We start from the raw sequence: 72089 nt of genomic DNA on the forward strand, positions 1-72089 counted from the left end.
AAAGATTCTATAAGTATATTAAGAGTAAAAGAGTAGCTAGGGAGAGAGTAGGTCCCTTAGGATCAGTGTGGCAATCTATGTGTGGAGCCACGGGAAATGGGCGAGGTCTTAAATTAATATTTCTCGTCCGTATTTACCGTGGAGAAGGTCATGGAAGCTAGTGCGTTCAAGGGAGGGAACAATGATATACTGGAGCATATCAACAATACAAAGGAGGAGGTGTTGGAGGTTTTGAAGCTCATTAAGGTGGATAAATCCCCAGGGCCTGACCAGGTGTATCCTAGGATGCTATGGGAAGCAAGGGAGGAGATTGCTGGGGCCCTGGCAGAGATTTTTGTATCATCGTTAGCCATGGGTGAGGTACCGGAAGACTGGAGGATAGCTAATGTTGAGCCTTTATTTAAGAAGGGCAGCAGGGATAAACCAGGGAACTACAGGATGGTGAGCCTTACATCAGTGGTGGGAAAGTTATTGGAAGGGATTTATATGCATCTGGAAAGGCATGGTCTGATTAGGGATAGTCAGCATGGCTTTGTGCGTGGGAAATCATGTCTCACGAATTTGATTGAGTTTTTCGAGGAGGTGACCAAGAGGATTGACGAGGGCAGGGCGATGGACGTTGTCTACATGGACTTTAGCAAGGCCTTTGACAAGGCCCCGCATGGTAGGTTGGTTCAGAAGGTTCGAACACATGGGATCCAGGGTGAGCTCGCAAATTGGATACAAAATTGGCTTGGTGATTGGAGGCAGAGGGTGGTAGTGGAGGTTTTCTTTTCATATTGGAGGCCGGTGACCAGTGGTGTGCTGCAGGGATCGGTGCTGGACCCTCTGTTGTTTGTAATATATATTAATGACTTGGATGTGAATGTAAGGGGCATGATTAGTAAGTTTGCAGATGACACCAAAATTGGTGGTATAGTGGACAGTGAAGAAGGTTGTCTAAGCTTACAACAGGATATAGATCAACTGGGAAAGTGGGCAAGGGATTGGCAAATGGAATTTAATGCAGACAAATGTGAAGTGATGCATTTTGGGAAGTTAAACCAGGGCAGGACATATACAGTGAATGGCAGGGCCCTGGAGTGTGTTGTTGAGCAGAGAGACCTTGGGGTGCAAGTACATAGTTCCCTGAAAGTGGCAACACAGATAGACAGGGTGGTGAAGAAGGCATATGGCATGCTTGCCTTCATCGGCTGAGGCATTGAGTACAAGAGTTGGGACATCATGTTACAGTTGTACATAACATTGGTTAGACCACATTTGGAGTACTGTGTGCAGTTCTGGTCGCCGCACTACAGAAAAGATGTGATTAAGCTAGAGAGGGTGCAGAAAAGATTCACAAGGATGTTGCCTGGTTTGGAGGGCTTGAGTTATAAAGAGAGATTGGATAGGCTGGGTCTGTTTTCCCTGGAGCAAAGGAGGCTGAGAGGACATATGATAGAGGTATATAAAATTATGAGTGGAAGGGCTATAGTCATAGGGGATTCGATTGTAAGGGGAGTAGATAGGCGGTTCTGTGGTCGAAAACGAGACTCCCGAATGGTATGTTGCCTCCCAGGTGCACGGGTCAGGGATGTCTCAGATCAGCTGCAGAACATTCTGAAGGGGGAGGGTGAACAGCCAGTTGTCGTTGTGCACATAGGCACCAATGATATAGGTAAAAAACGGGATGAGGTCCTACAAGCAGAATTTAGGGAGTTAGGAGCCAAGTTAAAAAGTAGGACCTCAGAGGTAGTAATCTCAGGATTGCTACCAGTGCCACGTGATAGTCAGAGTAGAAATGAAAAAATAGTCAGGATGAATGTGTGGCTTGAGAGATGGTGCAGGAGGGAGGGGTTCAGATTTTTGGGACATTGGGACTGGTTCTGGGGGAGGTGGGACTATTACAAATTGGACGGTCTACATCTGAGCCAGACTGGAACCAATGTCCTTGGGAGTGCTTTTGCTAACGCTGTTGGGGACGGTTTAAACTAATGTGGCAGGGGGATGGGAACCAAATGAGGTCAGTGGAGAGTAAGGATGTAGTAACTAAAGCCTGTAAGGAACTAGATAATGAAGTCAGCGTGACTAAGGGAAAGAGTAGGCAGGGAGCAGATGATGAAAGCAAAGGGACTGGTGGTCTGAGGTGTATTTGTTTTAATGCAAGTGCAGTCGGTAAGGCAGATGAACTTAGGGCTTGGATTAGTACCTGGGAATATGATGTTATTGCTAGTACTGAGACTTGGTTAAGGGAAGGGCATGATTGGCAACTAAATATCCCAGGATACCGATGCTTCAGGCGGGATAGAGAGGGAGGTAAAAGGGGTGGAGGAGTTGCATTACTGGTCAAAGAGGATATTACAGCTGTGCTGAAGGAAGGCACTATGGAGGACTCGAGCTGTGAGGCAATATGGGCAGAACTCAGAAATAGGAAGGGTGCGGTAACAATGTTGGGGCTGTACTACAGGCCTCCCAACAGCGAGCGTGAGATAGAGGTACAAATATGTAAACAGATTATGGAAAGCTGTAGGAGCAACAGGGTGGTGGTGATAGGAGATTTTAATTTTCCCAACATTGACTGGGATTCACTTAATGTTAGAGGTCTAGATGGAGCAGAATTTGTAAGGAGCATCCAGGAGGGTTTTCTAGAGCAGTATGTAAATAGTCCAACTCGGGAAGGGGCCATACTGGACCTGGTGTTGGGAAATGAGCCGGGCCAGGTGGTTGACGTTTCAGTAGGGGACTACTTTGGGAATAGTGATCACAATTCCGTAAGTTTTAGAATACTCATGGACAAAGATGAGAGTGGTCCTAAAGGAAGAGTGCTAAATTGGGGGAAGGCCAACTATACCAAAATTCGGCAGGAGCTGGGGAATGTAGATTGGGAGCAGCTGTTTGAAGGTAAATCCACTTTTGATATGTGGGAGGCTTTTAAAGAGAGGTTGATTAGCGTGCAGGAGAAACATGTTCCTGTGAAAATGAGGGGTAGAAATGGCCAGATTAGGGAACCATGGATGACAGGTGAAATTGTGAGACTAGCTAAGAGGAAAAAGGAAGCATACATAAGGTCTAGGCGGCTGAAGAAAGACGAAGCTTTGAAAGAATATCGGGATTGTAGGCGTAATCTGAAACGAAGAATTAAGAGGGCTAAAAGGGGTCATGAAATATCTTTAGCAAACAGGGTTAAGGAAAATCCCAAAGCCTTTTATTCATATATAAGGAGCAAGAGGGTAACTAGAGAAAGGATTGGCCCACTCAAGGACAAAGGAGGAAAGTTATGCGTGGAGTCAGAGAAAATGGGTGAGATTCTAAACGAGTACTTTGCATCGGTATTCACCGAGGAGAGGGACATGACGGATGTTGAGGTAAGGGACAGATGTTTGATTACTCTCGGTCAAGTCGGCATAAGGAGGGAGGAAGTGTTGGGTATTCTAAAAGGCATTAAGGTGGACAAGTCCCCAGGTCCGGATGGGATCTAACCCAGGTTACTGTGGGAAGCGAGAGAGGAAATAGCTGGGGCCTTAACAGATATCTTTGCAACATCCTTAAACACGGGTGAGGTACCGGAGGACTGGAGAATTGCTAATGTTGTCCCCTTGCTTAAGAAGGGTAGCAGGGAAAATCCAGGTAATTATAGACCGGTGAGCCTGACGTCAGTGGTAGGGAAGCTGCTGGAGAAGATACTGAGGGATAGGATCTATTCCCATCTGGAAGAAAATGGGCTTATCAGTGATAGGCAACATGGTTTTGTGCAGGGAAGGTCATGTCTTACCAACTTAATAGAATTCTTTGAGGAAGTGACAAAGTTGATTGATGAGGGAAGGGCTGTAGATGTCATATACATGGACTTCAGTAAGGCGTTTGATAAGGTTCCCCATGGTAGGCTGATGGAGAAAGTGAAGGCGCATGGGGTCCAAGGTGTACTAGCTAGATGGATAAAGAACTGGCTGGGCAACAGGAGACAGAGAGTAGCAGTGGAAGGGAGTTTCTCAAAATGGAGACGTGTGACCAGTGGTGTTCCACAGGGATCCGTGCTGGGACCACTGTTGTTTGTGATATACATAAATGATTTGGAGGAAAGTATAGGTGGTCTGATTAGCAAGTTTGCAGACGACACTAAGATTGGTGGAGTAGCAGATACTGAAGGGGACTGTCAGAGAATACAGCAGAATATAGATAGACTGGAGAGTTGGGCAGAGAAATGGCAGATGGAGTTCAATCAGGGCAAATGCGAGGTGATGCATTTTGGAAGATCCAATTCAAGAGTGAACTATACAGTAAATGGAAAAGTCCTGGGGAAAATTGATGTACAGAGAGATTTGGGGGTTCAGGTCCATTGTTCCCTGAAGGTGGCAACGCAGGTCAATAGAGTGGTCAAGAAGGCATACGGCATGCTTTCCTTCATCGGACGGGGTATTGAGTACAAGAGTTGGCAGGTCATGTTACAGTTGTATAGGACTTTGGTTCGGCCACATTTGGAATACTGCGTGCAGTTCTGGTCGCCACATTACCAAAAGGATGTGGATGCTTTGGAGAGGGTGCAGAGGAGGTTCACCAGGATGTTGCCTGGTATGGAGGGCGCTAGCTATGAAGAGAGGTTGAGTAGATTAGGATTATTTTCATTAGAAAGACGGAGGTTGAGGGGGGACCTGATTGAGGTGTACAAAATCATGAGAGGTATAGACAGGGTGGATAGCAAGAAGCTTTTTCCCAGAGTGGGGGATTCAATTACAAGGGGACACGAGTTCAAAGTGAAAGGGGAAAAGTTTAGGTGGGATATGCATGGAAAGTTCTTTACGCAGAGGGTGGTGGGTGCATGGAACGCGTTACCAGCGGAGGTGGTAGACGCGGGCACGATAGCGTCTTTTAAGATGTATCTAGACAGATACATGAATGGGCAGGAAATAAAGAGATACAGACCCTTAGAAAATAGGCGACAGGTTTAGATAGAGGATTTGGATCGGCGTAGGCTTGGAGGGCCGAAGGGCCTGTTCCTGTGCTGTAATTTTCTTTGTTCTTTGTTCTTATGAGAGGCATAGATAGGGTAGATAGCCAGAGTCTGTTTCCCATGGTAGGGGTGATTAAAACTAGAGGGCATAGATTTAAGGTGAGAGGGAGGAGGTTTAAAGGGTCTCAAGGGGTAAATTTTGCACATAAATAGTAGTGGGTATCTGGAATGAGCTGCCTGAGAAGGTGGTGGAGGCAGGAACAGTAGCAACATTTAAGAGGCATCTGGACAGGTACTTGAATGAGCAAGGCATAGAGGGATATGGAATTAATGCAGGCAGGTGGGATTAGTATAGATAGGCATTATGGTCGGCGTGGACGCGGTGGGCTGAAGGACCTGTTTCTATGCTGTACGACTCTATGACTCTATGACATCTTGCTGTATGCGAGCAACACCATATAAATGCAGAAACTGCTGGAAATACTCAGCAGGTCTGGCAGCATCTGTGGAGGGTTAACATTTCAGGTCTGTGACGTTTCATCGCAACTGGTAAAGGTTAGAAATGTAATAGGCTTTGAACAAGTGAAAGGGAGGAGGGGGTAGGAAGAACTAAAGGAAAGTCTATGATAGGGCAAGAGAGACTAAATGACGGATGTCATGGAATAAAAGGCAAAGGGAGTGCTAACAGTTGTAGTAAAAGACAAAGCATTAGTCCAGAGACTGTTAATGACAAAATAATGAACAGCTCTGTCTGAAAGCAAAAACCTGAAAAACAAGTTTAAGACAGGCACATGGTTAAAAATTAAAATATAAAAATTAAAATTTAAAAAAAGGCAGTCATGCTCTGAAATTGTTGAACTCAGTGTTGAGCCCAGAGGGCTGTAGAGTGCCTAATCAGAAGATGAGGTGCTGTTCCTCAAGCTTGAGTTGAGCTTCACTGGAACACTGCAACAGGACACGGACAGAAATGTGGGCGTGAGAGCAGGGTGGTGAATTGAAATGGCAAGAATTGGAAGCTTGGGGTCATGCTTGCAGACTGAGCAGAGGTGTTCCACAAAGTGGTCATCTAATCTGTGGTTGGTTATTATACCAAATAAATGGAAGCTGTTGTGGTCCTCCTGTGCTATACCTGAAACAAAAGCACCTGAAGGAGACTTTCTATTAGCCCTTTGCTAATTTTACTCTATATGGGCAGCTCCCGGGATGCGAACTAGCAGCTTGAAATGATTCTGTACGACCATCCCTTCCAAGAGTAAGTGAATGCCATCTGCTGAACAGTCAGGTTGTGGTGTAAACCCAGGCTAGAACCCATCATGATGCAGCATGTTGGAAATCCATTATGATGTTGGTAAAACTTTGTTTCAGGATTTTTAATAAAATGTTCTTGCACAGAGCAATTTAGAAATGAATTACCAGAAAGTGGAGTGCTTGAAATTAGGGTGCATTTATGTCGATTTAAAAGTTTCTTCACAGCCATATATTGCAGCTGCTAAGACAAAGAACAGTTGACTTATTAAAGGCCTACATACTGAAGATGTGTATTAAAGCTAGATGGACCAGTATGTAGAATACTGCCACTCACGGATTACTTCAAACTGAGACAATGAGAGTCAATTGACTCATTTGAGATTCACTTGGCCTTATAGTAACTTAAAGGCTGCTTCCATGCAGGTAGTTGGAATTGCATGGGGAAAACCCAGAAGTCAAGTGAGTGGGGCTGAATCTGTGATCTCAAATCAAGTGAATTAATTTTGGCTTCCATGTTTCACGTTGCCAAGCTGAGCAGCAGGTGTGATGCCTAACCACATAACTTAAAGGGAAAGTGTGAACAAACGGAAACTGGAGGTGTTCAGGATGGTTGGTGGACATAAAGCAAGCTCAACATCCAGATTTAGTGATGCCTCACTGGAATCACTGCTAAGTGCAGTCATGAGGAGGAGGGACATACTTTTCCCCAGCAATAGGAGGCAGAAACCTGCTACTCTCACCAAGAAGGCATGGTTGGAGGTTGCTGAGGAAAGTGAGCATCAAGAGAATTGTGTTCAGGTCATGGATGCAGTTTAATATCCAAAACAGATCAGGAAAAGGGAGTATATTTGCTGATTCACCTACCTCGTATGTTTTAAGCCCACCCTCCTTTCACTCTGATTTGTGAAGTATTCTCCATCACATGATTCCTCACACCAATTGAACTTTCAGCAGCATCCAGCATTCACTTTCTCTGCACTTCCTCACCTCCCCATTTATCCATCCACTAGTGCTACTCACCCCAATCCTTATGCAATGTGATGCATGCGTCTCAGTTACTTTCAATGAATGCATTGCATCCATCACTTTCACTCACTCACACGTCTGTTTTCTCACCCCTTGTAAAAGGCTGCGCAAAATGTAAGGGAGAGGGACAGGACTGGAGGCCGTCACAAATAGTACAGCTCACAAGTGCAGAGGATGCCATGGAGATAAGTGGCACATCTGCATCCCTCTCAGTCAGAGATGGAAACAGGGAGCCCACAGATATCGCTGGCGTTGCCCTTCATTTCATTGCCGACTATGAAAAGACCGAGTATGGTGATTATCAAAGATTGTGACTTTGTCACAACTAATTCATATCACTTTCTTAAGAATATAAGAAATAAGTGCATAATTCACCATTCAATAAGATTATGGCTGATTTTTGTCCTCTTTTCCATGTTTTGTACCCAATCCCCATATCCCTTGATTCCCCTACATTCCAAAATTTCAGCCTTGAATATACTCGACACTGGCCACCCAAGGCCCACAGGGGTAGCGAATCCTTGCTACAATTGTACAGGGTTTTGGTGAGACTCCACCTGTTGATGAGGGATAAACCCCTTTCTCCTCCAATTGCAAAATTCCCTCTAATGGACCTCTGTCCTGTGCATATGCCGATCCCACCATTGCTGGCGTGGATGGTGATGGTCTTCTTCCTGTCAAACACATCCGAGGTGCCTCCCCTCCTGATCATTTGAAATCCTCCAAGGTTAAAAAAAACAGCATCCACACAAGCACTCTGTGTGATTTGCCAGAGCGAACTGAGACAGCAGCTGCATTAAGTGAGGTTTTATCCAGATGGGACAATGACAAGTTTAAATACCCAACTGAACTGCTGTTCAAACTCGCTTCCACTTCCCTGGTCAGTTTCCCTGGGAAACCCGAGCTGATACAGTAAAATTTGGATCTGAGTTAAAAACAATTCAAAAATTCCTCGACAACATCTGCTAAGGACGTTGGTTGCGCCAATAAGAACTTGGTGCTCCCAATTAGGAAATGCCAGACCTTGGCAAGAAGGTTTCTCACCAGCATTCAAACGCACCTCCATTATCCATGGAACTGGGAGTGCTGAAACTGGGTTGTGTTCCCGGCGTAAATAGCAATTATTTTTATCCACACCTGCTCCCAGCCCACCCATTCTTGAGTGTTCAAAACTCCCCCCGCTGAATCAGGATGGCTCCATTCCTTTTGACAACAGGAGGACGGGGTCTTTTGGAAACCAAAAGAGGAGGGGAGAGGGAAAGAGAAAGATGTGACTGGTTTTAGTGACAAGATTATGGCCAAATTTCTGAACAAAAATGTGTTCAGCGGGTCAGCCCTCTCACTTCCTTTCAACATGGAGAAAAGGGATGGACACCTGAGTGAAAGTCAGTCAGTCCAGTCAGGTCTAAGAGGGAGCCTCAACAGGCAAGCAGAAACTCACTCATCGCATGTCCAGATCCAGTCAGAACCAGAAAGCTGGGCAGAAAAAGTTACATGTGCCTCTTAATCGGGAGAATGCAATGTATTTTTACTTTTCTTGAGGTGGGGGTCTGATTATGGTGAAATTTAATTCTAAACTGTTACTCTATTATGTTCGCCTGCTATCCATAAAATGAAAGACAGCTTAATGATTCACATCAGGCCTCCTGTCACTAAAGTGCTTTCAATCGTTTTACTGCAATATTGAAGTACTTGAGAGCACATATGAAAGACATAATATCCAGTGAAGATTACAAGGGGGTCCTGTTATTATACCTGCTGTTGTATGATTAGAAATTGGGCAACACGCACATCTCTGAATGGAAGACACTTGAAACACTTAAAAGAGTGACCAGTCTGCTGAAGGAGAGAGAATCGCTAGAATTTTAACGGGGGCACAAAGCAGGGAATATAAGATCAGCAGCCCATTACTGGCCCAACCCAACTTTTCTTTCCATTGAAGTACATGCCTTTCAGAGAACAGACATGCCACATGCTGATCTGGTCTGATCTACATGCCACTCCAGTCCCATGCTATGTAGTTCACTTCGAATGCCCTCAGGGAAACAGGGACAAGCAATGAATACTGCCTTGCCCAAAAACCACTACAAAAAAAAATCAGTTCATGGGGCACCATAAATTGAACTCATTTTTATTTTAAATCTTTCCATACAATGACATTGATGCACAAATTAAGATTAAATTGGATGTATTTTAAGTATATTCATTGCAAAATATAACCCACCTATAGGATGATTTCACATAACAGAAGTACTCAATAAAATGAGATAAGACATATTCTACATCTGTATATATAGTTTACTGCAGAGCAGGTTAAAGCACTGCATATCTATTAGGGGTCGATGAGATGTTTTACTAGAGTGAGACTTGATGCAATTTCCAAAATCTGATTATTAAAATAAAATTCTAAAGTAAGTTTAATAGACCATTTCCATCCCTCACATCACTGGCACCTGAGCCAAAAAAGACTGGACAACTATGTTTGCAAGGCACTTTGGAGTAACAAACTTACTTCAGTGTTTTGCATGATTCAACTTCAAACTACTTTGCTATGGAATGGTTTCTAACCTGCACCAAAATTGATTAGTTTTATCCAGGGATAGACTTGCAGCTTTCTGTGCCAGAACAAGCTCAATATAACTCTTGAGGTTGGCCAGTGGAAACACAGCCAAAGCCAAGCAGCTACCTTCTCAGACTCCAAAATAACTCTTCAATCAATCTACAATTTACTGAAGGTCCTCAGGATCATCTGCCTTGCTCTGTACTGATTACAGCAAAGTGTCTGATTGATCTCGCTTTATAGCTATTCAGATTACTAATTATAACAGTTCCATCACTTTCACTTATTTAGATTAGAAAGGAAGAAGTGTCAAGGGATGATTTTTGACTGCACTGTCTGAGCCGTAAACTGGCAGAGCAGATCACCTACTGTTGTAGAACCTGACTGAACCAAAATAGGGCAGACGGTATAAAGCTGTATGAATCACTCTGCCAGGTTAATGCCCAGGGCGAAGAAGCTGAAAATTACCCCAGGATCTCAGGTAGGGAAGTGGTAATGTTCTACAGTTGTGCCACTGGGCAAGGGATGAGAAAATAAACATTAGGACTCTGTATACCTTCCCCTGCTTATCCATTTTCTGTAGTTTAGAAATACACTAGTCAATGATGCAAATCACATCACTGATCACCTCATTCTTTGTGTATTATTTCATCACAATTAAATTACTGCATGGTTCATCTACATACCCAAAGCAAAAAAATGTGGGGTTAGCAATATTTGTTCACGTGATGTTGGTGCCCCATTACAGTGTACTAAATAAAGGAATGAAAAGTATTTCAGTACTAAATAACTGCAGCTGAAATTCATCAATGTATAAAATCAAGTTCGTTCAATGCCACAATATCTCTGAATTACGAGAAGAGCATCTTTGAGAACCTCTTCCTTTGAAGCACTGGCATCGATTACAACACAAGCTGGATTCTCCATTCTTCTGTAAGTTGCTTCCACCCTATTGTGTAAAAGATTAGAAGAACATTTAAAAAATAGGTCAAAGAGTCCTTGGTACAATGGGCTGGATTTTACCAAGCCCCCGACATCGGTCTCCATTGCGGGAGTGGGGAAAGATGGGGCCGGCAGCGGTCTGTCACGGAGACCGACGCCGGAAGGGCCCGCCTGATCCTCTCGGCAGCAGCGAGGCTCTGTGGTAGCAACCCCCCCCAACATACACCACCCCCTCCCCAAACCCCGCTGCTGTGCAACGCGACCTGGATTTCAATATTTAAATTAATGACATGCATAAATTTGAATACAGTTACCTTCAATCATCCGGGCCCACCACAATCCTCGGTGTGGTGGCCGGCACTTCCGCGCCTTCAATTCCCCGTCCGGGGAAAGCTGGCATGACACTGGTGGGGAGGGGGGAGGAGCTAAGACTTGCAGTGCAGGGTGGGGCAGAGTCAAATAAATATAATGCGTGTAGGGGATGGTGGGAAGGGGTGAACTTAAAACTTTGTGCAGTCTGGTGGGGGGGTGGGGGGAGGTCAGATTTAAATGGTAAGTGTTTTTGGCGGGGGGGGGGTGGAAGGATAAATAGTTAATGTAATTGATATTGGGGGATGGGAAAGGAGCATTAGAAATGTTATTAATAAATTTTGTGGGGACGTATCTTTAAAAATTCAAATTGATCGGCAGGGCTGGCTACCCTTTAAAAATGGCACCAGCGTCTGCGCATAGGAAGCTGACGCCATTGCCGTGGACAGACCTCCACGAGATTGGGGGGGTGGGCTGCCCCGGCTACTTAAATGAGCCGCCGTTTGTGAGATCGCAGCAGCTCTTTGGCGTGCATCCCGCACATTGAGCTCGCTGCCGAGATCGGCGGCGGGCTCTTAAATTCCATCCCAGTTTGTCTGAGGTGGTCAGTTCCTGTCAGCAATAAGTAACTGGAGTTTCAGTGTTATGATCTGCTGGTTTTTGTTGCTCGTAATACAGTCCTTAGTTTCATCTTTAGTACTTGAAGTTAGCATCTAAACTATGCTGGAAGTGACTTGAGTCCACTTTACTGAGTCACCATAAATATTGCGGGGTTTCTTCCGTCTGCTGCTGAGGTTACTGCAGACCAGGTGTGTAGTGTGTATCTTATAAATTGGCAGTGTATTTTTAACAAATCATTATAAATTAAATTAACAGGCTCAGGTACAATAGGATGAAGAAGAAAGTCATGGAAGGATTCAAAAACAAAGACAGGGATCTTGGAATACTAGTTTATTGCGATGGAATTGAATACAAATGTAGGGAGGTTATGCTTCAGCTTTACAGGGCATTGGTCTCCTTATTTAAGGAAGGATGTAAATGCATTGGAAGCAGTTCAGAGAAGGTTTACTAGACTAACATCTGGAATGGGCGGGCTGTCTTATGAGGAAAGGTTAGACAGGCTTGTATCTGCTGGAAGCGACTTGATTGAAACATATAAGATCCTGAGGGGTCTTGACAGGGTGGATGTGGAAAGGATGTTTCCTCTTGTGGGAGAATCTAGAACTAGGGGTCACTGTTTAAAAATAAGAAGTCACCCATTTAAGTCAGAGATGAGGAGAAATTTTTTCTCTCAGAGGGTTGTGAGTCTTTGGATCTCGCTTCCTCAAAAGGCAGTGGAAGCAGAGTCTTTGAATATTTTTAAGGCAGAGATAGATAGATTCTTGATAAGCAAGGGGGTGAAAGGTTATTGGGGGTGGGCAGGAATGTGCAATCGAGGTTACAATCAGATCAACCATGATCTTATTGAATGGCAGAGCAGGCTGAAGGGGCCAAGTGGCCTACTCCTGCTCCTAATACATATGTTTGTATGTTGGTAACTACTTTGTTGCCCAACAAAGAATTAAAAATAGGAAAACAGGTGCTGAGCCAAATAAGTACCAAATACTTGGTCAAAATAGCAGGTTTTAAGGAGGGTGAAACATGGAGAGGGATTTGGAGAGGCAGAGGAAGAAATTTATTCTGGATAGATATTATGTAAATAAGCCAAAAAAGGCTATCTTGACACCTTAATTTTAAGTAACAGCTGTCTTACTTTTGTCGAAATAGATTGTTTGCTTCTAGCTCGATTTCTTCCTTTGTTCTCATCTCTCCTCTTCCTTCTAAACGACGGACTCTCTCTTCTGCATTGACTGTGAGCAACAGCACCATATCTGGTTGAAGTAGATCCTGGGGCCATTGGTACAATTCATGGTGAGGGGGAGGGAGGTTCTCCACCTTTCCACTGACTTCTGTTGCGATCGCATATGCTGCAGTGCTATGCCAGAACCTAGAAGATAACACAACATACTCAAATCCTTATAAAGACATACAGTATTGACAAAAAGTGAGATGAGTTTGGTAATTTGTGATAAAAGGTTGACAATAATTTATGCAACTGGGATTCTTCATGAGTGTCTTAACCTACCAAAACTGGACACCTTTTTCTGATCATCATTTGGAACAGTTTAATTTACATTAAATTAAAATCTAGTTTCTTTGTTGACTGCATAGAGGCCAGGCAGGAAATGGAATAAGTGCTGCCAATTTACACAGTTATGTTCTGCTTTGCCAAAAAATGTATCTGATAATGTAATTTTTAACTCGAGAAAACCATTCAACCTAACAAACAATACCCAGCACACTTGCGAATTGAATTTTTAATGGCTAGTTTGTAAGGATGAGTTCATCAGCCAATAGCAATTAAATTATCTTGCAAAATTGCATCATCTGGTGTAAAGAATAAGAAAGATCGTCAATAATGTAGTTGATTGCAAATTGGACCCTGCAAATTTGTTCCACCATTCAATTTGATCATGGCTGATAAATATTTTAACTCCATCTACCCACCTTTGTTTCCATAAATCTTAAATATCCTTTCCTAACAAAAATCTGATCAATTTCAGTTTTGAAATTTGCAATTGACCTAGCATGAACAGCTTTTTGGAGGAGAGAATTCCTGATTCCCACTATCCTTTGTGTGAAAAAGTGCTTCCTGCCATCACCCCTGAATGGCCTATCTCTAATTTTAAAGTCATGCTCCCTCCTTCTGGACTTCCCCACCGGAGGAAATTATTTCTCTTCATCTACCCTACCAAAGCCTTTAATCATCCGAGATAAATCACCCCTTAAACTTCTATATTCAAGGGAATACAAGCCTAATCTATGCTCTGGTTCTGTGGAAAGGAGATCTCTCCCTTCGGACAACCAACAGCCTCAGTGATGGCTGTCATGGAAGTGTACATGAGCCCCACACTTGATCTAACACACTGCAATTTTCAATCCCACTGGCTGTAAGAGGACATGCAACCTGTCTCCGTACCAATCTAGGCCTTACCCATTTGAAAATTGCAATCTGAATCAGCTTCCCACGGGAGGCAGGTTTCAGACCCAAAACCAGAACTGTTTCCTGTTTCCCGCCTCTATAATGAAAATCCAGCCCCACATCTTCCCCTCCCCCCACCCTTTCAGCATTCCGAAGGGACCGTTCCCTCCACAAAACCCTCGTCCACTCTTCAGTCACCCCAACACCTCCCCACTTTGCTACGGCACCTTTCCTGTAAATGCAGGAGATGTAGCACCTTTCATTTTACCTTCTTCCTTCTTACCATCCAAGACCCCAAACTTATACTTCTTTCAGTTTAGTACACTGCATTCACTGCTCACCATGTGGTCTCCTCTACACTGGGGACCAAAAGCAGATTGGGTGACGTTTTGCGGAACACCTCCGCTCAGTCCACAAGCGCAACGCTGAGCTTCCTGTTGTTTGTCATTTTAATTCTCCAACTTGCTCCCACTCTGACCTTTCTGTCCTTGACCTATTACAGTGTTCCAATGAAGGTCAAAGCAAGAACTGCACCTCATCTTTCGAGTGGGCATTTTACAGGCTTCCAGACTCAACATTGAGTTCAACAATTTTAGATCATAGCTTTTGCCCCACTTTTTTCTTTTATTTCTTTTTTCATTGTTTTTGCTGGGTTTTTTTCTCCCTCGTTTCATTCTTTACTTCGTGTTCAGACGGCTGCCATCCTACCATTCACACCTCATCCAGACACATCTTTTGTCCGGATTTTGTCTTGGCAATGGGGGTCTTGACCACTGGTAAAGGTTCCGGCGAGAGCCCCGTATCGCCTCCTCTGCGGAAGGCGTACCGAATTGTGCCAATTAGACACTTAAGTGGGCAGCAGCAGGCCTTCACTGGTTCAAGGACCCTGATGACAGAAGTCCCATCTGCTGAGAGCTGTCGGCCAATCAGAGGTTGGCAGCTCTCAAACCGAGCAGCACCAGTGCAGAGGTAGTGGCTGCTGCCCGTACTGGATTCAAGCAAGGCCCTGAAATCAGGCCAAAGGTAAGTCACAGTGGAAGGGCTTTCACGGGGTGGGGGTCACGGGAGAAGTGGGTGTAGAGGGGCTGCAACAAGGGCAGTGGGGTGGCTCTCAGCGGGCACCCCCCCCCTTCCTGATATGCCTGTTCCCTCAGTCAGGCACGAGGTGCCCATTAACGAGGGACCTCTCCCCCGGAACTGGCAAGCAATCCACAGGGGTTTGCTTGGCATGCTCCCTGTGCAGCGACAGGCTCACTCACCACTGGGCTAATACCAGCACAAGGGTCAGCAATGTGTCCATATAAGGACACCAGTGTCCGTGATAAAAAACGTTGAGGTCCGTGGTTTCCATCCAGCCCGCCTATCCTCTGACTGACAGCAGGCTGTCCGTGGCTCAGCTTTGATTGGCGGCTCTCCTATTAAAGTGCACACTGGACGGAGACGGGACCTGCATCTGACGGATGGCGGACGTGTGTCTGTGATTGGTCACTGCCTATGACTGACAGAGGGCTGCCTGGATGGGTTGAGCGCTGATTGGCAGTTCACGGAGCAGGTGCGCCGGGATTGGCCACCCCCTCCTGTTTTCACGTGGTTCAGGGTGTGAACAGGAATGGCTGCTGTGGGGGAGAGGGAGAGAGAGGCCGAGGGGACAGGAGGCACACAGGCAGAGATGCGGAGCGGAGGAAGCATAGTGAGAGTCAGGCAGCCCTTAAACCAGCACCGGCCCAGGGAGCAGAGTGGGGGGAGAGGGGGATGGACACATAGGGGGAGTGGGAGAGGTGGATGGACACACAGAGACAGGAAAGGAGTACAGCTACAGAGACGGGAGACAGATGAACATGGGGATGGTTGAGGGGGCTGGACACAGGGGGACAGAGGATGGACACAGAGTGGGGAGAAGGAGATGGACACAGAGGGGCAAAGGGGGATGGACACACAGGGAGAGGATGGACACAGAGTAGGGAGAAAGCACAGAGGGGCAGAAGAGGATGGACACAGAGTGGGGGAGAGAGGGTTGCACACAGAGGGAGGAGAGGGGGATGGACACACAGTGGGCAGAGGGGGGATGGACACAGGGGGAGAAGGGAATGGACACAGGGTGGAGGAAAGGAGGTTGGACACAGAGAGACAAGGGAGAGAGGGTAGAGGGGGATGGACACAGTGTGGGGGGTTACAGGGGGATGGACATGGTGGGGGAGAGGAGGATGGACACGGGGGGGGGGCGGGGCTGGTACTCAGAGAGGGGAGAGGCGAGATGGACACAGAGAGGGGGAGAGAGAGAAAGGTCACGATTATTCCTGGCAGATCAACATCTATCCAAATTCTCCGCATTGCTATATTAAGAGTGCAGGCAGACATTGACTAGTTGTGCACGCACAAACAATGCCAGGTATCCCGCTAAATAGGGAGAAATGTGTTTTACATCGGACCGTGTTTTGATGGCATTAGGTTGGCTATACACCTTACATACAAATTAACTGTCTCCATGTCCGTGGCTTAATCAATAATTTTGTCAAATGTCTATGCTCCAACATGTTAGTGCCTATCCCTGTACCGGCAGCAGTCCTGGACTTAATTTGGAAGATGTCAGGGTTCACCTTCCCACCACCATCCCACCCAATTATATGTTCTCCCCGCCTCCAAACCCGATGTGGGTGAGGGCATAAACCCCCCTCCCCCTTTGTTTCTTTACTAGTCCTAGTACCACTCCCTTTGGCTTTGTACCTTGAAACATTTTGTCATTTAATCTGTCCTGCCCTCCACCCTATCACAGATTTTCCCTTTTGTTCTTCTTTCCCCCTCCCCCTGTCACTTTCTCAAAACCTGTTACATTTCTAACTTTTGACAGTTCTGATGAAAGACGTTAACTCTGTTTTACTCTCCACAGGTGCTGCCTGACCTGCTGAACATTTCCAACATTTTCTGTTTTTGTGTGTGAATACTCCATTAGCCTTTTTAATTATTTTTGTACCCATTGACTAGCTTATAGATCCCTAAATCTCCCTCCTCTTTCACCTAGCTATTTAGAAAATACTCTGATCTATTTCTCTTGAGTCCAAAGTGGATGACCTCACACTTTTCCACATGAACTCCATCTGCCAGTTTTGTCACTCAATCTATCAATGTCCCTTTGCAACTTTTTGCTTCCATCTACATAATTTACTGTACCACCTAACTTTGTGTCATCAGAAAATCGGAAAATAATATCAAATGGGATACAAACAGTGTGAAGGGCACAGAGGGCACAAAATTCTTGAACTACATTCAAGAGAACTTTTTCAGCCAGCATGTAACAAGCCCAACGAGAGGTGGTGCAATTCTGGATATAGTCTTAGGAAATGAAGCTAGGCAAGTGGATGAAGTAGCAGTGGGTGACCATAATGCAGTTAGTTTCAGCATAATCACGGAAAAGGACAAATAAAGAACAGGAGTAAAAGTTCTAAATTAGGAGAAGGGAAATTTTACGAAGTTAAGAGGTAATCTGGCGAAAGTGGACTGGATACAGCTACTTGAAGGAAAATCAGTGACAAACCAGCGGGAGGCATTCAAAAGTGAAATTCTACAGGCACTGTGTAGACATGTCCCCACAAAGATAGTGTTGTACTGCCAAATCTAGAGGCCCCCGGTTACCTAGAAGTATACAGGGTGGTAAGATAAAGCAGAAAAAGAAAGTTTATGACGGTCACAAAAAACTTAATACTTTAGAAAGCCTAGAGGACTATAGAAAGTGCAGGGGGGTTCAAAAATGAAATTAGGAAAGCAAAGAGAGGACATGAAAAATTATTGTTAGGTAAAAATCAAGGAAAACCCAAAGATGTGTTTTATCAGTACATTAAGAGCAAGAGGATAACTAAGGAAAGGGTAGGGCCTATCAGAGATGTACAAGGGAACTTACGCGTGGATGCAGAAGATGTGGGAGGGTTCTTAATGAGTACTTTGTCCTTGTCTTCACAAAGGAGAGGGTTGATGCAGATATTGTAGTAAAAGAGGAGTGTGAAATATTAGATATGATAAGCATAATGAGAGAGGAAGTACCAGAGGGTCTGACATCCCTGAAAGTGGATAAATCACCAGGGCTGGATGGATTGTATCCCAGGTTGTTAAAGGAAAGCCAGGGAGAAAATGCCAAATGCTCTGAGGATCATCTTCAAATCCTCACATGATACAGGCGAGCTACCAGAGGATTGGAGGTTTGTAAACGTTGTACCCTTGTTTAAAAAGGATAGGCTAAATAATTATAGGCCGTCTGTCTGACCTTGGTGGTAGGCAAATTATTAGAATCAATTCTGAGAGATAGGATAAACTGCCACATAGAAAGGCATGGATTAATCAGGGATAGTCAGCGTGGATTTGTTAAGGGAAGGTCATGTCTTACTAACTTAATTGAATTTTTTGAGGAAGTAACAAGGAGTATTGATGAGGATAGTGCAGTTGATGTGGTCTACATGGATTTTAGTAAGGCATTTGACAAGGTCCCACATGGAAGGTGGGTGAGAAAAATATAAGCCCATGGGATACAGGGGAATGTGGCAAGTTGGATCCAAAATTGGCTCAGTGACAGGAAATGAAGGGTAATGGTCGACGGATGTTTTTGCAAATGGAAGGCAGCTTCCAGTGGCGTTCGACAGGGCTCAGTATTGGGTCCCTTGCTGTTTGTAGTATATATTGACTCTTAAATGCACTCTGAAATAGCCTAACAAGCCACTCCGTTCAAGGGCAATTAGGGATGGGCAATAAATGCTGGCCTAGCCAGCGATGCCCACATCACATGAACGAATTAAAAAAATGAATGATTTGGACTTAATTGTGGGAGGCATGATGCAAAAATTGGCCATGTAGTTGATAGTGAAAAGGATAGCTGTAGACTCCAGAATGATATCAATGGTTTGGTTGAGTGGGCGGAAAAGTGGCAAATGGAATTCAATCCAGAGAAGCGTGAGGTAATACATTTGGGGAGAGCAAACAAAACGAGGGAATACACAATAAATGAGAGGACATTGAGAGGGGTAGAAGAAGTGAGAGACCTTGGAGTGCATGTCCACAGTTCCCTGAAGGTGGCAGAGCATCAAGATAAAGTGGTGAAGAAGGCAGATGGAATGCTTTCCTTTATTGGCCAATGTATAGAATACAAAAGCAGGGATGTAATGCTGTAACTATATAAAATACTAGTTAGGTCACAGTTGGAGTATTGCATACAGTTCTGGTCACCACATTACAGGAAGGACATAATTGCTCTGGAGAGAGTACAGAGGAGATTTACAAGAATGTTGCCAGGACTTGAAAGTTGCAGCTACAAGGAAAGATTGGATAGGCTAGGGTTGTTTTCCTTAGAACAGAGGAGGCTGAGAGGTGACTTAATTGAGGTATACAAAATTATGAGTGGCCGAAATAGAGAGGACAGGACGGACCTGTTTTGCCTAGCAGAGAGATCAATTACAGGGGGCACAGATTTAAGGTGGTTGGTAGCAGGATTAGCGGGGACATGAGCAAAAACTTCTTCACCCAGAGGGTGGTAGGTGTCTGGAATTCACTGCCCAGATCAGTGGTGGAGGCAGAAACCGTCAACTCATTTAAAAGGTACCTGGACCTGCACCTGAAGTGCTGTAACCTGCAAGGCAATGAACCAGGTGCCGGAAGGTGGGATTAGATTGGGCAGCTAGTTTTTTCAGCCGGCGCAGACACGATGGGCAGAATGGCCTCTTTCTGTGCCGTAAGTTTTCTTTGATTCTATGGCTTCTCCTCCTGCTCCCGCACCATTACCACTGATGCCACCCAGGTATCTATCCTTGGCTCTCTCTTATTACTCGTTTACATGCTGTTCCTCAGCAACATTATACAAAAACACAGCTTCAGTTTCCACATGTACTGTGATGACACTGAGGTCTATCAAGCCACGATTTCTCTAAACTCCTCCGCTGTCTCTATTTTGTCAGACTGCTTGTCCAGCATCCAATTCTGGATGAACAGAAATTTTTTCCAATTAAATACTGGGAAGACCAAAGCCAATGTCTTCAGTTCCTGCTACAAACTCCGTTCCCTAGCCACTGACTCCACCCTCTCTCTGGCAACTGTCTGAGGCGGAACCAGATTGTTCGCAACCTTGGTGTCATATTTGACTCCCGAGATGAGCTTCAAACCACATAGCCGTGCCTATTTCCACCTCCATAACATCGCCTGACTCCACCCCTGCCTCACCTCATCTGCTGCTGAAGACTTCATCGATGTCTTTGTTACCTCTAGACTAGATTATTCCAACACAGTGCTGGCTGGCCTCCCACATTCCACCTTCCATACCCTTGATGTGATCCAAAATTCTGCTGCTCGTATCCTAGCTTGCACCATGACCTGTTCACCCATCACCCCTGTGCTCACTAACAAGATTGGCTCACGGTTAAGCAAAGCCTCGATTTTAAAATTCTCATCCTTGTTTTCAAATACTCCATGGCCTTGCCTCTCCCTACCTCTGTAATCTCTACCAGCCCCACAACCTTCCGAGATATCCGTGGTTCTCTAATTCTGGCCCCTTGATTATTCCCGAGAGTAACCGTTATACCATTGATGGCCATGTCTTCAGCTACCAAGGCCCTATATTCTGGAATTCCCTCCCTGCACCTCTCCGGTTCGTTAACTCTCTTTCCACCTTTAAGTCACTCCTTAAAACCTACTTCTTTGATCAAGCTTTTGGTCATCTGCCCTATTATCTCTGTATGTGACTCAATATCAAATTTTGCTTTATAACATTACTGTTAAGTATCTTGGGACAATTATTACATTACAGGCATCATATATCTACAAGTTGTATTTGTTGCTGTTGAAAGTTATAAATTCATCAGTTTTCATGATGGAGCTACATTGTTATACATTGGGAATTGCTGAAAATAGAGACATGTTGTCGAAGCTTTTCGTCTTGCGCTCATCAGGACAATACGCAAGAATAACCAATGTAAGGGAAAGCAACAACTTATACTGCATGATAAAAGAATGCTGACTGGTTGGCAGTTAACTCTGATTGATAGAGGCACTGCCATGGAGAATGCACCAGTGTACGGTGACTGACAGATAAACCAGTCAGCTTGACTCTGATTGGTCAAGGCATTGCCCTGAGGAATGAACCAGCGAATGGCTGTCAATTATTTTGTTCAGCTGAAACAGGCGCAATGTGTGTACATGTTCTTTCTGTCTGCACTCTCTTCTCATGGAGTATAAGTTGTCGTTTTCCCTTACATTGGTTATTCTTGCGTATTGTCCTGATGAGTGCAAGACGAAAAGCTTCGACAAAATGTCTCTATTTTCAGCAATTCTCAAGTTCTGTACTACCAAACGACTATTTGTTATACATTATTCTTCACTGGACACCATTGAAAGTTACACACCAATGGACCATCACTGCATATCTATGAAAGTTACATGTCACAAGTCCATTTATGCACACCGGGCAGAATTTAGTGAAGCTGGTGGAGCTCCCAGCATCAGGCCAAAAAGGCAGTGGGAGTCCCACCTCAGCCATTCGGAGACCCCCCCCCACCACCCCACCACCGGCTCTATTTAATGGCACAAGGGCAATTAACAGCCCAGCACCGAGATCTCTGTCCCTTTAAAGATGGGGATCCTGCCTCCAAGAGCTGCCGGCCAATCAAAGGGCTGGCAGCTAAGTAGTATCAGCAGCGCCATTGTAAGCGGTGGGCACTGCCTGTACTGCAGGAGGCCTGGGAACTAGACCCTGTGCTGGAGACCCGGACCTCAGGTCAAGTGAGGTGGGGTCACCAGAACTAGTCCGGTAAGCCCCAGCAATGGAGGGAGGGACAGTGGGCGTTGAGTGCAAGGGGAGGGGTGTTCAGGCAGGTGGGTTGTATTCCATCATGGGTCCTTCATGGGCCACACATTGTCCACAGAGGAGGGCCCCCCCTAAACCCCCACCCTGCAGGGATGCCACCTCATTTTACTGCACAACCTCCCGACATGGCAGAAGCCTGCCCCTCCCGCCGCTGACTAAATTTCAGCGGCAGTAGGAAGAGGCCCTTAAATGGCTGATAATAGGCCTCTTAAGGGCCTCAATTGGCCTCTGGGCGGGTAGACTATCATCGGCCTATCCCGCCCCGACTAAATTGTGGTATGAAGGAAGACGACGGGCCCTCTACCTCCCCCCCCAACCTCCCGCTGCAATTCTGTGGGCCCGCCCACTTCCGAGTGCATCTCCAGGGTCTCATGAAATCCAGCCCCAAGGAAAGCTACAGACCAACAGACCATTCGCTAATGACTACTCACTGGATACTTCTAAAGGTTATACCTACCGATCCACGATTACTGGAGACTTTTCAGATTCACTCGCTATGATGGAGGCAGTAATGTAATTGCCCAAAGCATAAAAAGCCCGTCGAATGAGAGGTGGCTTTACATCAAACGTTTTTCTCAAGTGGCCAATGCAGTCTGGTGGAGACTTCAGAAGTGTTGCTTGAATAGAGTCTCTTAAAGCCTCAGTCAATGTACTTTTTCCTATAGATCAATAACGGGGTTAAAGGTTATGCCCATAACACACATACAGCAGTTCTATTTAATTGCCTGTTATTCACTTAAAAGGCACATACTACATATAACCAGAGACTTTCACAGCATTAAGCAAGGAAAATATATGGGTTTTAAAATTCTACGTGGTCAACGACCTAACAGCCAAGTAGATAGATGGATTATCTTGCTGAACCATATAAGACAGAAGGTCCCAGGTAAGATTGTCACTCTGTGTTGATTTAGTTGGCAGGACCGTATCTTCAATGCAGAAGTCCTTGAGGCGGCCAACATCCCCAGCATATATACCCTACTGAGCCAGCGGTGCTTGAGATGGCTTGGCCATGTGAGCCGCATGGAAGATGGCAGGATCCCCAAGGACGCATTGTACAGCGAGCTCGTCACTGGTATCAGACCCATCGGCCATCCATGTCTCCGCTTTAAAAACGTCTGCAAACGCGACATGAAGTCCTGTGACATTGATCGCAAGTCATGGGAGTCAGTTGCCAGCGATCGCCAGAGCTGGCGGACAGCCATAAAGGCGGGACTAAAGAGTGGCGAGTCAAAGAGACTTAGCAGTTGGCAGGAAAAAAGACAGAAGCGCAAGGGGAGAGCCAACTGTGTAACAGCCCCGACAAACAAATTTCTCTGCAGCACCTGTGGAAGAGCCTGTCACTCTAGAATTGGCCTTTATAGCCACTCCAGGCGCTGCTTCACAAACCACTGACCACCTCCAGGCGCTTACCCCTTGTCTCTTGAGACAAGGAGGCCAAAGAGAGGGTTAGAAGACATTACAACTGCCTAAAGAAAAAGAACAGCCAGGGTTTCCACTCTGCTTCCTAAGAAACAATCCCAAATGGTGCAGGTATGTATTTGTTGGGTGAGGAGCAACTGACAGACAGCTGTGATGCCTTTTATCATTGAATAGCCTGCCAAAACTCACTATCTTGGATTGTATGCACATAGCGACACCTGTGCGAGGTGCCCTGACATGATTCAGTATCGGTCGGAGAGGAGGGGAAAACTGTTCTACCCCTCACCCGCGCAAGTATATTCTGAGGAACTGAATGCTGTCAATGAAATGAGTAAAATCTCAGTTGAAAGGTTTTCAGGATTTTTTTTAGTCATTCGGGGCATATGGGTGTCATTGGCTAGGCCATTTATTGCTCTTGAGAAGGTGGTGGTGAATTGCCTTCTTGAACCGCTGCAGTCCTTGGGGTGTAGGTATACCCACATTGCTGTTAGGAAGCGAGTTCCAGGATCTTGACCCAGCAACAGTGAAGGAACAGCGATATAGTTCCAAATCAGGATGGTGTGTGGCTGGGAGGAGAACTTGCAGGTGGTGGTGTTCCCATGCATCTGCTGCCCTTGTCTTTCTAGGTGGTAGAGGTCATGGGTTTGGAAGGTGCCGTTGAAGCAGCCTTGGTGAGTAGCTGCAGTACATCATGTAGGTGGTACACACTGCTGCCACTGTGGGTCGATGGTGGAGGGATTGAATCTTGAAGGTGGTGGATGGGGTGCCGATCAAGTGGGCTGCTTTGTTCTGGATGGTGTTGAGCTTCTTGAGTGTTGTTAGAGCTGCACACATCCAGGCAAGTGGAGAGTATTCCATCACACTCCTGACTTGTGCCTTGTAGATGGTGGACAGGCTTTGGGGAGTCAGGAGGTGAGCTACTCGCCACAGAATTTCCAGCCTCTGACCTGCTCTTGTAGCCACAGTACTTATGAGGCTGGACCAGTTCAGGTTCTGGACAATGGTAACCCCCAGGATGTTGATAGTGGGGGATTAGCGATGGTAATGCCATTGAAGATCAAGGGGAGATGGTCAGATTTTCTCTCGTTTGAGATGGTCATTGCCTGGCACTTGTGTGGCACAAATGTTACTTGCCACTTATCAGCCCAAGCCTGGATGTTGTCTAGGTCTTGCTGCATAGTGACATGTGCTGCTTCAGTATCTGAGGAGTCGGGAATCATGCTGAACATTGTGCAATCATCAGCGAACAGACCCACCTGGAGTGAAGTCATTGATAAAGTATCTGTAGATAGTTGGGCCTAGGACACTACCCTGAGGAACTCCTGCAGTGATGTCCTGAGAGTGAGATGATTGACCTCCAACAACCACAACCATCTTCCTTTGTGCTAAATATGATTCCAACCAACTGAGAGTTTTCCCCTTGGTTCCCATTGACTCCAGTTTTGCTAGAGCACCTTGATGCCATACTCGGTCAAATGCTGCCTTGATGTCAAGGGCAGTCGCTCTCACCTCACCTCTGGAGTTCAGCTCTTTTGCCCATGTTTGGGCCAAGGCTGTAATGAGGTCAGGAGCTGAGTGGCCCTGGCGGAACCGAAACTGAGCGTCACTGAGCACGTTATTGCTGACCAAGTACCGCTTGATAACACTGTCGACAACACATTCCTGATGATCGTGAGTAGGGCGGTAACTGGCCAGGTTGAATTTGTCCTGCTTTTTGTGCACAGGACATACCTGGGCAATTTTCCACATTGCCTGGTGGCTAGTTCTGGAGCACAAGCCTTCAGTACTATTGCCGGTATGTTGTCAGGGCCCATAGCCTTTGCAGTATCCAACGCCTTCAGCCGTTTCTTGATATCACATGGAGTGAATTGGATTGGCTGAAGACTGGCATCTGTGATGCTGGGGACCTCAGGAGGAGGCTGAGATGGATCATCCACTCAGTACTTCTGGTCAAAGATGGATCTACCTGAACAAATAGTGTTACGATTTAATTCACTTATTTGTTATTCTTAAAGTAGTTGTTGAAACCTATTTCGTTGATTTAATCACTCCTAACACTGTTAGGGCAGCCAATATGAGTCTGATGATATCTGACACTTAAACTTTAGAAGAGTTTAGTTACACTACATTAATGGAACTAGCTCCTTCAATGGTAGACTGCCCTGTTTTGCATGCTGGGAATAGTATAGGAATTTTATACAGTACTAATTTACACAGACGGTTGAACTGAACTCACAGCAGACTTTGTGAAGAATGGTATGTATTCCAGTTGTGTAAATTATAAAACAGCCTGCTGTTTCTTACCTGTTGCATCAAGTCCTTCTATCACAATTACTGGAAGTGGGCCCTTTCTGGAAGTCCTGTCGCATTGATTTGCTATTTGCAGAACATCCTTGACTTTGGGAATCATACCTACACACTTTGATGAGCAGAAATACAAACACAGCATTCAATATAAGAGGAATTTTCAGAACAGTCTGTAAATCATTGTTATTTTTTGTAGATTTTGGTGTCTGAATGCTATTGCTTAGCGCTGTTACCTTTTTATAAAAATTGTGTTTAGTAAAAAAAAAAATGACACTATCAAAAAAAGTTATGCTTTCACCGCACCCTTTAAGGAGCACATTATCTTAGTTGGAGGAGTCCATTGTCGATCATATTGCATGGCACAGGATCTCAGAATTCAGATTCATGCAGTCAAAGTCTATGACATGGAATCTCCCTCGTGAGGAAGCCAATCTCCCCATGACAGTGAAGGTGAAGCATGGAGTTTATTCATGTTGCTCTTTCATACAGTATACCCTGATGACCATTTTCAGTGTGAGATTGACCTTAGGGCAGGCCACTGGCAAACCCACCCTCTCAGCCAAGCATGGTATATGCATCAAATAAGTCAAGAATGTGGAAGGAAAGAAAATACCTTAAAGAGGGAGAGAATTCCAAAGTTTCACAACCCTTTGAGAGAAAACATTTCTCCTCATCTCTGGCCTAAAAGGGCGACCCCTAATTTTAAAACAGGTCAAAACATATCAATAAGTTTTCCCACTTACAGAAACAGCCAATTAGATACTCTATTTGTCTCCCAGAATAAAGCACACCCAACCAGATTTCCTTAATAAACCACAAAATTATCCATTCATTATAAAACCAAGTCTTAACCAATAATGAAGTAAATATATATGCAAATAGAAATATTAAAGACCAGTATTATTATCCTAGCCCTCATGCATATGCACACATATATCCAAAAATCAGTTACCAGGAAAAAAAGAAATTTTTTTACAGCTGTTTCAAAGGAATAAAAGGATTTTAAAAAAACATATACTGAAACGAAGATTTGGAAGTTCTTTGGTTTGGCGGGATGTTCCAAAGTTGAATAGTTGGATGCCACTCAGAGTCTTTCCAGGCGAAGTTGATAAACAGTCTGTTTTGGGTAGATGGTCAAAAAAAGTCAACTGCAGAAGCTTCACATAGGTCTTTCATCAGGTATACAGCAACAGGTGTCAATTCTTACACATTCGGTTCAAATCTTTTAAAGATGCAAGGTTTCTGCAAACATTCAGGATTTCTTAAAACACAGGAATCAACAGCACAGTGCAGGGATTTGTCAGAGACAAGAGGAAATAGGAATCTGCCACATTTGAAATACAGGGTTTCTTCTCAAGAGATGCCAGATGCCTTTCCAAAAGAAAGGTGGGCAGTTTTTCTCCTCTCCAGGCAGAAACAACAATTGACTGTTTTAACAGTTCAAACTGAAACTAAACTTTTTGTCACTTGCTTGTAAACATCTGTCCCTTCAGGTCAGAAAGCAACCCCCCTGTTGGGTTCTTTGTAAACAGATGTTTTCCAGTAACCGTTTACATTCCACTCTCAGGTCAAATTCAGTCCCAAACCCTTTTTCTTTTAAAAATAAACACAAAGTTCAGCCATCTCCAGATGATTCAGTGTCCACAAAATCCTTTTTTAGTTTTTTGAAAATATAGATTCCCAAGTTTTAACAAAAAATGGAACTCTCGTAATAGCAGATTCTGCCTGATCTGCTGAGTGTTTCCAGCATTTTCTGTTTTTATTAAAGGAGATTTCATATTTTGCTGTCCAGGAGCTGAGCTGCCCGAAAACTACAGGATTGCAACACTGTACCCTTTAAAGTAGAGATATTCAGCCTGCAGTCCAAATCTGTTCCAGTTCCCAATTTTATCCGATCGGCAGTGTTGTGCCTTATAACTGTTCCTTCCTGCTCCCAACACAGAAAATAAGGCAAAGCACTATTTGAGAAGTGCTCATCTCTGAATAACAAGCAGAAACATCTAATTTGTGATCATTTTAAATATTTTTTTTAAATTCATGGGATTTGAGCATTGCTGGCAAGGCCAGTATTTATTATTCATCCTTAATTGCCTTTGAGAAGGTGGTGGTGAGTCACCTTGTTGAACCGCTACAGTCTTTGTGGTTTAGATACACCTATAATACTATTACATATGGATTTCCAGGAATTTGGCAAAGTGACAATGAAGGAATAGCAATATATTTCCAAGTAATGATGGTGTGATGTGGAGAGGAACTTGCAGGTGATGGTGTTCCCGTGTGCATTCTGCCCTTGCCTGCACATTCCCTGAGTACTACCACAACTGCCTCTCACCCATCACCTGGGTCCTGATGCTGCTGCCTGTTCCCTGCCCACAGCTGCAAAGACAAAGGAGGTTTAAAAATAACAGAATATGCAGAGGAGGTAAAAGGGAAACTGAAAAGCCTGAGAGAAACAAGTAGAACAAAAAAACAGATAGAAATGAAGGCAAGATATAGAGAGACAAAAATGAAGGAGAGGCAGAAGTGAAGAGATAGAAAAAAATTCAATTAATAAAAAATCTGGAATTGAAAGCTAACCTCAGTAATGATGTCACAAAACTATCATCGATTTTTAAAAAAACCCACCTGGTTCACTAATGTCCTTTAGGGAAGGAAATCTGCCGTCCTTACCTGGTCTGGCCTACATGTGGCTCCAGACCAACAGCAATGTGATTGACTCTTAACTGCCCTCTGAAATGGCCTAGCTCAGTTACCTTCTCAAGGGCAATTAGGGATGGGCTACAAATGACGGCCTTGTAAGCAATGCCCACATCCCATGAAAGGATGAAAAGTCGTGAGAAGAGACAGAAGTGTAGGAGTGGAGAGACAGAAGTGAAGATAGTGGAAATGGGTCAAGAATTTAAAGAAAGACAATATAGGTTGTGATTTGACGATGATGTTCCTGGGTTTAAAAGCAAATTCACCAATGTACTAGTGATGACGTAAAGGTGGGCTCTTCAAAACATTGAACGCACCTGCTTTAAAGAATCATAAAAACACGTATACTACTGACCTAAATAAAAACAAGAAATGCTGGAACCACTCAGCCGGTCTGGCAGCATCTGTGGAAAGAGAAGCAGAGTTACTCTGCATCTCTTTCCACAGATGCTGCCAGACCTGCTGAGTGGTTCCAGCATTTCTTGTTTTTATTTCAAGCATCCGCGGTATTTTGCTTTTATACTACTGACCTACCTCTTCTAAAACACCATAAGCATCTTCATACTTGCAGAATACAACTGAGTTTTTGATGTTTAACACAGACGGATGAAGCTCTGGTCTTCCAGCCACAGAGACACAGTTTCTGAAGATCTCTCTCTCCTGCCCACCAGTGACCAGCCTGAGTCTCTGCCATATTCTGCCCCCATCATCCCTCGTGTAGCTGCAGAGACTTGTCTGCCCACTTTTACGGACCAGATCCTGCAAGAGACGCTCTGTGTCCTTATAATTTTGATCGTCTTGAACCAAAAACCCCTTGATCAAAGATCCCTCCTTGTTTGGGGAAAATGCCAGCAGTTCCATAACGCGGCACCTTTCAGGCAGCCTTGTCAGTTTGTCTTGCAGATGGACATAAGATTCTGCACCTTGAATCCTGTTTTCAGACGCGATGCAAACCGAATACGTTTGACCGCGGGTGAGGAGTTGGTGCAAACGGGAATTCTCATCCCAGGGCCCCTCAGAAGTTGGGTTTAGAGCAAAATAAAGTGGCTCTGAGTTACTGGGGCACTCGATTGCAAAGACCCTTTTAGCCCATTCCTTATACAGAGCCGATCCGAGTGACTGGGCCATCTCCAGGCTACAGCGGACATTCATTCTCGCCACAGTAACTGGCGATCGGTGGCACTGACACGGCCTGAGTCAGTTCCCCACCCAAGAGCACTTGAAATCAACACTGAAACTGCTGGGGCTGCGGAATCGAAAGCCAGCCGTCGGTAAACAAACGTGACGTTTGCAAAGTGAAAGCGCGCACAGCTATGTAAAAGCCTGAGTGAGATCCCGGAGAAATGAAAGCTAAAGGCATCTCCTTCCCAGACTCTCCCACACTCTTCCTTTCTACACATGGAGTTTGCCACCTTAAATAACAAGCCTAACACTCAAAACACAACACATTAGCAGCGGCATCAGGATCACGGGATCATGGCTGCAGTTCTGGCTATTTCGTTTCTCAAGGAATTTTTTTACAGCAAACCTTAATAACATAAGGCCCCATGAATTGGGACGAATTGATAGCTCTATCAAAGAGCCAGCACAGGCACAATGGACAGAATGGCCTCATTCTGTGTTGTATCATGCTATGATTCTATGGGAGCTAAACTGGATAGCCCCCAAAACCTGGCATGGGAATCTGGATGTACTAGTAACCCATGCCTGTTGACTGCAGGCAGCCCAGTGCTGCCCGTTGCTTTAAACAATTTCAGCATCCATCCATCACGAACCATACTGATTGGCTGGATGCCTGAGCAGAAGGCCAATATGGTGAGTGGCTAGCACCAGTTAAAGCTAGCCTGCATTACTTAAAACTAGCCTGTACCTCATAAAGGGGACAGTCATTGTGGCTGGAGCAGGTGTTGGCAGTACTGTGGGAACTGAATCTGACCTGGGAAAGACAGAAGAATGGCACAACATGGGAGAAAGTGAGCTCCGTGGGTTTTGGACACTACACTGAAAGCCTTGGTGGAGGAGGTGGAAAGGTGGAGAGATGTCCTGTATTCGGATGAGGCTGTCCAGATATATGCTCAGAAGGCAGTGGGAGCAGATAGGCATTGAGGTCGATGCCAGGAGCCAAACCCCGAGGACCTGGATGCAGTGCCGCAAGAAGTTCAATGATCTCACACAAATGAGTAAGGTCTGTGAATGTACCTTCAAATGCCATATCCTACCAACTGCATCACTAGCCTCAGGCACTGCCCAAATTACTACACCCACGTCACTCACCTACCAACAATCTATTAATTAGAACTCATACCTGGCATTTATATGTTACACCGCACCCTCACACACTGAGCACTGCTGCAAGCCTCACACCAACATCTCATAGCTTTCACATACTGCCAGTTATTCAACTATGACAGCCACATCAGCAAAACAGGTTGCACAATACTCACATACACACTTCCTTCTCATGCAGGACAAGATGATGCAAAATCAGAGGTAGCATGAGTTAACCAGAGGGGAACAGCCATGCCTGCATATCTTGACCTCCTCATTATTGGGACACCCATTGCTGAGGATGTGGCCAGTGAAGGCACTGAAACCATTGAAAATAACAGTATTTTCATACTGAATCCTCCTTCTTATAGTCCACCTCCCCCTTTTCCCACACTGTCTTCTGATTTATAAGCTGCAGATGGTGTAAGCATATAAGCTTACTTTTCCCCCTGCCCCCACCACAAACTTACCCTTGTGCCTTTCTCCTTTCAGATACCCAGGAAGTGCAACCTGGCCCAAAAGTGGAGGAACGATAACAAGTGGTTAGCACCGCAGCCTCACAGCTCCAGCGACCTGGGTTCGGTTCTGGGTACTGCCTGTGTGGAGTTTGCAAGTTCTCCCTGTGACCGCGTGGGTTTCCTCCGGGTGCTCCGGTTTCCTCCCACATGCCAAAGACTTGCGGGTTGATAGGTAAATTGGCCATTATAAAAATTGCCCCTAGTGTAGGTAGGTGGTAGGAGAATTGGGGGAAGGTGGTGATGTGAGAGGGAAAAATGGGATTAATATAGGATTAGTATAAAATGGGTGGTTGATGGTCGGCACGGATTTGGTGGGCCAAAGGGCCTGTTTCGGTGCTGTATGACTCCATGACTTTCTAGTTAAACATGAATACAAAAGTGAAATACTGTGGCTGCAGAAAATCTGGAATTAAATCAGAAAATGCTGGAAAGACTCAGCAGGTCTGGCAGCATCTGTGAAGAGTGTCATACACATGCAAGGAGCAATTATGTACTATAAAGATCACCTGAGGAATTGTACTCCTAAAATGGACACTTTTGCTGCAAGACAAAATGGAGTAAGAGGTCAGGTGACCTCTCCTCTACTGCGAATACACATAGTAACTGCTTGAACTCTGAACCAGGCATCACGTCTGGTCAAGTATTGAAGAAAGCATTAGAAATGTAAATGGCCCATTCAATGTTAACGGCTACCTTTTTCAACCGGTTGAACTAACAATGACTTTGTAGTCATAGAGTCTCCAGACTCAAAGTCGGAATAATAATTGTGGAAAAAACATCACAATATCAAGATGGCATAGAGACGAGCAACATCCAAATCTATTGTCTAACAATGGCCATGCATTCAAACCATTCATGAAAATAGAATGAGAGAGAAACCTTGGTCACCTGACAGAAACAAAGGGCTGAATTTTATGGACCCCCTCTTGAGATGGGGTCGGAGGCCGTGGGTAGGGGGGGTGAGGAGGGGGGACGGCCCATAGAATTGCGCTGGGAGGCAAGGGTGAAGGGCCCATCGCCAAGCGATTTTGCTGGGGTGGGATAGGCCAACGACGGCCTTCCCAACTAGAGGCCAATTGAGGCCCTTAAGTGACCTATTAACAGCCACTTAAGGTCCGCTTCCCCCCACTGCTGGGATTTAACCAATGGTGGGTTGCCTCCACCACGCGGGGAGGGTGCCAAGTAATACAAGACACAGTCCCTGTGGGTTTGGGGGGATCCCTCCTCCATGGGCAATCTGTGGCCCATGGAGGGCCCTGCTGGCAAAACCTCCACTTCTATGGACCCCCCTCCACCTGGACTTCACGCTCCTGGTGGCGCTGCCAACACTGCTGAGCTGCAGGCCCTGTGATTGGCTGACAGCTCTTGGAGACAGGATCCCCATCTTTAAAGGCACAGAGATACCGGCGCCAGAAACTTCGCTTCTGGAACAACCCCACCAGCTGCACAAAATCCAGCCCCAAGTCTCTGATAAAAAGGTTTTATTTAATAAGACACATTGCTGAGCCAGAAAGCCAGGAGGCTGAGAGAGATCTATTCCAGCAAAGAAGAGGACTCTACCCGAATACCATTTTTAAGACTACCTCGAGGCAGAAACGGAAAGTGACCTTGAAAACTCCCTACCTGAGAGATTGTAATAGGATTCTTCGCCACCGGACTAGGACTGAGATTTTACCCAAAGATGTCTGCAGCAAAGCATCCATCCACTTAAAACTTTCCAGGTTTGACTTCAGTGAATCATGAAGAAAAAAAACAGGCTTGCGCGTTCAAATTTTCCTCCCAGGAAAACAAACAAGGTTTCACAACAAACTTTTTTTTTAGAAATACCAAACCTAAATGCATGCTATCTTTTAATCTCTATCTTTTCTTGTGTCTGTGCATGTGTGTGTGAGTTGGTGAAGTTGCAAATTTTCAGATTTTTTTGGTGAATAAGCGTGCATCTTTCTTTAAACCTATGAGAAAATCTGTCACTTGTCTGTTTATTGACCATTAAAACGCTCAAAGGTTAAACACATTTCTAATCAAACCACTGTCTGTGGTCAGTTGAGAGGTGAAATAGGAGAATCATCCCTATCATCGCCCATCTGTCCATAACAAGAGAGAAACAGAGTTAACATTTCGGGTTGATAACCTTTTGTCAGAATTATAAAAAGTTAGAGATGTAACAATTTTTAAGCTGGTACAGAGACAGGGAAAAGGGAGAGGGAAAGAACAAAAGGAAACAACTGTGATAAGGTGGAAGGCAGAAGAGATTAAATGACCAAAGGGATAATGGTGCAAGGCAAAAGGAGATGGTAATGGGACAAGTAAAGAAACAAATGATTTTTCTAGAGGAGGTGTAAATGGGAAACCCAGAGTCATCACCAACAGCTGCAGCCCAAAAACAATATAAAAATGGGGACAGAGGTAATGATCTGAAATTGTTGAACTCAAGGCTGAATGTGGAAGGCTGTAAAGTGACCAATCAAAAATTGAGGTGCTGTTGCTCGAGCTTATGTTGCGCTTCATTGGAACTGTGTAGGAGGCCGAGGACAGAGAGGTCAGAGTGGGAATGGGGCAAAGAACTAAAATGACAGGAGACCGGACAGTCGGGTCATGTGTGCAGACTGAATGGAGGTGTTCTATAAAGTGGTTATCCAAATAAACATGATTCAGTTAATAGTTAATCATAATCATTTAAAAATGATTTACCTTTAACAAATCCATGCTGGCTGTCCTTTATTAGTCCATGCTTGTCCAAGTGGCGTTAATTTTCTCCCAGATTATTGTTTCTGAAAGCTTCCCCACCACTGACATTAAAATGAGTGGCCTGTAATTGCTAGATTTATCCTTCTCCACTTTTTTGGAACAAGGGGGTCACATTTGCAACCTTCCAATCCTTTGGCACCACTCTGTATCTAAGGAGGATTGGAAGATGATGGCCAACACCTCTGCAATTTCTACTCTTACTTCTCTCAGCAACCTAGAATGCATCCCATCCAGACCCAGTGACTTATTCACTTTAAGTGCTGCCAGCCTTCCTAGTAGCGTTTCTTTATCTATTTTTATCTCATCCAGTATCCTGGTAACCTTCTCATTTACCATAACTTTGGAAAAGTCTTCTTCCTTGGTAAACACCAATCCAAAGTATTGATTTATTACCTCAGCCATGCCTTCTATCTCCAACAATAGATCTCCATTTTGGTCCCTAATTGGCCTCACTGCTCCTCTACTAAACATTTTACTGTTAACATGCCTTGTTCAATTCCTTGTTATGTTAGCCGACGATCAACTATTATTTTGTTGCCTCTCTTATTTCCTTTCTCACTTCTCCTCTACTTTTTATATACACCTTGATTCTCCCTTGTATTATCAAGCTGATATCTGTCCTACAGCACCTTTTCTGCTTCATCATACTCTCTAACTCCTCTATTATCCAGAGAGCTCTGGATTTGGTTTCCCTCCCTTTTCCTGTTGTGAGAGTGTGCCTAGACTGTACCTGAGCCATCTCCTTTTTAAAGACTCCATTCCATTTCTGTCTGCCAGTCCTTGATTCCAATTTACCTAGGCCAGATCCCACCCCAATTCACTGGAATTAGCCCTCCTCCGGTCAAGTATTTTTATTTGAGATTGCACTTTTTTCTTCTCCATAACTAATCTAAACCTGATGATACTATGATCACTATTCTTGAGATGCTCCTCCACTGTGTCATTCTCCATTCGATGCACTTCATTTCCCAGGGCTCCTCCTTATTGAACAGGAAACATACAGAACGAGCAAATTCTCCTGAACATGCTTCAGAAATTCTTCCCCTTCCCTGCCCTTAACACAATCCCCATTCAATATTGGGCAGTTAAACTCTTTTATTATACCCATTATTACTATATAGTTCTTGTGCCTCAGTCATTTCTTTGCAAATCTACTCCTCTATTTCCTTCCCCCTATTTGGTACTGAAAAAATCCATCAAGTAGAATAATTGCTCCTTTATTGTTTCTTAGCCCTGACCAAATAGATTTTGTGTTTGACCCTCAAGGACATTCTCTCATTCTAGTAATGCAATATTTTCCTTCATCAAAACTGCTACCCCACCTCCTTTTTTTTCCCCTTTCCTATCTTTCCTGACTACCTTGTACCCAGGAATATTAAGCATCCAATCCTGCTCTATATTGACACTAGATCATATTCCCGCATATCTATTTGTGCCTGCAGCTCACCAACCTTATTAACCACATTTACACATGCACTCCAAATCTACTTTAGACCTCATTGTATTTTCTATGATCCCACCTAATTCTGGAAAACATTTGATGCTTGTATAGAAATAGAGCGGTTTGAAGGCAAAGCAAAGGGACTGACACAAAAATAGACAGTGGGATAGAAGCAGATTTACAGGAAGAGGGATATAAACCCTAAGGTTCTGATTCTGCAGAAATTGGGGATGTGCATTCCATGATGTAGTGGAGCAGGGTGGGGTGTTCACTTGTCTGGCCCAATTTTCCTCATTTCTCCTTCTTAATGTGTTCTACTTCTAGGTCAAAGCTGCAAATAACCACATGTAGAGGAACTCTGCTGGAGATTTTTTGTTATATAGAGCAGTATTGTCCAATTGGATTTTGACGTTCGCCAAACTTATGTATTCACCACATGATACAAAAAAATGCAATATTAATAAAACAAATTTGCCATCTTTTCAAAATAGGTTTGGAGTTTTAAACCGGCAGTAATCAAAACCAATGCAGTCACTACCAGAGTCAGGAGAACAGCTTCAAAAGGGTTTTGCAATCCAAGCGTTCATCAAAGCATGCCTGCTGTATATACTCTCAAAGGATGGTGACAATCTGTTCATCAAAGTGTTCAGTTTCTGATAGTGTGCTCCAGTTAATTTAAAAAAAAATTTTCTTCAAGAGTAAACTGTCTGTATATTATCAGAATTATTATATTAGGATACTCAGGGAGGGAAAAGAATTGACAAATCTCTACGTATTGGCTTCTGTGCTCTGACACTTGCCATGCTTATGCTCTGTCGCCTGCCATTCTGAGCACAGTGTCTGGACATTTAATACACCTTTGCCTCATGGCCAACCTCCTATAATATCTCCTTTTATGCCTGTAGCACCATATTCCTTTCAATTTCTTGTTTCAACGGGTCTATTAAGAAGAAGGCTGGACACATTTGGATGTTGCTGCATGCCCCAGTTTGCCAAAATTGCACATTTCAACCCTCATTGGCAGTCATGCAGCACTGTCTGTCATTCAACTGTTCAACTACCTCAACTGTTTTGTGAAAACTGCCAACTACCAGCTAAACAAAACCAAGTACTTCAGTTAGCATCCCCTGTGTCACTAGATTCCCCGAGAAAGTTTTGAGAGCAATCAGGCCCTGTCATAGAACATAGAACATAGAACAGTACAGCACAGTAAAGGCCCTTCGGCCCACGATGTTGTGCCGACCCTTTAACCTACTCGAAGATCAAACTACTTACATACCCTTCATTCTACTATCATCCATGTACCTATCCAAGAGTCGCTTAAATGTCCCTAATGTATCTGCTTCTACTACCACCGCTGGCAGTGCATTCCACGCACCCACCACTCTGTGTAAAGAACCTACCTCTGACATCTCCCCTAAACTTCTGTCCTTCTGAAGTACTTTCAAAGTGCTTCACCAAGAGATCCCACAGATCTAAATGTATCGGCATTAGAGGCACCCAGAGAGAACAGAGAGAACAGGAACAGAGAAGGTAACAAACGGTGGACTATTTTTCTTGTTTCACTGAGCAAGTGGCCCTTCAGCTTCCATGTCACTAGAAATCCGACAACTGAACTATACGCTGAAATACATAGTCGTGGTCTGACCAATATGTGACTTTCACAATTTGGTTGATTCTGATGAAAAGTCATCGACCTGAAATGTTAATTCTGTTTTTCTCTCCACCACTGCTGCCAGACCTGCTGAGTATTTCCAACACTTTTTATTTTTATTTCAGATTTTCAGCACCTGCAGTATTTTGCATTTATCTTCGCAGTTGATTATTCCTTGCTCAATTATGGATGGATGACAAATAGTGGTCTGCAAGTGACACACATACTCATTCCCACTACTGCAAATTTAACAAAACTCAGTTATTGTGTGGCTCTAAAAATGAACAGCATCACATCTCCACATCTGTGGCCGATTCGCTACAAGTGGCGAGTGGCAAGTGTATTGGACAACACTGATATAGAAGACCATGGAATAAATGGCAATGTCATGGTCCGATGGAAAGGAATCCCAAAGCAGCGAACAAGCACAGAACAATTTTGTCCCATGAAGACTGTGAATGGCACCATTAAGACAATGGCCATTCAGTTACAGGAGTCTCTCATTGGCAGTTTTGACAGACTGAGTGATATTTGGGAAAACTAGTATCATTGATACCCCATGGACTGTCCTTATATAGATTATTGCAATGGCAGGAGAAGGGTCTAAGGAGGTGGCCTTCACTCGAGAAGTCAGTACAGGCTCCCACTCCAGTCAAAGGATTGAGGAATGGGCAAATGCTGGCAGCCACTGTGTTGTGAAATGTGGCTTCAGCTGTTGCAGGTATACTGAATGACACAGCATGCACAGGTGCAAAGCTACAAGGCTTGGTAACATACAGTAACCTCCCAACAAAGTTCTTCCTCCTACTTGGAGCACTTTGCCAGTCTTAAATTGAGGAATAGTAAAAACACACCACACGGGGCCAACATGGGAAAGCGCAAACATAAGGTGACCTTTTCAGTCATTTTTGCCTGGATACAGTGTGTTGGGTTGGATTTTGGCAAGATTCTAAAAGCTCTAAGAGGCAATATAGGTTGCATTGGAGGGAATGTGTGGCACATTCAGAGGAATGCCAGAATAATTCCTTTCATACCACAACCGCAGGCGAACAGTTGCAGGGAGTGTTTGTTTTAGGACAAATGCACGCATCTATGATAGGCCAGTACCAAAGTTACAGAATCTGAGGATTCTCTACCCGGCTACAGAATGTCTCCAGAATGCCTGTTGTAGTTTAATCATCGCGGCAACTGAAAGCTACAATGGAAAAGGCATGAATTGTCTACAAGTATGAGTCGAGGAGCTTCAGGAAGCTGATGAAATCGATTATTATTTACACTTTCGATTTCTGTTCTAATGAAATGAAACCTTGCCTGCACAATCAGTGGACGCCACGCACTCTCTTTACGTCATGGATTGTATAAATACTCCTAACCGGACCAAAACATCAACAATCACAGAACCCCGAGTAAGAAACACTTAAGAAATCGCTCGTGGAAAAAACATGTATGTGGTGGTTATTTGTATTAAATTTCTGCTGCAGGCTTGCATCGCCAAGGTGAGCGAAATCTCAGGGTGGCTGATGAAGCTCATAGCCTTGGGGAAATTTGGGATCAGTGAGCGGAGGTGGGAAAGCGTGAAGAGGAGCGAGGCGAGGAGCAGGGAGCGGACTACCACTCCCACCAGCGTCAATTACCACTTTACCCGCCAGTGCAACTACAAGTGCGGCTTCTGTTTCCACACCGCGAAGACATCTTTTGTGTTGCCCCTGGAAGAAGCCAAAAGAGGGCTGAAGCTATTAAAGGAAGCCGGTAAGCAGCAGTAGCGGAATCCGCTGCCAGCATTGCAATGCATAATAATGTGCAAATTGTTGCACAAGCAAAATTATAGGGGAATTAACGCTCTCCATGTATAATTAATAATAGCCCGTGAAACTTCTATATCTTTACATTACAACGTTATGACAACGAATGGGATCCATTATATCGTATCTAAAAATTATCGGGTATGAATGACAGTTGTTTAATTTAAAATTGCTCCTTTTAGTAAGAGATTTTTTTTAACATTTGCAACAGACACAAGTGTGTAGCAGGTACAGCTATGGGAAAAGTACATGTCACTGTACAGTAGCAATGTGTATTGGGGAGGGAGAAAAAGATTGGAATAGAGTCGGGGCTTGTTTGGCCAAATAAACTGTCGGCTACAGCCAGCAATTAGTTACATTGTCGGGGTAATGATATAAAGTGCTTTAAGAAACAGAGTGCAGTGGGAGAAAGTGCAACTTTTTCTGCAGCACCTGTGGAAGAGTCTGTCACTCTAGCATTGGCCTTTATAGCCACTCCAGGCGCTGCTCCACACACCACTGACCACCTCCAGGTGCTTACCCATTGTCTCTCGAGATAAGGAGGCCAAAGAAGACAGACAGCAATTAGTTTCATTGTCGGGGTAATGATATAAAGTGCTTTAAGAAACAGAGTACAGTGGGAGAAAGTCATGCCCAAAATGTTTCGTGCTCCAGACAGACTATCACAAGTGTCAGCCTGGTTCAGGAAATCAGTCATGGTACTTGGCTCCGCACAGGAAGTCATGGGCGTGTCCGTTCGACATCCAACATCCATCTCTCAACCAGCTTTATTTTCCTGTGTTTTAGCACTGCGGAATTTACCCTGGAAGTATGCTGATAGCTATAGCTGTTCCCGTTCATTGGTGAACTGAAAATATTAGATTTCCATTATTTGTTTAATTACTGAACTGGAAGACTCACTTAAATGAACCTTTCCTAGAGTATTCCTCTAAAATACATGATGGTTGGCTACGGCAGTTAATAATGTGGTCACTGTTCACCCAACCTTATCACATTTCAGAGACAAATTTACTGATGTAATGTAATCATTGTTGTAATGTAATTAATCATGTACGCCATCTACTTTATTAATGATCTGGAGTCTGGGTCCCCTTTTTCTAACAGCACTATGAGACAAAGGTTGGGCAGGATCATATTGATAGTGTTAACTGTTGATATCTCAAGATTCGATTCAAAGCATGTTTTTTTTTGCCTTGCCCAGGTATGGAGAAGATTAATTTTTCGGGAGGAGAACCTTTTCTGCACAATCGTGGGGAGTTTCTAGGGAAGCTGGTCCAGTACTGTAAACAGGAGCTGAAACTGCCCAGTGTCAGCGTTGTGAGCAATGGGAGTCGGATCACAGAGAAATGGTTTAAAAACTATGGTAATTTGTTTTTTGCCTATATTCAGGTCTGGGATTAGGAGTGCAAGTGTGTATATATTATATTTGGATTACAGTTTACATTCTAACTAAATGCTGCTGAAAGCAATTACAATTAAACAAATGTATGTAAATACGAACATATGAATTAGGAGCAGGAGTAGGTCACTCGGCCCCTCGAGCCTGCTCCGCCACTCAATATGTTCATGGCTGAACTGCTTACTCCACATTACCACCTACCCCCGATAACCTTTCGCCCCCTTTCTCATCAAGAATCTATCTACATAAAATAAAAGCAAAATACTGCAGATGCTGGAAATCTGAAATACAAACAAGAAATGCTTGAAATACTCAGCAGGTCTGGCAGCATTTGTGGAGAGAGAAGCAGAGTTAATGTTTCAGGTCAGTGACCCTTCAACAGAACTGAATCTATCTACCTCTGCCTTAAACATATTCAAAGACTCTGCTTCCACCGCCTTTTGAGGAAGAGAGTTCCAAAGACTCACGACCCTCTGAGAGAAAAAATTTCTCCTCATCTCTGTCTTAAATGGGCGACCCCTTATTTTTGAACAGTGATCCCTGGTTCTAGATTCTCCCACAAGGGGAAACATCTTTTCCACATCCACCCTGTCAAGACCCCTCAGGATCTTATATGTTTCAATCAAGTCGCTTCTTACTCTTCTAAATTCCAGCGAATACAAGCCTAGCCTGTCCAATCTTTCCTCATAAATTCCAGTTATCAGTCTACTAAACCTTCTCCGAACTGCTTCCAATGCATTTACATCATTCCTTAAATAAGGAGACCAATATTGTGCACAGTACCCATATTTGGTCTCACCAATGTCCTGTATAGCTGAAGCATAACCTCCCTACTTTTGTATTCAATTATGTAAGGATAAAGTACGTTCCTTACGACACATTTGATAACTATACTGTTTGATGTGGAATTAAGCCACATAGACCAAGAAGCTGGTCTCAACACTCTGATGTCTAGTTTCATGGGGGAGCTAACAGGATAGCTGGCACCTGTAGAACCAAAACCGAACAAGATGCCAGTCCCTTCAATACTAGCCCTCCAGAGAAAACTGGTTGGGGCGGAATATTTGTTAAGTGTATGTTAACAATTCTAAGGGCAGAATATCTTTCCTGCATCCATTTATTCAACATGTTGAACTCATGAAAACTGGAGCTGACTATAAGAATGAACTCCTGAGTTACATAATACTACATATACTCATCATCCCATTAAAAAAAGTTCATTAATATCACACCAAGTGCTCTAATGTATTGTACCGTGGACATTGGACAATCTATCTCAATAATTCCCCACAAAGGGGCTCCCAGTTTTACTGGGGTAAGTGGAGAGGTGTCAAACATAGATGAGGCACCTTGTCTGAGAGAAGTGACTTCTGCAACCAGCTTGGTTACAGAGCAGAATTTGTAGGGGTGAGGACTGCCTTTTTGTAACATGATATTAGGTAGTTTTCTAAGCTTTAATGCGGAAAGCAGAATTGACAACTGTTATCCAGTTTTAAAAATTGTATTGCTCAAAGCTTAATATCAAACATTCATGTTACAGGTAAGGATTTGGACATTCTGGCTGTTTCATGTGACAGTTTTGAAGAAGACACCAATCGTCTGATAGGCCGTGGGCAAGGGAACAAAAATCACATTGAGAACCTCCTCAAGGTCAGACTGTGGTGCAAAGATTACAAAGTGGCTTTTAAAATCAACTCTGTCATCAACAGATACAATGTTGAGGAGGATATGAATGAACAAATCAGGATATTGAATCCAGTAAGATGGAAGGTAATTTAATTAATTCACATATCTTGATATTGTAAGTTACAAGCCATGAAATATAAGAACATGGGGCATTGGGGATAGAATTCCATTGTAACTGTGGTGGGGAGAATTGCTATTTTGGGTAGCACCAAAATCCTGAGCCAGTGAGGGAAGGCTGTGCTATAAAAACAGAAAGTGCTGGAAATACTCAGCAGGTTGGGCAGTATCTGTGGAGAGAGAAACAGAGTTAAAGTTTCAGGTCGATGACCTTTCATCCGAACTCTACTGCTTACCAGAATATGTGGAAAAAAACAGTTTGAGCACATGTCTGAGAGCATTCCTCAGCTTCCTTCGAATTGCTCATTCGGAGACCTGGTGCAGACACAATGGGCAGAATGGCCTCCTTCTGCGTTGTTACAATTCTGTGATTGCGAATCCACCTTGCTTAATCTGATGAATTCAGTGGAAGCTACACCAGCTGAGAGCAACTGAGGATCTTACTGTTGCCATGAGAACAACAACAGCAACTTTTATTTATACAGTGCCTTTAATGTAATAAATGTCCCAAGGCACTTTACAGGAGCATTATAAAACAAAGTATGACACCAAGCCACAAATAAAGATATTAGATCAGATGACCAAAAGCTTGGTCAAAGGTGCAGAGGTGGAGATGTGTAGGGTTTCCAGAGCTTGGGGCCGAGGCAACTGAAGGCGTTGCCACCAATGGTGGAACAATTAAAATCAGGAAAGCTCAAGAGACCAGAATTAGAGGAGCACAGATATCTTGGAAGGTTGTGGGGCTGGCGGAGGTTACCGAGATAGGGAGGGGCAAAGCCATGGAGGGATTTGAAAACAAGTATGAGAATTTTAAAATCAAGATGTTGCTTGACTCGGAGCCAATGTAGGTCAGCGAGCAAGGGGTGATAGGGGAACAGGACTTGGTGTGAGTTAAGACACGGGCAGCAGAGTTTTGGAAGACCTCAAATTTACGGAAAGTAGAATGTGGGAGACCAGCCAGCAGTGCGTTGGAAATAGTAAAATCTAGAAGTAACGAAGATATGAATGAGAGTTTCAGCAGCAGATGGGCTGAGACAGGGGCGACGCCGGGTGATGTTGTTGAAATGGAAATAGGCGGTCATAGTGATGGCATGAATATGAGGTCGGAAGCTGATCTCAGGGTCAAATGTGACATCGAGGTTGCAAACAGACTGGCTTAATCCCAGACAATTGTCAGGGAGAGGGATGAAGTTGGTAGCTAGGGAATGGAGTTTGGAGCAGGGACCGAAAACAATGGCTTCAGTCTTCCCAATATTTAATTGGTGGCAATTTCCATTCATCCAGTACTGGATGTCAGATAAGCAGTCTGATAATTTAGCAACAGTGGAGGAGTCGAGAGAAGTGGTGATAAAGTTGAGTGTCGTCAGCATATATGTGAAACTGATGCCTTTGGATGATGGCATCAAGGGGCAGCATCTAGATATGAATTATGAGGGGGCCAAGGATAGATCCTCAGGGGACACCAGAGGTAACAATGTGGGAGCAGGAAGAGAAGTCATTGTAAGTGATTCTCTGGATATAATTAGATAGATAAGAACATTCCCACCCAGCTGGATGATGGTTGAGAGGCGTTAGAAGTGGAGAGGTGTGATCAACCATGTCAAAGGCTGCAGACATGTTGAGAAGGATGAGGAGGGAAAGTTTACCTTTGTCATAGTCGCATGGGATGTAATTTGTGACTTTGTAAGAGCTGATTCGGTACTGTGACAAGGGTGGAAACCTGATCGAAGGGATTCAAACATGGTGTTCCGGGAAAGTGGGAACAGAATTGGGAGGTGACAACACGTTCAAGGACTTTGAAGAGGAAAGGGAGGTTGGAGATGGGACGGTAGTTTGCAAGGACAGTGGGATCAAGGGTTTTTTTGTGGAGAGTTTATTGGTTCAGGAAGAAATGTGACAATTGGGAAGACCTGTTAAAAAATGGGTCTTCTTGGCTTCCGGTTTTGGTTACAACTGACTGCACAAAAACAGTATGAAAGCATGCTTCATGTCTTGGCTGTAGTCTAGAATTAATTTTCAAACCTAGGTAACATATCTTTAATATGGTAATGTGTTTAGGTTACCATTAGAGAATGGTGGAGAGCTATTTAGAATTGTAGTAAAGCTAATTCTGTAGTATTCAATGCATTGTCTTTGTTGTGTGTTTGAATATTGATGGCTTCATGAGAGCCACGTGCTTTGAATCTCAATGTTCAATTTGAGTTGTGCTCTGCTTATTTAGTGGTGATCATTACTGAAGTCTATTTTTGACATATACCTCTTCTAGCAGAATATGTATATGCTTTAAAAATAAAGAAGTCCACTAAAGGGGCAGGGAAAGCAAAGTTTCATTTGGAATATCATATTGTGTTTAGATGTGAATGTGTTCATACATAGATTTTGAATTGAAATTGCAACGAGTGAGTTACATCAGAAAGTTCTACTTTCAGCTGTGGTGATAGTCGAACCATCAGGTGCTGACGGGTGTGTAGCCTGAATGATAATGCGGGATTTTGCTGGTGATATTGTAATTGATGGTTCATCGGGTTCTTAGATTAGATTAGATTAGATTAGAGATACAGCACTGAAACAGGCCCTTCGGCCCACCGAGTCTGTGCCGAACATCAACCACCCATTTATACTAATCCTACACTAGTCCCATATTACTACCAAACACCCCCACCTGTTCCTATATTTCCCTACCACCTACCTATACTAGTGACAATTTATAATGGCCAATTTACCTATCAACCTGCAAGTCTTTTGGCTTGTGGGAGGAAACCGGAGCACCCGGAGAAAACCCACGCAGACACAGGGAGAACTTGCAAACTCCACACAGGCAGTACCCGGAATCGAACCCGGGTCCTTGGAGCTGCGAGGCTGCGGTGCTAACCACTGCGCCACTGTGCCGCCCATCTTCTTTTGGATCTGTGACCTGCGTTTAAATCCTGCTGAAAATGATCGAATGAATGAATATGCCCTTTCCCTGTGGTTGTAAGAATGAAAGTGTATGAAATTTGTTTTTACCAGCTTCGATCTGTTGGGTTCAAATGCACAACAAAATACTGCTCATAACTTCGCACTAAGTAGCAATAATTAGGCAGCTTTATTTAGATAGGCCACAGGAACAGCTGGCATAAGAAAAACAGACAAAATACACTATATAATCTCTGAGGTTACTGGAGAACACATTCTGGATGCATCACATGAGTAGGTATGTTTGAGATAATGAGTTGTGTATAATGAATATATTTATTTTATTCGCTGCAGGTATTCCAGTGCTTGTTGATTGAAGGGGAGAATGCTGGAGAAGAAGCTCTCAGACATGCAGAAACATTTATTGTCAGCAGCAAAGACTTTCAGAGATTTTTGGATCAGCATAAAGAGATCAAGTGCCTCGTGCCTGAATCTAATGAGAAGGTAAGATATGTGGGAATAGAATCAGAACTGGTAGTACCACTTGATTAGTGACATTAGATGAGGGAAGCTTAATGGGCTTCCCTTTTACAGTTATGACCACCAGCAGTCAGCTTCCACCCTCTTTAAAAGTGATTCATTTGAGCACATCTTCTATCACAGTGTTAGTTTTGTTCTTTGCTAAAGGCAGCTAGCAGTGGACCTGATGCTCAATATGACAGCTGCAGTCACATCTGGGACTCTGAGTCCATCATTATGAGAACAATAAAAATGCATCTCTAAGTCTGAAGAGATGATTGTATACTTTTGTGATTTCAAATGAAAAAAACTTGTATTTATATATCGCCTTTAACATAATAAAACATCCCAAGGCGTTTCACAGAGACATTAGAAAACAAAATATGACACTGAGCCACAGAAGGAGATATTAGAGCAGATGACCCAAAGCTTGGTCAAAGAGTTTTAAGGAGTGTCTTAAGAAGAGGAAAGTGAAGTAGAGAGGCGGAGAGGTTTAGGGAGAGAATTCCAGAGCTTAAGGCCTCGGCAGCTGAAGGCACAGCCACCAATGTTGGTGCAATTAAATCGGGAATTAGAGGAGCCCAGATATCTTGAGAGTTATAGGGCTGGAGGAGATTACGGAGACAGGGAGGGGCCAGGCCATGGAAAAAGTTGAAAACGAGGAGAGTTTTAAAATTGTGGTGTTGTTTAACCAGGAGACAATGTAGGTCAGTGAATACATGGGTGATAGGTGAATGACATTTGGTGAGAGTTAGGACACGGGCAGCAGAGTTTTCAATGACCTCAAGTTTACGGAGGGTAGAATGTGGGATGCCAGCTGTGAGTACGTTGGAATAGACAAGTCTGAAGGTAACAAAGGCATAGATAAAAGTTTCAGAAGCAGAAGAGCTAAGGTAGGGGCAGAGATGGGCAATGTTACTGAGGTGGAATAGGCGATCCTAGTGATGGTGCAGATATATGGTTGAAAGCTCATTTCTGGGTCAAAAAAGATGAAAGTTGATCGCTCCGATGATTCCTGCCTGGAGTGACAAAGATTGATCTGAAAATGGAGGCACAGCCATAGCACATCCATATACCTAGATTGCAATAAGTACTGTTGCTGGAGTGCATGCTTCTGCAAAATCTAAGAATTGTTGTAAGTCCTTGTCCCATTTTATGTTGTGACCTATTGTTGGCCTTTACAGCTGTCAGCCGGTCCACATTGAGGATATTAATATTATACTTGAACATTTTCCTGGCTTTCTTCTTATGTTTTATGTCTTTGTGTTGTTTTCATTGGTGTGTTTTGTACACATTCCTGTCGAATTGATTTTAAGAAATTGGCATTTCTGTTGAACAATTAACATAGCCATGGTCCCAATTCATGTTTGTGTTCTCTCCACAGATGCGGGATTCCTACCTCATCCTTGATGAATATGTAAGTACTGTATTATTACACCAGACGGAATACAATGCTCCACTGTCAAGTCCCCACTGTTACTGCCTGTATAATAAAAGTGCATATAGAATGTGCTCCTGCACATTCATTTCTATTAAAAAAATTATTATAACAGGACACTGTATGAGAACAATTCATTTATAGAGGGTGTTGGAAGCAAATTCAAAGTAACCTTCAGAAGGGAATTAGATATATACTTCAAATTTGAAGACTATGTGGAAAGTGCAGGGAATGGGACTAACTGGATAGCTGTTTTCAAGAGCCAACATAGACATATTGAGCTGAATGACCTCTGTCATATATGATTCTATACAATTATATTTTATGCAATTGCAGAGAGAGTGTGAGGACTATAGTTGATTCCACATGTAACAATGTTGTGCTAACATCCATTTTTATTAATACTGTACACTACTCAGTCCAGTACGGCAAGATATTTAAAAACAATTTACAATGATTTCTAGATCTGAGAAATGTGGGTGAGTGAAAGTACGAGAGGACATGATTACATTATTAAAAGGAGAATGATAGGTGCTTGTGTGAATGGCTTCCAAAACTATATCCGTCATTATACATACGACAGGCCTAATACAAATATTTGCAAATATTCAAATTCTGTTTTCATTGGAAACATACCAAACCTTTTGACACAGCAGAGATAATCTGAAGGTCAAGACTGCACAGAAAATTGTAAAGTTTATTTTGTCTTCTGAAGTCATATTTTAAAAATTGAAATAGATGACAGGAACTGTTACACTGATATTTATTTATTATACGAAAGGCATGTAAATATAATAGGTGTAGTTCTAGGCTTCTTTGGATACATTTTTGTTGTCACACTGCGATGAAGTAACACTGTTATGATCCTGTGCAGATGACATCACAATGAAGCTCAATTGTTTCTCATGTGTACCAGTTTCCAGATATTGAAAATAAAAGACTCAAAATTGCAAGAATATACAAGAGTCTTCTTGTTCAGAGCTTGACTGTCCAAGTTTACTGAAAACTCCCCAAACATACAAATAAACCTTTAAATTTGTTCAAATTCTCAGAATATAATGAATCCACTGAGCACTGGCAAATAAAGTGCGCACACAAACACACATGAATTATCAAATTGGTGCACCTTAAAATCTGACTTTAACTTTCAAATAATTTATGAAAAGTATCAAGTTCACAGTTTTTACTTGTTGCAGAAACAAGAACAGTGGCACACTGGAAATTACTTAAACAGTGGAGTAAAACAGGCAATGTCGAAAAACACACCTGTTTTACGACCTGCCCAATTATTCTTTCCATTGAAGTCAATGTATAAAGGGAGGCTGATTCAATGTTGCCCATTTTACATCATGACTGAAGTTGAAAGTTCAAACCATTATCACCTCTGGAATAAATAGAGGATACAACTCAGAGGTGATCCAATCAATGGATCTGACAGATGATACATACTAATATAGTTTATGTAAGAATTTTATACTTCCATATTTTTATCTTTCCTCTTTCTTAATATTTTTCAGATGCGTTTCCTAGATTGCACCCAAGGCAGGAAAGATCCATCCAAATCTATCTTGGATGTAGGCGTTGACAATGCTATTAAATTTAGTGGATTTGATGAGAGGATGTTTTTAAAACGTGGTGGTAAATATATATGGAGCAAAGCAGATATGCATTTGGAATGGTAATTGTAGACTGCTGCTCTACATTCATGCTTGTTATGAACAGTGTTCATTGCTATTCTTCTGACTTATGCATTCAATAAGTGACTCTGATCCTTTTCTGAGTATCATTGTCCGCAACTGGCAACATTCTGATTTCTTTTTACGATTAAATATTTCAGTATTTTGGGCTATTTTAATTGTCCAAAAGAATATGGCACTCAATGCTGTATCCTTTCAACTACACCAGAGTTACACACAGCAATATGGGACGCATGTAAAATCAATGCACTCGTTTGCAGTGAAGTGTGGCATTTACAACAATGGAGCAAAACATGATTACAAAAGATTTTCTTTATATGTTTTGCAATCTTTTCTGAAATGCCTTTATACTGATAAGATTTTTACTGCCTGGATTGTAATGTATTGAAAACCTGTTTGAGCTAAAGTTTAGGAGAAAGATCTGATGTGTATCGCCCACCCAGGAAAAAAAACATTGTTGTCATGCAGGATACTGTCTATTACCACATCTGAAAAGAATAGTCAATTGTGATAAGGCCTAATAGATTTTGTGAGATTGGCTGTATTTTTGAATGGTTTATATTTTATTACATTTCAAACATGGGTGCAGCTCCAACAACACTCAAGAAGCTCGACACCATCCAGGACAAAGCAGCCCGCTTGATTGGCACCCCATCTACACCATTCACTCCCTCCACCACCGATGCACAGTGGTAGCAGTGTGTACCATCTACAAGATGCACTGCAGCAAAGCATCAAGGGTCCTTAGGCAGCACCTTCCAAGCCCGCAATCTCTACCAACTAGGACAAGGGCAGCAAATACATGGGAACACCACCACCTGCAAGTTCCCCTCCAAGTCACACGCCATCCTGACTTGGAACTATATTGCCGTTCCTTCACTGTCACTGGGTCAAAATCCTGGAACTCCCTTCCTAACAGCACTGTGGGTGTACCTACCCCACTTGGACTGCAACGGTTCAAGAAGGCAGCTCACCACCACCTTCTCAAGGGCAATTAGGGATGGGTAATAAATGCTGGCCTGGCCAGCAACGCCCACATCCCATGAATGAATTAAAAAAAACAGTGTACAAGCTGATCTGGAAGAACTACTAAAATGTTTCATTAATGGTCCAGGTATTAAAAAAATTAAAAATCTTCAAAAAACATTTTTTAAGCAAAAGATCAAAGACTGGTTGTCACATTGATATAGTGTGGTGTATATTTTCAATGTGGCATTTATGTACAATACAGAAAACTGTTATTTGTACTTTGTTGTATATTAATGTAGGTTTTATTTTTATATATTGTGTGAATTTTATTAAAACATGACAAGGCTGTCAAAGTATATACCGTCTGTTCTGTCAGTTCCTAATGAATAATCACTTTACTATTTATCATGCTCGTATGAAGTGCAGCGATGAAAATACAGAACCCAAAATAAAGAGTTATAAAAATTGACTTTTCCTTTACAAAAGTGTGCTATAAAATGGCCTGCCGAAGGTCAAACAATCTGGCCCTGTATATTAAAGCTGTCTTACTGTCTGGTACAGACAAAAGGATACATTCCAAGCTAAGAGGTGTCAATTACACCCATCCTGAACCCATCAAGAAACATTTTTGAACTGAATGGGTTCTTCTGAAACAAGGAAGGTGTGAAGTAGCCACATCCTGGTCCATTGTTGGTCACCACAGGGAGGGGCTCTGCATCTCCTAACAAAGGCAACATGTGAAAGATTTTGACCTTAAAAAGTAGCCCTCTGGAGAGAGAGAGAGATATCAGAATAAACATCACAAAAGCCTGTCCAGCCAAGAGCTGTAAGAGATCCAGCAAAAGCCAAAGAAGGAGTCCAGCCATGAATTCTACACTTCAACTTATTACAGCAGAGAACTGAAAGTGATCACCACCTCAGACTGAAGTCTCAACCACCAGGAAAATCTACAGCAACTGAGGCCTGAAATTTTAAAAGGGAAATCATCCTCCAAGAAGATTCAACAGGTTTGCCCTAACCCCAACCCCAACCTCACTTCAAACCACTTACCCTTTTCTTCTCTATCTATTCTTGTATGTGTGCATGTGAGTGAATGCATGTGTGGGTGCAGTTGAGATCATTTTGGGAATGAATATTGCTCAATAGTTAACCTTCTGTTTTAAACCTATAAGAAAACCTGTCGCTGTCTTATTTGACAAATTAAACACAAGAGGTTAAAACCCTAGTAACAAAAACACTTGCTGTGGTTAGTTGGGAGGTGAACAGTGGGAACCACCCACACCCCTTACCACCTGGCCATAACATATTAAATTGTGGCCACTTGTTTGAGCAGAAATGCATACTTGTCAGAAGTCCATCATCACTTATTTATACCACATATGTCACTGTTCCAGCAGTGGTTTACTTTTTCGTTTAAGGCACTTTTGGGAATATTTTGCTACAACCTGAGTCCCAGTTTGTTTGGAGTGTCTATTTCCACCAATGTATCAGTCACTGAGTTGGAAGCAGGCAGGACTTACAGCAAACAGCAGGAGTAGTGGTTTATTTCAATCTTGGCAGTATGCAGAGATACAGTGGGAAGAGTGGATATTTCCTTCACTACTAATTTAATATGTTACTAAGCCAAATACATAAAATCAAAAAGATGATTAATAAAAGTGTAATTACAAAAGAAAATATAGGATCATTTATCTCTCTTATTTTCTTTTGTACTCACCTGCCATTATTTTCTGTTGAGAACTCAAATTTTCTCAGATTTTCAGGACTGCCTTTTTCTCTCTTGGTCTGTGTCTTTTACTAATGAGCTCTCCTATTCTTGCCACCTTATTTTCACTCAGATCCTACTTGCACCCTCTTGCAATGACTTGCTTTATGTTTTTCTCATTGTTTTACCTTATTGCGCCGTACATATGAATGAAACTTTATCTTTTGGTCTTTGCTTCCCTCGTTTGTCTCTCTTACCTGCTATTTTTTGTCTCCCTCCCTGTCCTGGTCCAATTTTCCCCTTTTCATTTACCTCTCTTTCACTGTTCTCTTTAAAATGTTTTACATCACTATTTTCTGGTCAACTCTTTATTTGCTGATCAGCTATCATTACATTTCTTTCTATCCATCTCTGTGAATATTCACCGTGTCCATGGTGGCCTTATGCTGAAACCTTGTAGCAAATTATCCATTCCACTACATTACTAGGAATAGCCTCAATCCAAATAGTCATAGAGTCATAGAATTATAGAGCACAGAAACAGGCCCTTTGGCCAAATGTGTCTGCGCAGACCATCAAGCACCCATCCAATCTAATCCCATTTTCCTGCACTAGACCCATAACCTTGTATGATATGGCATTTCAAGTGCTCATCTAAATACTTCTTAAATGTTGTGAGGGTTCCTGCCTCCAACAGGCAGTGTGTTCCAGATTTCAACCACCTTCTGGGTGAAAAAGTTTTTCCCCAACTCCCCTCTAAACCTCCTGCTCCTTACCTTAAATTTATGCTCCCCGGTTATTGACCCCTCCACTAAGGGAAAAAATTTCTTCCTATCTTTCCTATCAATGCCCCTCATAATTTTGTATACCTCAATCAGGTCCCCACTCAGCCTTCGCTGCTCCAAGGAAAACAACCCCAGCCCATCCAGTCTCTCTTACTCTTCACTTGCAGAGGTAGGGATTAATCAGGGTTAGTATGGCTTTGTCAGGGGGAGATCGTGTCTAACAAACTTGTTTGAATTTTTTGAGGAGGTAAATGATGGTAAAGCAGGTGATGTAGTCTACTTGAACTTCAATAAGGCTTTTGATAAGGTCCTGCATGGGAGATTGGTTCAGAAGGTAAGAGCCCATGGGATCCAAGGCAATTTGGCAAATTGGATCCAAAATTGGCTGTGGCAGGAGGCAGAGAGTGATGGTCGAAGGTTGTTTTTGCGAGTGGAAGCCAGTGACCAGTGGTGTACCGCAGGGATCTGTGCTGGGACCCTTGCTGTTTGCAGTGTACATTAATGATTTAGACGTGAATATAGGAGGTATGATCAGTAAGTTCGCAGATGACACGAAAATTGTTGGTGTTGTAAATAGTGAGGAGGAAAGCCTTAGATTACAGGACGATATAGATGAGCTGAGCAGTGGAAAATGGAATTTAATCCTGAGAAGTGTAAGGTGATGCATTTTGGGAGGACTAACAAGGCAAGGGAATATACAATGGATGGTAGGACCCTAGGAAGTACAGAGGGTCAGAGGGACCTTGGTGTACTTGTCCATAGATCACTGAAGGTAGCAGCACAGGTAGATAAGGTGGTTAGGAAGGCATATGGGATACTTGCCTTTATTAGCCAAGGCGTAGAATATAAGAGCAGGAAGGTTATGAAGGAGCTGTATAAAACGCTAGTTAGGCCATAGCTGGAGTACTATGTACAGTTCTGGTCACCGCACTATAGGAAGGTTGTGATTGCACTGGGTAGGGTGCAGAGGAGATTCACCAGGATGTTGCATGGGATGGATCATTTCAACTATGAAGAGAGACTGGATAGGCTAGGATTGTTTCCCTTAGAGCAGATAAGGCTGAGGTAGGACCTGATTGAGGTATACAAAATTATGAGGGGCATTGATAGGATAGATAAGAAACTTTTTCCCTTAGTGGTGGGATCAATAACCAGGGGGCATAGATTTAAGATAAGGGGCAGGAGATTTAGAGGGGATTTAAAGAATTTTTTTTTCACCCAGAGTGTGGTTGGAATCTGGAACACACTACCTGAAGGGGTGGTAGAGGCAGGAACCCTCACAACATTTAAGAAGTATTTAGATGAGCACTTGAAACACCATAGCATACAAGGCTACCAGCCAAGTGCTGGAAAATGGGATTAGAATAGATGGATGCTTGATGGCCGGCACAGACACGATAGGCCGAAGGGCCTGTTTCGGTGCTGTATAACTCTATGACTCTAATTCTGTTGAGGGTAAATTTCTTTTCAGGTAATAATACACTTGACCTTTCATTTAATTAATATTAAGCAGAGCTTCTCCACTGTATTTTCATGAGGTGAGCCACAGAACTTCCAGAAAAATTGCATCAATTAAGTTATGGGAGACAAGCAGGTGAACCCCTGCAAAAATCCATCCTCCAGCTGAGTGATTCCAGCATTTTCTGCTGTTGTTTCCAATTTCTAGCATCTGCAGATTTTGTTTTACATTTTGTTCACTCTGCTAAACACTGGAATCCTCATCATTCCTCGAAGAAGATAGCCTGGAATTTTCTCTATGGGTGCACATTTGGCATAACATTATTTAGAATCTGCGCTCGTGGAAGTTGAGAAACTTCTAATGTGAATTATACTTATGTGATTAAAATGTATTCAAAGAAACAAAAGGTACAGTGCAAGTCCCAGTGAGCACTTTTTAAAAATATGTTCAACAAATTTCAATAAAACACCAGAAAAAAAAACTTGGTTTCCTGCTGCACCCGAAAATCTGGTCATGCTTTGAAGAGACCCTCTGAGCAAGAGAACAAGTGTTATTTAGGAGTGGTACCATTAGAAAAGTGAAGGCTGAGGAGTGACCTATAGATGTCTTTAAGATTACCACCAGGTCAATAGGGTAGATGTAGAAAAAATATTTCCATTTACAGGGAAGTCCAAAACTAAGGGGTCATAAATATAGGATACCAGAGAGCAGTTAGGATGTGAAACTTCTTACCACAAGGAATAGTTGAGGCAAATAGCAAGAATGCATTTAAGGGAAAGCTAGATAAGTACATGAGGGAAAATGGAATAGAAGGATATGTTGATAGTGTTAGATGTAGTTGGTGGTAGAGGGCTCGTGAAGAATAAACATCAGCATGGACGTGTTGGACCAAATGGCCTGTTTCTGTGCTGTACATTCGATATTATTATGGTCGGAGAGATCAAGAGTTTTGTAAGTATTGTACTTGCATGCAAGATTCTGCACTTTCCTTAGGCCAAATATTTAATTTGGGTCCAGATTGCATGTGGCTGGGCACAAACAGGCTGGAAATTCCATGCCCTCAATAGTTTTCCAGGTTGACCCACTCCAACAGCCAACACTGTCAGAGGGTTCCAATACCACAAATACTCCTTCAAGACTCTCTCCTTCAGATAGCACTATGTTCTTTGCACCTCTGAAAAGTGTTCAATTCCAGAGATGAGGCGAGAGTGACTTCCTGTGACACCACAGCAATGCTTGTGGCATCAACGAGCCCCAACAAAGTTGAGGTCAGCGGTAATCGGGGGGAGACTCTCCACTGGTTGGAGTCATACCTAGCACAAAGGAAGATGATTGTGGTTGTTGGAGATCAATCATCTCAGCTCTAGGACATCGTTGCAGGAGTTCCTCAGGATATTGTCCTAGGCCCAATCATCTTCAACTGCTTCATCAATGACCTTTCTTCAATCATAAGGTCAGAAGTGGGGATGTTCACCAATGGTTGCACAGTGTTCAGTACTACTTATAACTCCTCAGATACTGAAGCAGTCCGTACGCACATGCAGCAAGACCTGGACAATATCCATGCTTGGGCTGATAAGTGGCAGGTAACATTCACGCCACACAAGTGCCAGGCAATGACCATCTCAAACAAGAGAGAATCTAACCACCTCACCCTGACAGTCAATGGCATTACCATTGCTGAATTCCCCACCATCAACATCCTGCGGGTTACCATTGCTGAATTCCCCAACATCAACATCCTGCGGGTTACCATTGACACTTAATTGGACTAGCCATATAAATACTGTGGATGCAACATCAGGTCAGACGCTGGGAATTTTGTGGCGAGTAACTCACCTCCTGATTCCCCAAAGTCTGCCACATGGCACAAGTCAGGAGTGTGATTGAATACTCTCCACTTGCCTGGATGGGTGCAGTTCCACCAGCACTCAAGTAGCTCAACACCATCCAAGACAAAGCAGCCCAATGTTTGGCACCCCATCCACTAGCTTAAAAATTCACTCTGTCCACTTCTGGCACACTGTAGCAGCAGTGTGTACCATGCACAAGATACAGTGCAGCAACATGCCAAGCCTTCTTTTGACTGCACCTTCCAAACCCGCAAACTCTACCACCTAGAAGAACAAGGGCTGCAGACACATGGGAACACCACTCACTACCTGCAAGTTCCCCTTCAAGCCACTCACCATCCTGACTTGGAACTATATCACCCGCTGGGTCAAAATCCTGGAATGCCCTTCGTAACAGCACTGTGGCGGTACCTACATCAGATGGACTGCAGCGGTTAGGTGACTCACCTACACTTTCTCAAGGGCAATTCGGGACAACAGGCCTAGCCAGCAATGCTCACATCCCAAGAACGAATTTAAAAAACTAGTCTTAATCTCTGCTCTAATGGAGCCCCAGTTGCATTGCCTAAATATTGTAATAGTTGTGTCCTTATGGGTTAGATTAAAAAAAACATTCATTCCCACGATTTAACTCCGAGGGGCCGGTATCAGCGCCAAAGCTTGGATCATTCTCACAAGGGGAAGGCGGAGCGGAGTCCCATTCAAACCTGCAACAACAGCGATAATCCTACCCATATACTAAACCAAGCTCAAGCCACTGTCACCTGGTAACCTGGGCAGGATACACGGGGCGAGCGAGGTGACAGCTGCTAATCAACCATTCAGCACCGGGCTCGAGACACCGCCGCTTAGGAACGGCACCCACGTCGCGTTCTAGCCGCCGCCTAGCAACGGAGCACCCGGTGTTCCATTCCAATTGTCCCGCTCCCTCTGAGGGGCTTCTCTCCCTCTCCCTCTCCCTGTTCCTGTTCCATGGTGGCTGGGCTTTCATTGGCTGGAGTTGCAGCAAGCGCAGGCCAGAGGGGGTGGCTGCCGATGCTGCCAGTGACGTAGCCGGCCGCTGATGGAGTGCAATCGGTGTCGCGGTTGTACTGGCGGATGGAGCCGGTACCACCTTTATAGACAATAGAGAGAACCAGACAAAAAGGTTTCGAGTCTGGGTAAAGGAGATTGGAAAGAAGGGGAAAAAAAACCCTTTCCGGGTCGGCTTCTGCCTCGACAGGTTTTGAGACTGAGCCTAACCAAAGAGACAAAGGTGGGTCTTGCGTGTTTTTATTTTAAAAGCGCTGTGTGCGTGTGGGGTGTTGAGTTAGGTCGGGAATCTGAAGTAATCCACGGTTTGGATCCGCTCTCATTGCCCTTTATGCAAATAGCAACTTTATCGCCGAAGCGGTCTGGAATGTGGCATGATTGTTTTTGCCAGGGGGACGCTAAGCAATGTCTGCACCCAATGCATTGTATTCCCCGCACTGGGACCTCTCCAACCAGTCGAAGCCGTCTTTGCAACATGTTCCTTCCATTGTATCAATACTTAGTTAAGACTACAGTTAGAGGCGATTTTGGCACAAAGGAAATGCTGCCCAAGATTTTAACATTTCTTTGTAATGTCCTTTGTCGCCTAACATTGGGTATCTCAATTGTAACATCTGCTAAATGACAAAGGTGGCGTGCAACAATGGTAACCAGATTACTTAGTACATTTCTCTTCAGCTACATATTTCCGTTAAACCAAAAAAATGCACTGAATGGTTACATAAGGAAGTGAATATACATTGCAAAATTGATTCCGTTTTTAGCTTTAGGTTGCATGCAACGATCGAGGTGCCAGGTCCTTATTAAAATCGGGCCTTTAGATGGCATACTTGGTAGGTTTTGTCTCCGCCACCTTAATTGGGGGCATTGCAGAAAATAGCATTACTAATTAATGTCTTCCTGATTTTTATTTTTTATTTTTCGGTTTATACAAATTAACAATTCCTGGAAAATAACGTGTCTTAGGTCGCTTGTTTTGTTCTGCAGACTATTAAATTATTGTATGACTTGTAGATCATGATGTCTATATTGAGTTTGCCAGTATCTACCAGGTATGTTTTTAAATTTTAATATTAATAAATGAACTTTCATAGAAGAAATGTGTATTTAGAAATATAGTTTGTAGGTAGTATGCAAAATTTGCTTTCAATGAGAGGTAATTAATATTGAACATTGTTGCCATTTAAAAGGCTGCATATAAATCCTTAGTGTGAATTTTAATTTATAAATGTATTCACATTGTTGCTGTGCAAGTCTCACTTTTTTTTTAAAAAAAAGCTTCTCCCCTAATATTCTGAAGGGATGGTATCATGCTAGGTTATGGTTCAACAGGCACTGATTGGCTTCAAGTATCTTATTCAAGCTGTCAGTCTTAAGGTGCAAGTCTAGATAACAACAACTAGCTTTTGAGAGAACATTTAGAATGAGTGGTCAAAAGATGGATTTTGATAAGGTTTTTAAAGTGGCAAGAAAAGTGGAAAGACTGGAGGGGGTTCAGTTTGGAAGTTAGAGTAGGCCCGAGATTGCTGAATGTGTGTGTGTGTGTGTGTGTGTGTGTGTGTGTGTGGCGATGGATTTTGAAGATGAGGAGAATTTGAAATTTTACTCAATGGAAACAGAGTGGGAGGGTTTCTAATAAGTTTAATTTCTTAGTGATATACCAGACCATTTACTATCTTGTAGATACTAACACTCTTCTAAGTACTTTCTAGCAATAGTATGTTGAGTAATGCTCCTTCAATCATGCCAGGCAAAGTTTACAGACTATACACAGTCTGGTGCTCTGATTGATTTGGAAGCTCAGAGCACTACTGTGTATTCACTAACAAGCATGTCATGCTTCATGAGTATGTAGTGGTGCTCTAAATCTTAGCGGTAACCTGTGCAACTATGATAACTTGGTCATGCACATATTATACCTAGCTACTGTTGCATCATTCAGTGATTCGAAGATTTAGAATTGTGCTGGTAGGATGGTGCAAATAGTGAGCTTGTTGAGTTGTGTCAGATGTTGTTGATACAAGGTAGCAGACTGGCGTTAGACTGAGTCGATCTCAGTGGGATCAACACTGTCAGATGATTTACTCACTGGTGGTTCTACAATGGCACTTTCTTGCAGCATTTACACTGTTGTGAAAATCCTGATCTAGCATAAATGCAAACTGGATTGTAAAGCATTTGTATAATTAGTGTCTCAAGAGAGTGACATTCAAACAGATCGCTTATGTATTTTGCTCTCCCATTTACAATAGCTGCTGCTGCCAATTCAAATTCAAGCTTGTTGGAAACATTAAAAAAAAAATTATTTGCTTGTTGGAGGCCATTTGGTGCAGGGTTGCTTAGCGTAGTGTCCTAGGCCCAACCATCTTCAGCTGCTTCATCAATGACATTCCTTCCATCATAAGTGGGGATCTTTGGTAATTGCACAGTTCAGTCCCATTCACAGTTCCTCAGATACTGAGGCAGACTGTGCATGCATGCTGCAAGACCTGAACTGTATCGAGGCTTGGGCTTGATAAGTGGCAAGTAATATTTGTGTCACATCAAGTGTCAGGAAATGACCATCTCCAACAAGAGAAAATCTAACCATCTCCACCTGATACTCAAGGGCATTACCATCTTTGAATCCCCCACCAACATCCTAGGTCATTGTTGATGAAAAACTTCACTGGACCAGCTATGTAAATACTGTGGCTACAGGAGCAGTTCAGAGATTGGATATTCTGTGATAAGTGACTCACCTTTGTCACCCCAAAGTCTTTTCACCACCCTACAAGGCATGTCAGGAATGTGATGGAATACACTCCAGTTGTCTGGATGAATGCAGCTCCCGCAATACTCGAGGCTCATCACCATCCAGGAGAAAGCAGAACCCTTAATCAGCACTGTATCCACCACCTTAAATATTCACTCCCTCCACCACAAGAACAATATGGTTTCAGTGTGTACCATCTACAGGATGCACTGCAGCAACTTGCCAAAGTTTCTTCCACAGCCCCTACCAAACTTGTGGCCTCTACCACATAGAACAGAAACATTTCTAGTGCAGAAGTATGCCATTCGGCCCATTATGTCTGTGCTGACCAAAAAGGAGCTATCCAACCTAATCCCACTTTTCAGCTATTGGTACGTGACCCTGTTGGTTATGGCACTTCAAGTGCATATCCAAGTAAAAGGACAAGGGCAGCAGGCAACTCCATGTTCCCTGACAAGTCACACACCATCCTTACTTGGAAATATAACTCCATTCCTTCATTGTTGCTGGGTTGAAATCCTGGAATTCCCTCCTTAATTTCACCAAACAGACTGCAGAAGGTAGCTCACTAACACCTTCTCAAGGGTAATTAGGAATGAGCACTAAATGCTTGTCTTGCTAGCAATGCCCACATCCCATGAATTAATAAATAAAAATATTTCACAAGTCTGTGTCTTCCCAGTTGGCTTGTTGCAAAGAGTGTATAGGCGTGCAGAGTAATAGGATAGATTTTTCTTCGGTAAGGGTGTCAAGGGCCGTGGAGCTACGGTGGATAAATAGCATTGAGGTGCAGTTCAGCCGTGATAAAGTTGAATGTTGGAGAAGATTTGGGCTGAGTCATTTACTCTGTTCCTAGTACGGTTCCCTTCTATCTATAATACGTTTAAAGTCATGTGTATAGAGTGTACATTTTGTAACATGAGATGTTAAACCAAGGCCTCATCTGCCCTCTCAGATGGACGTAAATGATCCCTTGGCACTATTTGAACAACTGGAGAATATCCTAGTCAATATTTATCCTTTAACCAACATCACTAAAACAGCTTATATGATATCTGCTGTTTGTAGGACTTACGGCTAGTTAGGGCTTCTGCAGTTCCTACATTACAGTAGTGACTACACTTCCAAGTACTTTGTTAGCTGTAAAGCACTTTGGAATATCCTAAAGTTATGAAAGATAGTATATAAATGAAAGTCGTCTTACCTCATGTAATACCTTCCCTGTCACCTGTTGTTTATTGCACCCCAAATTATTATTAAACAGCATGTTTTCCAACTCTGTGAGTACACCACAGGAGATTGGCAAGGGTTATGTTCTTCAGTTTTAAATAAAATTTAGTTATGTGCCAGGACAGGTGCTGAGCCAGCCCAGTGTCATACTTGCAGTATCACACAATTTTACGTCATGGCACAGTCATGCCAGGGACCAAGGTCAGACCACAATCAGCAGTTTCTGAGCCCCAGGAAATGTTGGATCTTTACAGGCATAGGATGAACAGAGGAAAGCAAGTTTTATATTCTGAAGTGTGTTGATTGAGCAAGACTTGTGCATCTGGAGTTGACACCAGTGGCAGCAATGTTAAAAGGCTTTCTATTTCTTATATTGCCAACAGATTAGCCTAAAGAAAAATGAAGCTGTGGGATACTGTAATTGAAACAAAATGCTGAAAGGCACCAAAGTAGTATCTAACATTGTACCACCTTTTCTTTCTCTCGTTCCTTCATTTTTTGGTGATATCCAGGATGATTCTGCAATCATTTTTTTTTCTTTTTCACTATATGGCAATTACAAATTGTATAATTAGGGCGGCACAGTGGTTAGCACCGCAGCCTCACAGCTCCAGCAACCCGGGTTCAATTCCGGGTACTGCCTGTGTGGAGTTTGGAAGTTCTCCCTGTGTCTACGTGGGTTTCCGCCGGGTGTTCCGGTTTCCTCCCACATGCCAAAGACTTGCAGGTTGATAGGTAAATTGGCCCTTAGCAATTGCCCCTAGTATAGGTAGGTGGTAGGGAAATATAGGGACAGGTGGGGGTGTGGTAGGAATATGGAATTAGTGTAGGATTAGTATAAATGGGTGGTTGATGGTCGGCACAGACTCGGTGGGCCGAAGGGCCTGTTTCAGTGCTGTATCTCTAAACTAAACTATACATTTAAGATGTACAGTAAAAAGGACCTGATTCAACAGTAATTTAGTTGTTCAGTGCAATTTTTTCTTAATGCATTATGCATGAGGGGAAAATTCCACCCCACGAACTTAAAATGTGTTGCTTGTCAAACGTTAATGTATTTGTGCTTTGGCACTGTTAGAATTTTTGCAAAGTACCTCATTAGGGGATAATCATGATGGTATGTGTATGGAGGAGGTGTGAGGGGGTTGACAAAGATGACTAATTATTTTGACACAAGCCAAAGCAGAGTACTTGGTACTTGCGAGTCACAACTTGATGTGACTACCTTCACATATCATGCCTTGGAGTTAATTATTGGAGATTGCAGGGTTTAAAAATTACTCTTACACAGTAATGTTACACGAATGCAAGTGATATGAATATAATCCTGAAAACAATTGCATTGACATGATAGCAGCTCCCCTGAACTTTAAACTTCAAGGGCCCATTGGGATCAGTGGCAGTATGAAACAACTTTCATTGAAAAGGAATGCTACAGGATCGAACATTTCTCATGGGACATACCGAGGTCAGTTCAATATTCTGCTGTTTGAGCTAGTTCAGTGCTGAGATGGGTCATCTAATTTGTCTTTCAGTTTCTCTCCTGTTTGCTTTGCTTTTGTTCACCTGTTAATGTCTTAACCTTTCTTTGGCCAGTTCTGTTACTCACTTTAATTCTACATGTTTTTTTCTCTCTCAATGGCAAAAGGGGAAATTGGAATGTTTAAGAAAAAATGAAAAGTAACCATTCCCCAGCACCAAAATTGAGTGAGTGGGGCCTTTGAGTTTCAGATTCTTTTGCTGTGGCCCTAGCGCTGTGATACTTAACATCTATACTTATTGATACCGGAATGTTCGCTCCTTTAATGTGTTGAACATAAATAATGTGTTCTAGGTGAACTTCATTACCGTAGTAATGTGAGTATAATGTATTTATAATGCATGTAATGTGTGAGTTGCTTTAATAAGTTGTATATGTGCGAAGTTAAAATTGATTAGGAAAAGCCCCCTGCGAGGTATTATTTAAAGGGCACACCACTTTGTTGAAGCCACAGGCTTTTATTTTATACTCCTTAGCACTATACCTCATATCTGTGGAAGTAGTTTTGGTGCTTCAACTGAGGTGCTTGCAGACATGAAGCCTTATTCTGTCACAACGTCTACATGCACTTGAGCTACATTTCACCACTTCCCCCCCACCCCACCCCCCACCATCTTCCCACAATAATTCTAATGAAAGCCAATATAACTGAAATAAAGTACTGCTACACAATTAGTTTTGTTTTAAGATATCAAAATAAAATATTAAAATGTTCCCTTTCCCCTTGCCTAAACTGGCTAAATTGCAAGCAGCAAAGAAATGCTCCATGTGACTTATTAATGTGCTCATCTGCCTGAGTGAAATGGAGTGACTTGAAAGTTGAACTGGGCAAAAGGGATTGCTCTTCAATTTTGCATTACACTGCATTTTAGGCTCATGAAAGCTGAAAATTATGTCCATAAATATGTTTGCAACAGGTCTATTGTTCGACAGGCAGAAATCTTGTTCCTGCCTGAAACTAAAACTTGTGCTAATCATCATCTGACATTTAACTGCTCCTCTATCATGATCAGATCCTTTCTCCCTTCATTTTTGCTGTATTTCCTGTATGCATGTGAATGCAAACACATGCAAAAAAGTCTTGTTTTTGCTCATGTGTGTACATGTTTTATCACCAAGTTTGTTATAATCTATTGTTTATACTGGGCATATTTCTTCTCTCTCCTCTGTCTTCCTTTTACTTACTGTTTTCCTCCTGGTTTCTGTGTGTTTCTTTCTTTGGCTTTTATCATTGCTTTTTTTTTCTTCCTGCTGTTTTTCTCCCATTCTTTACCTTATTTTTACTTCCTGAGATGCTGCTATCCTTGATACCAAGGTAATTGCACTGCAGTGAAGTAGTTAGATTTTCTGATCATATACCCAATCACATAGATGTTCTGAGAACCTTTAGATGTGTAATCATAGTTTTCCTGGGAACTATGAACATGAGGCTAATTCTGTGTCTGTATTGCTAACAAGAATACGATAAAATCATGAGGTCCTATGAGGATAGAAGCATCGATAATCTCTCAGATCTTGAACAGAACAAGTGCTGTTAGGAAGGGAGTTCCAGGTTTTTGACCCATTGACAATGAAAGGATGGTGATACAGTTCCAAGTCAGGATGATGTGTGGTTTGGAGGGGAACTTGCAGGTGGTGATGTTCTTATGCGTCTGCTGCCCTTGTCCTTCCAGGTGGTAGAGGTCATGGGTTTGGAAGGTGCTGTCAAAGGAGGCTTGGTGAGTTGCTGCAGTGTGCCTTGTAGATGGCACACACTGCTGCTACTGTGCACCCATGGTGAGGGGGAATGAATGTTTTAAAGTGGTGGTTGAGGTGCTGATTAAGTGGGCTCCTTTGTCTTGGGTGGTTTTGAGCTTCTTTAGTGCTGTTGGAGCTGCACCCATCCAGGCCAGTGGAAAGTATTCCACTACGCTCCAGACTTGTGCCCTGTAGATGATGGAGAGGCTTTGGGGAGTCAGGCGGTGAGTTACTCACCACAGAATTCCCATCCTGTGACCTACACTTGTAGCCATTGTATTTATATGGGGGTCAAGTTAAGTTTCTGGTCATTGGTAACCCCGCAGGATCTTGACGGGGGAATCGGTGATGGTAATGCCGTTGAATGTCAAGGTGGAGATGGTTAGATTCTCTCTTAATGGAGAAGATCATTTGCTTGGCAGTTATATGGTGCAAATGTTACTTGACCTTATCAGCCTGGATGTTGTCCAGGTCTTGCTTCATGTGGATACGGACTGCTTCTGTATCTGAGGATTTTAAATGGTGCTGAACGCTGCAGTCATCAGCAAACATCCCTACCTCTGACCTTATGTTAAAGGGAAGTAACTGAAGATGGTTGGGCCCCAGCTACTATCCTGAGGAACTCCTGCAGTGATGTCCTACAGCTGAGATAATTGGCCTCCAACAACCACAACCATTTTCTTTTGCGCCAGGTATGATTCCAACTAGCGGAGAGTTCCCCCCCCCCCCCCCGATTCCCATTGACTTCAATTTTGCTCGGGCTCGGGCATTTGTGATACTGTGGACTTCAGGAGGAGGCCGAGATGCATCACCCACTTGGCATTTCTGGCAGAAGATGGTCGCAAATGTTTCAGCCTTGTCTTTTGTATGAACATGCTGGGCTCTGCCATCATTAAGAATAGGATGTTTGTGGAACTGCCTCCAATTAATTGTCCATCACCATTCATGACTGCAGAGCTTTAATCTGATCTGTTAGTTGTGGGATCGCTTTGCTTTGTCTATTGCATGCTGCTTCTGCTGTTCAGCATGCACGTAGTCCTGTGTTGTAGTTTCACCAGGTTGACACCACATTTTTAGGTATGCCTGTTACCCCTGGCATACTCTCTTGCACAGCTCGTTGAACCAAGGTTGATCCCCTGGCTAGATGGTAATGGTAAAGTGAGGAATCTGCCAGGCCACATGATTACAGATTGTGGTTGAATACAATTCTGCTGTTGCTGCTGATGGCCCACAGTGCCTCACGGATGCCCAGTTTTGAGCTGCTAGATTTGATCTGAATCTATCCCATTTAGCATGGCTGTAGTGCAGAATTGGACGATGGAGGCTATCCTCAGTATGAAGACATCTCCACAAGGGTTGTGCGGTGGGCATTCCTACCAATACGTTCATGGACAGATGTGTCTGCAACAGATATATTAGTGAGGGGGAGGTCAAGTAGGTTTTTCCCTCTTGGTTCTCTCACCACGTGCTGCAGACACGGTCTGGAAGATATGTCCTTCAGGACTTGACTAGCTTGATCAGTAGTGGTGCTACCAAACCCTTTTGGTGATGGACATTGAAGTCCCCCACCCAGAGTACATTCTGTGCCCTTGCCACCCTCAGTGCTTCTTCCAAGTTCAACATGGAGGAGCACTGATTAATCAGCTGAGGGAGGGTGGTAGTTGGTAATCAGCAGGAGGTTTACTTGCCCATTTTGTCCTGATGCCATGAGACTTCATGGGATCCAGAGACAATATTGAGGACTCCCAGGGCCACTCCCCCCAACTATATATCGCTGTGCTACCACCACCTCTAATGGGTCTGTCCAGCCAGTGGGACAGGACTGACCCAGGGATGGTGACGGAGCAGTCTGGGACATTGGCTGGAAGGTATGGTTCTGTGATTATGACTGTCAGGCTGTTGCTTGACTGGTCTGTGGGACATCTCCCCCAATTGTGGCACAAGACCCCAGATGTTAGTGAGGAGGACTTTGCAGGGTCGACTGGGCAGGGTGTGGCTTTGTTGTTTCCGTTGCCTTGTTAATGCCAACTGGTTCGTCTGGTTTTATTCTTCTCCTTTTCTCTAGTGGTTTGATATAACTTGGTGGATTGCTAAGCCATTTCAGAGGGCAGTTATGAGTCAGCCACATTGCTGTGGGTCTGGAGTTGCATGTAGGCCAGACTGGGTAAAGACGGCAGATTTCCTTCCCTGAAGGCATTAGTGAACCAAATGTTTTTTTACGACAATCCAGTAGTTTCATGGTCACCATTACTGAGACTAGCTTTTTTAAATTTCAGATTTATTAACTAATTGAATTTAAATTCCTTGAGCTGGCGTGGTGCGATTTGAACTTGCACCTCCAGAGCATTAGTCTGGGCCTGTGAATTACGTCTAATAACATTACCACTACGCTACCATTTCCGTTGGGAAGAGAAAACTTGATGTACATAGGGTAAATTAATAAATGTCTGAAATTACAGCTTTCTGATCAGGGGTTCTCTACCTTGTTGCTTCTGAGGACCAGCTACCATGTTGTAAAAATTCCACAGACTCCTGTAACCTAATACAAGTATTTTTTCCATATAAAAATTAGTTATGTTATTAAATATATATTTATTTTTGTTTTACTTCATGTGAAACTTGTTGCTGGTACTGAGTAACAATTCTGTCAAGACTGAGAGATGTCTTTGTAAGCCCATGTTAATTGAGGAATCCTGCTATCTTTTTGATGCTGATAACCTCAATATACTCCCTGTTGGTACCCAAAACTGGTGTATCTCTCTCTGCACCAGGTCACGTAGTTCTGCAATGTCTGAAGCACAATGATAACCCTCAGCCTGATTCCACTGTAATTGCTGCACTGATTGGCTTTGCATAACCCATTCAAACCGCTAACGAAACTGAATAACCAGATTGATCACATCTAATGCAGACAAAGATTATTGGCCAGGAAGGCGGTAGATTGACACAATAGATAAAACACGAGTTTCTATTGGTTATTTTTAGCAGGCCCTTTGAAAACTTCTTATAGACCCCTAAGGGGCATTGGACCCCAGTTGAGAACCACAGTTCTAGATAATCTGTCAGTATGTTTTAAGTTCCAGGGTTTTACAGGAAAGCGACGGTCGTCAGGAAAAATGTGAAAGCAATAACAGAAAAGGGAAATCCGCTGTAAAGCTGCAGAGATAAGTGAAAACAGAAATTTTGAATGTAAAGCTAAAAGTATATTGCTTCAAATAAAATCTATAAGTTTCCATTACTTTAAAAAAAAACTTGTATCTTGTTTAATTAAAACTAAAGTCTGGAAATATGCTCAGGTCAGGCAGCACCTGTGAAGACAGAAACAGTCAGTGTTTCAGGTTGATGACCTGACATCACAAGAAGATGATGTTGGTGATGAACAGCTTTTAAGCAAGTATGGAGGCAGGAAAAGAACAAAAGGGCATGTCTGTGATGGGATGGAGGGCAGAAGTGATCAAATGCCAAAAAAGATAATGGTGCAAGGCAAAAACAGGTGATAATGGCCCAACAAAAGATGGGTCCAGAGCAAATATCTTATATTCTGATGTTTGAGTCTTAGCCTGAAATCACTCACTGTTTAAGTAAGCTACCAGAGAATCACTACCATCCAAGGACCAAACCCAGCAACAGCCAGTACCGATGGGTGAGATGGCACATAAATAGTGGGGGGAAAAGACCTCCGCCTTTGTCACATTTTAAATCTATTTGCCATCTGCAATAATATTTAGTTTCCAATCTGTGTCCCTTCAGATGCAGTCTTGTTCAGTAATTACATTTTATTCCATGTCGATCAAATTCTCTCTGGAACGCTATGGGTCTCATGTTGTGGTGACCAAGAGATTGTTGTTTTATGTGGAATGCAACTGGTCAGAGTTGAATGGTGCAGATTGCAAATTCAGATTGATATATCCTGAAGTTTTGTTGCATTTCAGAGCTTTATTTTTCCTGTGATTACTCACTTTCTTCACACTTGCCTCTGGTCAAATAAATTAAGTGAAGTCCAGCAAATTATATATTGTCTATTGAAACAGAAAGTTTAGTAGACCAAATGACATTCTCATTCCACACTTAAGTTCTTGAGTGTTTTGAAACGCTGCATTTCACTGTCACTGACTCATTGAGAGGAATTACTTTAGTTCAGTTCTCTGATTTGGAATGTGCCACTCAAGAAGACCCACTAATGGGTGATTGAGGGGTGTGGAGTAAAATGCCGTATAATTTTCTGTGCCAAGGAAGAACAGTTACTGTAAAATATTTTGTATAAATTGTTGCTTTTTGCATGTTTGCAGAGGTTTTTTTTTTACTGAAATAGCAAAAGTAAAATAGGAGATACTGAGGATACACTAATGTATTTGTGTTTTGGCACTGTTGAGAATTTCTGTAAAGTACCTAATTAGGAAGACTGCTGTGATTGAAGACTGTATGCAAGATTTCAGTTAACACTGCAGAGTTTCTAAATTTGGAGAGGAGAGAAATCAAGCCAAGCCTAGGGTTGAACTGAGGCCTATTAGCAAATCCTGTTCCTTGGGAACGGCTTTAGGATTGGCACTTTCTGTAAGTCCAAAAGCAGAATTTGGCAATGTCCCCTACTACAGCTACTACTCTATTAACAGGCTACCTGCAGGAAGCTGCTGGAGATGACAGATGTGTAGCAGAGAGCCTGAAAAATTCAAACCAGTGACTGCTCACTGCAAACACCATAGGTTTCTGTGAGATCAGTTTTATTATCCTTACAAATTTTGCCACAATGCCAAATGGTGCTGGTACCTAAGATGCTCCAAATACATAAAATTATTCCTCAATATTGCATTAAAAACACAGATTTAAAACTGGGTTTTTGACTACCTTAGGCAGTCTTAAGTGCTTAAACAGCTAAAGTATTTCTTAATAAAGTGGGCCTGGCTTATGCCCTAAACTGAAAGAACGGAGTTGTAATTTCCCACTGTTTGATGGTTTACATAATCTAGTGTGTGCATTACTGGATGTATTGAAATGTCTGTTCTGTAGGATGGGTAGTCTATTTTTTTTATATATTTTTAAAAAGCAACTATTCTGGCTCTAGCAGACACTTAATAATTGCAGTCTATGATCAAGGCCAATATTTGATGCAGCGATGCTAAATACTGAATGATCTCCCAAAAAGGATAACATCATTATATCCTGCAAAGGTGTCCTCTAAAGACCCGAATCAGTGTTATCTGAAGATGCCCAATTCCAGACATTTAGGCGCCAAGTCAAAATTTCCCAATTTGCCTGCACATAGTGTCATGGGCCAGAATGAACGTAAAAATAATGGAGAGGCCAGTGGTGCTCACTGTTGTTTATGCGCAAAGCAGCCAGCAACTTCAGATGAGCATAGAAGAACAGTTAAATGTGAAAATCCAGAAGTTGCTGTCTGAGATACTGTGCTCCCCCGTAAGCTGTGAGAAAACGGCATCTCCCTGTCTGGCTTCCCGTTCAAATATATTGAACAGCGTGAAGTCCTTGTACTGACATTGTAGATGCAGACCAAACTCGCCACAAAAAGTTAGTTCTCGGCCATTTCAGTCTAACTACACTTTGTAATGATGTAATAAGTTTTAATTACTGTCAAACAACCTCTCTGTCACTGAAAATAAAGTTTTTTACAAATGCCAAGTCTCATTCCTTCTGCTTTTAATTATTGATGGGGAGTTTTTAATAAAAGTTTTTGTCTGTCAATTCAATCTTTCCTCTTTTTATTTTGCTTCTGTACCTAATTTGACATTGAATTCATTATTCTAATTTATACTTCCTCATTCGTGCTCTGCGCTGTTCATTGAGAATTTTTCAAGTGATTGTTTAAAGAGATACAAAGTTACTTGCCCTCTTCACACAGGTCCCAGATGCCCTGTAGAGGATACTATGCTGTTAAACCTCTTCCACTTGGAGCAACTTGCCATGCAAAAACTCATGGAAATTAAATAGGCAAGGGCAAATCATCTGTTTGTCAGTAACAGTAAATTCTGATCCAATAACAGCTGATGTCTGAATTTGCCTTATGAGGAATATATGGATAGGGATTGGATTATGAGCAATGATTAGGTAAATTGGGCATGTACTATCTTAAAAAAAGAGAAGGTTAAGAGGTGAAATGGTCGCTGTTTTTAGGATTCTAAAGGGACTAGATAATATCTCTTTCTCTCTTTGGCCTCCTTGTCTCGAGAGACAATGGGTAAGCGCCTGGAGGTGGTCAGTGGTTTGTGGAGAAGCGCCTGGAGTGGCTGTAAAGGCCAATTCTAGAGTGACAGACTCTTCCACAGGTGCTGCAGATAAAATTGGTTGTCAGGGCTGTTACACAGTTGGCTCTCTCCTTGCGCTTCTGTCTTTTTTCCTGCCAACTGCTAAGTCTCTTCGACTCGCCATGCTTTAGCCCCGCCTTTATGGTTGCCCGCCATAATCGCTGGCAACTGACTCCCACGACTTGTGATCAATGTCACAGGACTTCATGTCGCGTTTGCAGACATCTTTAAAGCGGAGCCATGGACGGCCGGTGGGTCTGGTACCAGTGACCAGCTCGCTGTACAATGTGTCCTTGGGGATCCTGCCATCTTCCATGCAGCTCACATGGCCAAGCCATCTCAGGCGCCACTGGCTTAGTAGGGTGTATATGCTGGGGATGTTGGCCGCCTCGAGGACGTCTGTGTTGGCGATACGGTCCTGCCACCTGATGCCAAGGATTCTCCTGAGGCAGCGAAGATGGAATGAATTGAGACGTCGCTCTTGGCTGACGTACGTTGTCCAGGCCTCGCTGCCATAGAGCAAGGTACTGAGGACACAGGCTTGATACACTTGGACTTTTGTGTTCTGTGTCAGTGCGCCATTTTCCCACACTCTCTTGGCCAGTCTGGACGTAGCAGAGGAAGCTCGTTTAATTCTGCATCGATAGACAGGTTACTGGTGATAGTTGAGCCTAGGTAGGTGAACTCTTGAACCACTTCCAGAGTGTGATCGCCGATACTGATAGATGGGGCATTTCTGACGTCCTGTCCCATGATGTTCGTTTTCTTGAGGCTGATGGTTAGACCAAATTCATTGCAGGCAGCCGCAAACCTGTCGATGAGTCTCTGCAGACGCTCTTCAGTGTGCGATGTTAATGCAGCATTGTCAGCAAAGAGGAGTTCCCTGATGAGGACCTTCCATACTTTGGTCTTCGCTTTTAGACGGGCAAGGTTGAACAACCTGCCACCTGATCTTGTGTGGAGGAAAATTCCTTCTTCTGAGGATTTGAATGCATGTGAGAGCAGCAGGGAGAAGAAGATCCCAAACAGTGTAGGTGCGAGAACACAGCCCTGTTTCACGCCACTCAGGATAGGAAAGGGGTCTGATGAGGCACCGCTATGCTGAATTGTGCCTTTCATATGGTCATGGAATGAGATGATGATACTTAGTAGCTTTGGTGGGCATCCAATCTTTTCTAGTAGTCTGAAGAGACCGCTTCTGCTGATGAGGTCAAAGGCTTTGGTGAGATCAATGAAAGCAACGTAGAGGGGCATCTGTTCACGGCATTTCTCCTGTTGCTGGCGAAGGGAGACACAGCATGTCAATGGTGGATCTCTCTGCTCGAAAGCCACACTGTGCCTCAGGATAGACACGCTCAGCCAGCTTCTGCAGCCTGTTTAAAGCGACACGAGCGAAGACCTGCCCCACTATGCTGAGCAAGGAGATTCCACGGTAGTTGTTGCAGTCACCGCGGTCACCCTTATTCTTTTAGAGGGTGATGATATTGGCATCGCGCATGTCCTGTGGTACTGCTCCCTCATCCCTGCACAGGCAAAGCAGTTCGTGCAGAGCTGAGAGTATAGCAGGCTTGGCACTGTTGATGATTTCAGGGGTAATGCCGTCCTTCCCAGGGGCTTTTCCACTGGCTAGGGAATCAATGGCATCACTGAGTTCCGATTTTGTTGGCTGTATGTCAAGCTCATCCATGACTGGCAGAGACAGGGTTGCATTGAGGGCGGTCTCAGTGACAACATTCTCCCTGGAGTACAGTTCTAGGTAGTGTTCCACCCAGCGGTCCATTTGTTTGCGTTGGTCAGTGATTGTGTCCCCTGATTTAGATTTGAGGGGCAGGAGGCGATTTTCCTGATGTTTGGCCCAAAAGCTCTCTTAATGCTATCATACATTCCTCTGATGTTTCCGGTGTCAGAGGCCAGCTGAATATGACTGCAAAGGTGTTGCCAGTAGTCATTTGCGCAGCGCCTGGCTGTTCTTTGTGCAGCGCTTCTGGCTGCTTTAAGTGCTATGGATGTTAACTTGCTGGGTGCTTTCTTGTAGTTCAACAGTGCAATGCACTTAGCTTCTATGACAGGTTCCAGCTCTTCAAAGTGAGATTGAAACCAGTCTGCTTTCTGCTTCACACGTTTGCTATAGGTAGTCATTGCTGAGTCATAGATGGCATCTCTGATGTGGGCCAAGTTGGTCTCTGCATCCCCTGTGGGAGTGTTTTGAAGTGCTTTTTCAAGTGAATTTAGAAATTTGTGTAACAGCTGTGGATGAGAAATTCTGCTAGTGTTGATGTGCGGGCGGC

At 43.3% G+C, this 72089-nt stretch overlaps 3 protein-coding genes across 3 annotated transcripts in view; 2 read left to right on the forward strand and 1 right to left on the reverse strand.

Moving 5' to 3' along the window:
• Nucleotides 1-9327: 9327 nt before the first annotated feature.
• Nucleotides 9328-29818, reverse strand: cmpk2 (cytidine monophosphate (UMP-CMP) kinase 2, mitochondrial). Its single transcript, XM_068022367.1, has 5 exons — nt 28829-29818; nt 25595-25709; nt 22326-22527; nt 12766-12999; nt 9328-10710 (listed from the first exon to the last, which is right to left on the reverse strand). The coding sequence occupies exons 1-5, from the start codon at nt 29444-29446 to the stop codon at nt 10581-10583; spliced, it is 1299 nt and encodes a 432-aa protein (XP_067878468.1). The 5' UTR covers nt 29447-29818; the 3' UTR covers nt 9328-10580.
• Nucleotides 29819-38236: 8418 nt separating this feature from the next.
• rsad2 (radical S-adenosyl methionine domain containing 2) lies at nt 38237-49788 on the forward strand. Its single transcript, XM_068017505.1, has 6 exons — nt 38237-38672; nt 39927-40088; nt 41665-41894; nt 45177-45326; nt 46726-46758; nt 48297-49788. Exons 1-6 carry the CDS (start codon nt 38366-38368, stop codon nt 48459-48461), a joined length of 1047 nt encoding a protein of 348 aa, XP_067873606.1. The 5' UTR covers nt 38237-38365; the 3' UTR covers nt 48462-49788.
• Nucleotides 49789-56027: 6239 nt separating this feature from the next.
• The window catches only part of LOC137356489 (probable E3 ubiquitin-protein ligase RNF144A-A), a 95945-nt gene continuing 79883 nt past the window's right edge, over nt 56028-72089 (forward strand). The window contains 2 exon segments of the mRNA XM_068022376.1: nt 56028-56502; nt 57267-57331. Coding sequence (XP_067878477.1) covers nt 57297-57331 — 35 coding nt within the window. The 5' untranslated portion in view covers nt 56028-56502; nt 57267-57296.

The sequence above is a fragment of the Heterodontus francisci genome, chromosome 3 (genome assembly GCF_036365525.1).
Source record: "Heterodontus francisci isolate sHetFra1 chromosome 3, sHetFra1.hap1, whole genome shotgun sequence".
In the NCBI taxonomy this organism is placed as follows: Eukaryota; Metazoa; Chordata; class Chondrichthyes; order Heterodontiformes; family Heterodontidae; genus Heterodontus; species Heterodontus francisci.

Coding starts and splice junctions, on each gene's coding strand:
- cmpk2 (XM_068022367.1), bottom strand. CDS start 29,446: ATGAATGTCCGCTGTAGCCTGGAGATGGCCCAGTCACTCGGATCGGCT. Junction 22,528..25,594: donor AGAAGGACTTGATGCAACAG/GTAAGAAACAGC, acceptor ATTGATCTATAG/GAAAAAGTACATTGACTGAG. Junction 13,000..22,325: donor TCTCCAGTAATCGTGGATCG/GTAGGTATAACC, acceptor GTTATCTTCTAG/GTTCTGGCATAGCACTGCAG.
- rsad2 (XM_068017505.1), top strand. CDS start 38,366: ATGTATGTGGTGGTTATTTGTATTAAATTTCTGCTGCAGGCTTGCATC. Junction 45,327..46,725: donor TGCCTGAATCTAATGAGAAG/GTAAGATATGTG, acceptor TTCTCTCCACAG/ATGCGGGATTCCTACCTCAT. Junction 46,759..48,296: donor ACCTCATCCTTGATGAATAT/GTAAGTACTGTA, acceptor AATATTTTTCAG/ATGCGTTTCCTAGATTGCAC.